At 36.3% G+C, this 70666-nt stretch overlaps 4 protein-coding genes and 2 long non-coding RNA genes across 11 annotated transcripts; 2 read left to right on the top strand and 4 right to left on the bottom strand.

Moving 5' to 3' along the window:
* Positions 1 to 9944: 9944 nt before the first annotated feature.
* On the bottom strand, positions 9945 to 17000 carry LOC126723309 (putative casein kinase II subunit beta-4). Of its 6 annotated transcripts, none has more exons than XM_050426657.1 (6): positions 16348 to 17000; positions 14071 to 14289; positions 12969 to 13081; positions 12724 to 12886; positions 11260 to 11398; positions 9945 to 10453 (listed from the first exon to the last, which is right to left on the bottom strand). In XM_050426657.1, exons 1-5 carry the CDS (start codon positions 16637 to 16639, stop codon positions 11268 to 11270), a joined length of 918 nt encoding a protein of 305 aa, XP_050282614.1. In that variant the 5' UTR covers positions 16640 to 17000; the 3' UTR covers positions 9945 to 10453; positions 11260 to 11267. The 6 variants fall into 6 exon arrangements, with proteins under 6 accessions (XP_050282614.1, XP_050282611.1, XP_050282613.1 ...); XM_050426654.1 differs by having other exon boundaries at positions 12721 to 12886; positions 16348 to 16997; XM_050426656.1 differs by lacking the exon at positions 9945 to 10453 and having other exon boundaries at positions 10988 to 11398.
* A 13973-nt stretch (positions 17001 to 30973) lies between these two features.
* LOC126723305 (cytochrome P450 714C2-like) lies at positions 30974 to 35006 on the top strand. Its single transcript, XM_050426651.1, has 5 exons — positions 30974 to 31422; positions 32041 to 32267; positions 32833 to 33074; positions 33389 to 33758; positions 34371 to 35006. The coding sequence occupies exons 1-5, from the start codon at positions 31104 to 31106 to the stop codon at positions 34794 to 34796; spliced, it is 1584 nt and encodes a 527-aa protein (XP_050282608.1). The 5' UTR covers positions 30974 to 31103; the 3' UTR covers positions 34797 to 35006.
* Positions 31935 to 34476, bottom strand: LOC126723307 (uncharacterized). The gene is made up of 2 exons (XR_007654228.1): positions 34354 to 34476; positions 31935 to 32241 (listed from the first exon to the last, which is right to left on the bottom strand). It is a non-coding gene; the product is annotated as an uncharacterized LOC126723307 (long non-coding RNA).
* Positions 35007 to 41593: 6587 nt separating the features above from the next.
* On the top strand, positions 41594 to 45655 carry LOC126723306 (cytochrome P450 714C2-like). Its single transcript, XM_050426652.1, has 5 exons — positions 41594 to 42102; positions 42746 to 42972; positions 43370 to 43611; positions 43946 to 44300; positions 44902 to 45655. The coding sequence occupies exons 1-5, from the start codon at positions 41784 to 41786 to the stop codon at positions 45325 to 45327; spliced, it is 1569 nt and encodes a 522-aa protein (XP_050282609.1). The 5' UTR covers positions 41594 to 41783; the 3' UTR covers positions 45328 to 45655.
* LOC126723308 (uncharacterized) lies at positions 42662 to 45022 on the bottom strand. The gene is made up of 2 exons (XR_007654229.1): positions 44885 to 45022; positions 42662 to 42946 (listed from the first exon to the last, which is right to left on the bottom strand). It is a non-coding gene; the product is annotated as an uncharacterized LOC126723308 (long non-coding RNA).
* Positions 45656 to 60216: 14561 nt separating the features above from the next.
* Positions 60217 to 61722, bottom strand: LOC126722384 (uncharacterized). Its single transcript, XM_050425546.1, has one exon. The coding sequence runs from the start codon at positions 61720 to 61722 to the stop codon at positions 60217 to 60219; it is 1506 nt and encodes a 501-aa protein (XP_050281503.1).
* Positions 61723 to 70666: the final 8944 nt, after the last annotated feature.

The raw sequence follows: 70666 nt of genomic DNA, 5'->3' as shown, positions 1-70666 counted from the left end.
TGCTTTAGGCTACTGTGATTCCAAAAGGGCACCTTGTTCCAAAGTGTTTCCAGTTTTAGGCATTGGTATAGAGCATGCTTCACATCCTCTTGATGCTTATGGCAGGCGTCACAACTATCGCCCTTAATAATCTGTCGCTTGACCAAGTTCTTCTTAGTAGGTAAAGAATTTTTTACTGCTTTCCAAGCTAAATTTTTTACCTCACTCGGAACGGTTAGGCTCCAAACTACCTGCCACAGTGGGTTTAGCCGAGTGATATCAAATTGTCCTGGCCGTGTGTTCTGGAACTACTCTTGTAGAAATTTTGTAACCCGACTTAACTGTGTACTCACCATTGGGGTTTTAAGGCGATGGGAGTGTATCGGGTTGATCAATAAGGCACAAGGGAATTTTCTTTACGATCTCAGCCTCAAAGTGTAGCATTGTGGAATCAATTACTTCACTATTCCAGCAGTTTTGGTCCAGTTCAATAAGGTTGCATACCTTTGCTTCTAACAGTGCTTCAACCCATGGTGATACAATTCTGGGAGAGTGCTTCACTGGCAGCCACCTATCACCCCAGATTGCTGCTGTTTTGCCATCTCCTATTCGCCATATCGCCCCTCTTTGGATGACTTCTCTACCTCTAAGGATGCTTTGCCATGCATATGAAGCCGAGCTTGGAATTGCAACTTCCATTATAGTACAATTAGGGAAGAACTTTGATTTGAAAACTCTATAGAAAAGCGATATTTTATCATGTAAGAGCCACCATGTCTGTTTAGCCAAGAGTGCGTCATTAACCCTTGATAGGTCTTTAAAACCCATTCCACCTTGTGACTTTGGTTTGCATAGGTCCTCCCATTTGATTCAATGCACTTTTTGGCCTTCTCCTCTTTGACCCCAAAAAAATTTCTTGATGAGAGCTTCTATTTCATGGCACAAAGCAATAGGCAATTTGAAGCAAGATATAGTATAAGTAGGGAGTGCTTGAGCAACGGCTTTTATTAGAATCTCTCGACCCGCTTGAAACAACAATTTTCCTTCCCACCCTTGGAGTTTATTCCACACCCTCTGTTTGATGTTATCAAAGCTCTCTTTTTTCTTTCTACCAATGAATGAGGGCAACCCCAAATATTTCTCATACTGTTGGACCACCAGTACTTCTAGAGCATCTTTTATTGATTCTTGCATTTCATGGGATGTCGATTTGTTGAAAAAGAGAGTGGTTTTTGCTCTATTTATTTGTTGACCCGATGCTTTTTCATATGTGGCTAAAATCTCCAGGAGCTTTTGAAATTCATTTTCTTTTGCTATGCAAAAAACAAGATTGTCATCTGCAAATAAGAGATGAGTTATTTTGGGGCCATTACAACAAATAGAGACTCCTCTTATATCTCCTATAATTTCTGCCTTTTTCAACAAGCCATGAAAACCCTCCGTGCATAGGAGAAACAAGTATGGGAAAAGAGAATTGCCTTGACGAAGGCCTTTGGTTGGCGTAATATTGCCATGTGGTTCCCCATTCACCAAAACTGAGTAAGTAGTCGTGGATATACAACCCATCATCAATTTAATCCAAGCCACATCAAAACCCATATTTTTGCATCAATTTCTCCATGTATACCCATTCCACTTTATCATATGCTTTGCTCATGTCAAGCTTGAGCGCCATATATCATGTATTCCTTGAACCATGATTTCTCATATAGTATAAGGTTTCTAAGGCCACCATTATATTATCTGAAATCAAGCGATCCATCATGAATGCGCTTTGATGTTCAGAAATAAGATGGGGCAAAACCTGTTTCAACCTGTTATCCAACACTTTAGAGAAAACCCTATATAAAACATTGCTGAGACAAATAGGGCGATATTGCGAGATATATTCAAGATTTTTAACTTAGGGAATTAAGGTGATGAAAGAGTGACAAAGTGCTAATGGGAGGGTACTCGTATTTAAATATAGCAAAATAGCTTCAATGACATCATTACCAACCGATGACCAGTAATTTTGATAAAAAAAAAAAAGGTGGCATATTGTCTGGTCTTGGCGATTTTAATGGTGTCACATGCTTTAGTGCTATCTCAACCTCTTGAGCTGTAAACTCACTCATCAACTTAAATTCATATCTTCGGTGACCACTTGTGGAATTTGGTCTAGAATTTCTTCAAAACTGTCTAAGTTGCTAGAGGTGAACAAGTTTTGATAAAATTGTATCACTGTGTCTACCACTCTACTTGGCTGTGTGCACCATTGTCCCTTTTCATCAAATAGTCCTTTAATGTAAATCATGCGTCTTCTTTGAGAGGATTTACTATGAAAAAACTGTGTATTCCTATCATCATCCTTGAGCCATTGAACCTTTGAGCATTAAGCCCACATATTTGCTTCACGATCCAAGAGTGTATTTCTTTTTTTTTTCCAAAATTCAGACTCGATGAAGATCTCCCCCTTTGTTGGTAGCCATTTCGGCTTTGGAAAAAATCTTCCTTTTTTTCTCTAGCTCACGCCTTACACTCCCAAAATTGTTCTTGCTCCACTTCATAAGCTCTTTCCCACAATTGTCAATCTTTTTCTAAACTCTCATACCATCAGGTTCCTCACAGTTCCCCATCCACACTGCTTCTATTGTTTCTCCACACCCCCGCTCAGTCATCCACATTTGCTCAAACCTAAAAGGTTTCTGCTGCTTGCAGTCCATTCCTTTCGGTACAATCCACAAGGGTTTATGATCCAAGGTAATAAAATCAAGGTGATAGACCTTTGTATCTGGAAACATAAAGAACCAATCATTTGTTGCCACCGCTCTGTCTAAACGCTCCCATACCGTATAATGTTCAAAATGTTTATGCCAGGTGAACATATGTCCAACAAAACCCAAATCCATGAATCCACACTTATCAAGCAGATCATGAAAAGCATGCATTTAGCAATGCGGTCGTGTTCTTCCCCCTATTTTTTCGGATTGCTTTGTAATTTCATTGAAGTTCCTAGCACAAATCCATGGTGCCTTCCCTCTTGATTTCAATTTTCTCAACTTCCCCCAAGCTTCATGTCTTCTCTATGTATCTAGCTCACCATAAAATCTAGTAAAATGTCATTCCTCTGCTTTATTTATTGTGCTATCTATGTGATTCTTAGAAAAAGTCTCAATTGTTAAATCAAAATCTTCCTTCCAAAAAATCACCAACCCCCCTGCTTTATTTCTCTTAGGAGCCACAAATTTATTTTTAAAATTCAAACGATCGTGAACTAGAACTAGCCTTGCTTCATTCGTCCATGTTTTGGCTATAAACACAATGGAGGGATCTTTTACCCACACCATCTCTGCAAGCTAATTTTCTGTTCGTTGGTTCCCAAGCCCCTAACAGTTCCAACATATGATACTCATTGCTTCTGGCAGGACTAGAAACCAGCCTCCGCCAATATCTGTTTGCTTTTATTACCCACCTGAGAAACTTTTTTTTTTCTATAACTCAGATTGGCTCTCTGTACCTCCTGCACTTCCCTTCTCACCCACTGCTTCCTCCATAACAATATCTGTCCCTATATTTGATCTACTAATTCTTTTCCATGTTCCTTCATTAGTCACTAGCTTACTGAGAGTAGCCGGTAAAACTGATGGTGGTATGCGTGGTGTAGCAGATGGATAGTATGCACGTGCTTGTTGAGTGAACAGAGTTGGTGAATCATTAATTGACAAAGACTCCAAAAAATTTTCCTTACCTGTGCATGCTCTATTTTTGGGTAATACTTTTGCATCAGAGTCAAACTTTTTTAATTCCTTATCTATCTCCTCAAATGTCTCAACTGATAATTTCCCTACCCCAGGGCCCGATGAATTAAATTCAAATTCCTCAGAATCCCTTGATTTGTGGGGATTTGATTTGAATGTTGTGTATTATCCTCCTGAAAATCTGCCACAATATTTTCCTATTGCAAGGGCTCTGTACTTTCCTTTTCGAGCCTAATTATCTCTGGTGAAGGCTTCCTTGTGCAAACCACCACTACTAGTGGCTTCTTCAACGGTGTTGAGGATGTTGCTGGGGTCTCCTTCATCTTTCTAGTGTAAAAACCCAAGACCTTAATTACATTCCTTCTTGAAGACATAATGTGTGCTACATGTATCCAAGGACCAAACTGCCTAGATTTAATCAATAGACTTCCTTCACTTTCAATCCACAGATCACAATCATGATCATCATGTGTAAGGCAACCACTCCAATAACACATATTTAGGAGTCATTCATATTTGAATGACACCTATAATTCCTTACCATTCTCTGGGATATAACTCTACCCCGACACAAGGATTGAGAAATATCTAAAGTAACTCGGACCTTGATAAAGCCATCCCCTTCCACCTTTGCGTCGACTGGTGCTTCGTTTACTGCCCGAATGGCTTCACAAATCTCTTCCACCACCTTTTGAGTCCTAAATCTGATTGGTATATCTTGTACTTGAACCTAGAACGTAGCCCTATTAAATTCCATATCTACCAAGTCTTTTTCCTTATCATAGTTTTGCAGTACCATAAGGTGCTTATCAAAACTCCAAGGTTTAGTTGCTATAATTTTTTCCATCTCATTCCTATCGTTAAAGGTGAATAGTACAACATGATCACCTTCCTTCTTGACCTTAAAACCATTTTTGGATCTCCAGTTTGGTGTGAAGGTTTTTGCAATAGCATCTGATGAGATAGCAAAAATTGTTCATCTCTAGTTCGTCCATAAGGGTCGTCCGTGAGCCAAAGGCCAAACATTCAGGCAGGTCGTCTATGGACAAAGGGTCATCCAGAGGCAAAGCGCATGGACGACCACATGACACTTGGGAAATTCTCACGGAATTCTGGAGTGGGAACCAAACCCGTATTCATCGCCACAAATTCCTCACAAATGCTTAACTTCCCTTAGCGACTGTAACTTCTATAGCCGTTGAGGAAATTATGTCAAAATTTATTGATTTCCACATATCCTGGGGAAGTTACTAAATCAATAACCGCTCTAAGGTTCTCTATATAAAGACCAGCCGATATCAAATCAAGGCAAGTTTTTTTCTAACATGACTCCCCAGAAGTTGGAACTTGGTTTTTGAGAGAAAAACTGACTTATTTATCGAAGAGGACTTGGCCAGTTCACCCCAGTCGACTTTTTGATAAGTGTGTTCATCCTTGCAGGCCTTCACTACAACCATAAGCCTGTTGAAGTCGAAGCATTCAACCTTCTGATCCTGTGCAACATCAGCATCTATATTGAGAGCACGCTTAGTCAAGAATTTTTCCGTGAGAATAAACTCCACTGCTGCCTATTCTTCTGTCAGTCAAAGGTCAGACCCTTCACTTTTTGAAAGAGTAAGACAACTCCATGATTTCATAAGGTCTTCCATCTTAGAGACTAAGAAAAAAACTATTTCCCAATCCCCGAAAAAAGAAACCACAAAGCCTGAAGGTAAACCTGTTACCTTTAGGGACAAAAGACACCTTCAGAGAAGGGATGGCTATTTTACGACCTAGGAGAAGATGGAGGCCCACCTTTCACTAGCAAAGATAAACTTTTAAAATGTGACTAATTATGTTTACTTTAAAAAAAAAAATTTTTTGATTGATTATTTCTATTTTTATGAGAAAAATTGTGTTTAATTTTAAATGTATCTATCCGTATGCATGTTACATGCTATTTTTTTTATATGTTACTTAAAAATAATGAAATTTGTAATCAAATAATTAAAACTTTAAATTATTAATTTAATTAAAAGTTAAGAACGGTTGTAATATACAAAGAATTACATTAGGTGCAACTTATTCTAAAAAAAAATAAAATCTTGGGGAAATGATATGCAAACAAACAATATTAGTATATAAAAAGTAAATTGAGAGTCAAAGTATTCCTTTTAAGGTGAGAGTTCACAATTTATAAGATTTATGAAATTCATAAAAAAAAAAAAAAAAAATTATTATTATTATTATTTTTTATTAAAATACTGAATATTTAATGATATATGATCATAATTTCTTTTTAGGTTTCAAAAGGTTTGGTCCATTCAAGAATAACCAAAAGCAATGCAATCACATTTACCTGGCAATCTTACTAAGCAAAAGTCTTGCAGGCTTGGCTTCTTCTTTTTTTAATATCTTTTAAAACTTCATAAATACAACATTATTTTTGTTTAATTTATTTTTAAAACAAAATAAACCATACCAAATCAAACAAGCTCAAAAATTAGCCACAATCGATACATAATAATGAAAATGTAACCCAAACCTTTTCAAATTTAGCATGGATTAACAATTCTTTTATATATTTTTTTCCCTTTCTTCTCTTAAATTTATCATTTTTTTGTCTTTTGGTTCTTGGGAAAAAGTTAAACTTCTTAGCTGGCCAATAGAACGGTCCAATCATCTTTTAATTAGGTCAAAATTAGGCTTAACAAGCATGTGTTTAACATATTGATAGGGTTCCAAAAAAAAAAAAAGAAGTATAATGAAATAAAAGGCTGTATGATGTACAAGTTGAAACAAAGGTAAGCATACTTTTTAGCCATTGAAAAGATGTTAGAGCTACAATAGGACGTTGTAGAAAAGTTAAATTTCTGTATAAAATAAAGTTTTTAATTTCACTGTGCTCTCTATTTCTATCATTTAATCATAATAAATTACTAATTGTTTCAAAAAGATATTTTTTTTTTTATTCTAAAGAATAGAATTGTCCTAAAAGTTTAACTGTTGAGACATAACGAATTTAATAATTATTCCAACAATATATTTATTTATTGTGTAGGGAACTCAAGGTTTTTCTCAATTAAAAAAAAAAAAAAAAAAACATACTAAAGCAAAAAAGTTCTTTATTAATGAAAATTGTCGTATTCATGGCCAAACTCGGAAAGTTCGACTTTCCAAAAAGGTCGATTTCCCCAAAGTTGAACCATATAAATATCTATATATATATATATATATATATATAATTGATACCAGTTGTAAACAAATTCTGAAAGCAATAGACTTTTTTTGTTTGTTTTTTGTGTTGGTAAGTAAAGCAGTGCACTCCCCTCTCAAATAAAAAAACAATGAAAGAATAAAGCAGTACACTTCTCAGCCATTTCATAATTTTTGATCCATTTGGCCATATTGGGATATTGATTTCTTGTTTTCCTTTTCATATTTTGCCGACTTTATACAACACAAAGTTTTTACTTCTATGCAAAAAAGAAAAGCACCATAATCTTTTAGAATTAACTTAATCTTTAGCGGGCCTCCAATTAACCCACTTAGCTGATCAATAGCGTAGAAAATAGGATTGTAATTAAATTTACAGGATTAGTTACATAGTAACAGATTATGGGTGTTTTTGTATAAGTTGTTGAAAAATTGTGTTTTGAGTTTAAAATGAGCGTTTGTTAAAAAAAAAAAAAAAAAAAAAAAACTATAAAAATTGTGATTACAAAATAGAGTTTTGGGTTTAAAAAAACTCTATTAATCTTTCAAAACATCTCACCAAACGGATTCTATGGAAGTATTGATCATAACTTTGCTAAGCCAAAGTCTTTGGAGTGATTTCCCTCTCAAAATGTATTACCCTAAACACTGGTAATTTATTGACCAAAGAAAAACAATGGTTACAACTAATTAGCTAAATAATTAAGCTCATCACAAGTCAAAAAAATATAGCTTCTCACAAGTATATAGTCTCCCTACATGCTTTTGTTGTTGATAGGAACCCTTTTTTTTAATAAATGAATGACAAAAAAACATGAACTCCTCAATTTAGAATATTTGCGAGTACACAACCAACCATGAGTGCCCTTGAATATTTAAGTATTTGTTATAGATATCAAATATTTAAATTTTATTGTTATTAATATTTAAGTATTTGTATAGACTTACATTTTCCTCTGAAAAGTTTAGGAATTTATCATATATGCATGAATTTAATAAACTCTAGATTTATTCTAGTTTGAATCACAACCTAAAAGAGAGGGGATACTAAAAAAAAAAAGAAAAAAAAAGAAGCTAAAGTTCTACGTTATATAATTTTTTGATGTGACTTCCTTATATAATTTGGTGAATTGAACATGTAAAGCAGACAAAGAAACAGGTAGAAAAGAAATTAATTATTAAAAAAGAGAGAGAGAGAAATGAGAAAGTTGCTGTCACAAAATGATGTCAATGCATTTGAGAGTTTGATTTCCTTGTCAAGAAGGTGGGAGAAGATAGAGGCAGTGAAGCAGATTTTCTTTGGAAAGTTTCAAAGAAGTGAAAGCTAAGGTCATTTCATACTATTATTTTTCTTTTTCATTATTTTAAAATTAAGTTGTCATTAGTCAAGTAGGTTGCATCATTTTTTTACCAAAACCAATATTGTGATGAATACTATAAACAATGCAAGTCCCTATCATTCCAAGCATATGCCATGAATGTGTTTATATATTGAATGTTGCGTGCAGAACAAAATTTGATGATTAAGCTTCTTTGACTATGAACCATAATATTACATTAGCTACAACATTAGCAAGCTCCAAACAAGTTTTTAAGAAATTTCTTTTACCCCTTTAATATAATAGAAGAGCCACTACTGCATACTATATATGTTTTTGGCTTAAATAGGCGCCCATCAAATCATGATTTTTCTGCCTCAATTTTCAGTGCCAGTTAGTTGATTGAGTAGAAAATACAACTTTTTTGTAAAAATAAAAAAATATATATATCCTTTTCGTTTTCCATTATTCCCAAAATATAAACGTAAGGTCAAAAATGATTTTTACTTTTACTGTTTGGACAGTCTGATTCATAGAAACTGTTGTCCTCTTCTACTATGGTGTCCCAAAATTGTATATTTGAGGCCTTTAGGACTTCATAACAGTGGTGATTACATTTCATACTAGCGTTTTAATATAATTGTGTCGTGAATCAATTAAGTACATTTTGTGCGGTAATCCCTCCTCTCTGAAAGAAAAGGAGTTTCGCCAAAAGTGACTAGTCACCTCATTAGTTGGGTACTGAGTCCGGGGAATAATAATTAATGGGACAAATTATTATGTGACAGAAAAAAAATATAACATTATTATACTTTCAGAATATTGTAGAATTACTCATTTATCTATTATGAAATTAGTGTATTAAATTTTGCTATGTCATCAACATTTTTTGTTTAATTACATCAATATTTAACAAACACTGGCACTATCTATTTTGTTGTTGAATTAAATTATGATAATACGGTAACATACAATTTACTTATTTTATAATGAATATATAAATTTAAGATTTTGATGATAGAGTTACCTTTGAAACTCTAGAGAGTCTCAATCCAAGGCTGAAAAACCTGTATTCAAAAGGTTCTGAATTGGATAACCTGAACATTACAAGTGTAGAGGATTTATTTTGAATGAATAATGATTATTAATAAAGAGATTTATGAGGCAAGGCTAGTTAGGAGAGCAAATGGTCTGACTTTGACCCATGAATATCTCCTTTGAATTTGAAAACAACAAAATGTGTCAATCAAATAAGTTGCAAGACTCTTGATAAATCAACATATTATTGGTTACACTAAATGTGACTTTTTTCTAGAAGACATGTGATTAATCATGTTGACTCTTGAGCTCCAGGGCATTACAAATCTGCTAGATGAGGTCAACAGCTCCAAATGAGCTAAGCAGCTAGCAACCTGCTTGAGCTCAGCTTCACCTGGGGCTTAATTCGGTTTGGATATTTGACTCATAAATAATTAGCAAATTTAACTCCATAGTCGAGCATACCGAGCATATGTATTCTGTCAAAATTATTTACACAAATTAACTTACATCCGTTTGATATTACTGACCAGACAAACGTGTCCAAACAAATAAAAAAATATATGACCAGATGAATGTGTTTCATTCTCTTTGTTAAAAGATCTGAAATGTCTAGAAGTTTGGAAAGAAATAGACTAGATAATAAGGTGAAGAATCAAAAAAAGGAGAAAAATAGTAAGCAATTTGTCAGCTCCAGGAACATTAAAACTTATGAAATGAGATTATGTAGCTAAGTTCACAGTTTATCACTTTTGCAAACAAGTTTAAAAATGTGATAGCTCTTGTTCCTGTGCGTGCAAGAAGATAAATACATCATTGACAAATTGCAAGTGGGGAAATAGAAAGAGAAACTCAGCATGTTGGCACAATCTAGATAAAACTTCTCCAGCTAAGATGAATTAAAAAGGAAAGACACGGTTTCCTTGCCTAATACCATGTAGAGGAGTGAAGAAGTCTAATAGCCCACCATTTATGAGAATTGAGAAGAGGTGAGGATGCTGGACAACCAAATTGATCCAAAACTCTAAAAAGCCGTAGTATTGAAGGACATGAATGCTAAAAGGCCATTCCAGTCTATCATAAGTCTTCTTCATTTTATGCTTTAAGCCCACTCAACAATTCATCATCCATAGTATACATTATTTCTTTGGGCAAGAATGATGATATCTTGAATATTCCTACCTGAAATAAAAGCAACCTACCACTTAGAGATTAATTTGGAAACAGAGGTTCCAGCCTATTAGCTAGGAGTTTAGAAACTGTTTTGTAGATCAGATTACATAGGCTAAGGGGCCTAAACTAGTTAGCAGAAGAAGCAAGACAAGAGATCATATACATTGACATTAGATTAGAGCAGTAATAAATGTTGTTTGAAAATGATTAAAATTTTAATAAATTGTAACGGGTACAAAGGCAAGTACACAAATTCATTAAACAACATTTCCTCTCCCCCAATTTGAGGGAATAAAATAATTATTTGAGAAAGGTACTCAAAATACTCTGAAATCCTTTTTCCTCACTTAAAAAAAAAAATCCCACATACCTAATTTTCACTGAAATCAATGGCATCGGACAGCATTACATGATTTACATCTACAGACACCGAAAGCAACAAAAAACAAAAGGACTTTAATCCCTTCCTAGAATCCTCGAGTGCTAGTTTTGAGATGAAATTAATGCATACTCAACCACGAAATAGTGATAGATAACCCAAGCAAAGGAAACTACAAAACACTTGACATATCCTCAAACCTAGAAAAAGAGAGAAGCTTACAAACGCTCTGTTAAATTCATGAATAAAATAAAAATATACGTTCTGCTATGCTAAAAGGCAAATTTTCACTTTAAACATTTTCATTGTGAATCAATTGTTGTACTCTTGCATTTCATCTTGCTTGTTAGAGCCATTCATATAACATAGCATGAGATAATATGAGAACCATCACAAATGAACAGTGGGACAATTCAACACAAATAGTAACTTGCACCTCTGATGTCATGGCCTGTGCATCTTGAAGCCAAAAACTCTTGGAACATAGCTTTGAGACGCCTTTTGCGGCTTTAGGTGTCCATACGTCATTAAAAATAAGTGGGGAAACGTTGTTCCAAAATATGCTCCATCAATATCTTCATAAAGTCAAGGAAATTTTGTCAAAAAGATAACTTGCAAAAATTGGAACATCTCATACATTCAACCACAATTACTCAATACACATCAACAGTCTTCAGCACAATGATAAAAACAAAGAAGAACTATTAAATGGAAATCACAATCACCCATTATCAGTCAACAATTCAAATGGAAACTCCAAGTGCACTACACAAAATGTCCAATACTATATCTCTAACCACCAATCATATATAGCTTAAGATTATTGGCACAAAAACTTAATTAATTTTGATTTTAGTCAATGATTAGTTTTTGCAATTATACTGATTGAGGTGATTCAGATTTCATGTATACAGCTCTGGGCTTAGGGATCGCAAATGGTAAGCCTACTCTGAATCAACTTAAGCTAAAACATAAGTAGACTAAGAGCTTCTTCACTAGCCTAAAAAAACATATAGCTTAACTTGGAACTCTAGGTTTTAGGCTAATCAGCAAGGTAAGCAGCAAAGAATCAAATGTCAGTTAGAATAATTGTGGCTTTAGCACCAGTAGAGCCAGCAGCAGTACGGCAACATCCAGAGCAGCAAATGAGCTGATATGATTGTCCTGTCAGGCTTGGCTTGTTTTGATGCTTGCCTAGGCTCACTCATTTGTTAACACAAGTAAAGCTCAAATGAATTGTCCAAACTCATTTAATAAAAAAGCCAAGCCACAGATCCCCCAATTCCATCTTTTAAGCTAACAAGCCTTGTTAAATTACATAAGAGCCCCTCCTTTCTATGAATGTTCTCCCTGTTGGTCAAGAAATTCAAGGTTGTCTCCTGGACCCCAAAAGATATATGCGCATCAAGTAAATTTAAACTAAAGATACACTGGTGAATAATTATAAAATGTTACTAATGATCCTTAGGACAAAAATATAAAATCTATTTTTAGGCACTAGATCAGCTTAACCACATGTTACATAGCAATAAAATGATAATGATGATGAGAACAAGAAATCACATGACATATAGCTTAATTTGTACTTCTATACATAACATACCGACCAATATATTTGAATTCAGGAGGTCACATGTCTAAACCATAAGAATTATTTATTAGCTTGTAACATACAATTTCATCCAGATGGAAACACCATAGCTCACTTTGCAGGAAGGTCAAAGTAAAAATTCCTCTTTCACACTTAAGTTATATAATAACAACATATTAATCAATTGGGACATACCACATTTAGCGGAAGAAAAATCTATCAATGAGAATTCAATGTTCAGACAGATGCAGGCAAAATGCAAACAAAGTTTCAAAACAAGTAAAAACTAGTGCAATAAAAGGATACTGCCTTGGTACTTAGATCGCGGGTAATAGATATCTTCACATTTGGGGCAGTAGATTTTTACGGTGCTTGAGCGGGGAATGTCTGATTGGCCAACAGGGAGGCAGGGTTGTCCACAGCAGTAAACTCTAGGGCATCTTCCAAAATCATAATTTTTGTACTTCTCTAACTGTAGTAGATTTAACTATGTTTTACTCAACCAGAAACATAAGAAACAAATAAAGTAAGTATAAATTGGCTCAGAAATTTACCATTGCAGCCATTCCCTTGCTGGTGAGTATGTACCGAACATGTATCAGACCATACAGCATCTCTGCTGCTGATTCAACCAATTCATTCTGCTCTTCAGTAAATATGTCACCTGCTGAAAACCATACCCATACCATTAAATAAGGCTAAATGGCAAGATCCTTCACATAAACACACACACACACACACACTTTTGGCAGCAGAAATTAGGTCAGAATTTTACTATAACAATAAAAGATATCTTTAAAATCAGTCATAGGTGTCACTTGAATTTGTTGAAATGGATATTAGGTAATAAAATGTAGATACAGAGGACAACTCATTGATATGCAAGTTTCACTCAGAACCACCCACGTTAATGCTTGGATGTACTTTACTAAGTACTTTTTTAAATAAAGACATGGTTTGAGACGGAAGACATTATGATCTCAGTTTCTTACATGCTGTAGGCAATAGATCTTACCAAATTCTGACTTCCAAAACTCTAAATGACAAAATAGTTGAGACTGATAACTCCTTATCACAACAAAACAAAAATAAAGCTTGTCGATATGCTAAAATATTTTTATTCATTACATCTAGAATCAGACCAAAAAATTATAGTAGTTTGCTAAACAACACCTTTTAAGCCTAGCAATCATAAATCAGAGAAATCCTTTTTGTATGACAAAACATGCCGAGATAAAGTTAATCAGATTTGAGGTTTTTTTTTTTTCCCGAACCCATGAAACAATGCTTAGTATAATTAATGCAGTTTCCAAACAACACCATGACATATTAGTAAAAAAAAAAATTATATAAAATTTATATCATTTACTTCATACTTGTAGAGGTCACAAGAATAAGATGAGTGATCAAGAGTACATATTTGAGATTCTCATTTATAAGCACCAAGGACAAACCCCTGCTTCCTTATCACCCTCAAAGGGTCGATGGGCAACTTATCTATGTTGACAAAAGCTACAAGTATGAGGAGATAAAAACCCATTCACTTGAAATTGGTTACGAATTCAAGAATGCAGAATTATCAAATTATTGTTGGCAAAAAGAGATAATTTCAAAATGCATAAACCTAAATACAATTTAGAACAGGACAGTTCTTACCATGAGAAGAGTCAACATCCAAAATCAGATCAAGTGCATAATCATAATAAGGAACTTGACTGCTCAAGCCACATAGATTGAAATCATCTTGAATGTATTCATCATCAACTTCACAGAAAAATTCATTTCCTCGTAAATTGCAAAACCATGAAATCCACGATGTATCATCTCCATCAGAACCGCTAACATCCGATTCTTCACTGTCTGTTTCAGATTCCTCTGAAATTAATGCAAACAAGGTCATCATCAGCAAAAAAGGTGAAAATACCAATTAAAAATTTTCAATCAGACTACTAAAATTGCTAAAATTCTTTATGTTTCTTCACATGATGTAATGTTTTTTTTTTTACTCTCAAAATGTAATTAAAAAGAATCCAACTACCCAAAATTACTCATGCAGTTGGTCACCGGTGAGTCTTGATTCCACGAACTAACTTTTCACCTTGCTTTTAAATGCCACATAACCTTTTGTTATGATATCTATTCTTAAAAATGATACATCCATCTTCTGCTTGAATAGTCCGATCCAGTTCAACACTCCAGCAAGGTGTGGACACTAGCTTGACTTGCACCCCTCGTTGACGTCTACACCCATCTGGCCTCTATCTTCACCAATAGCAATTGAAAGGGAAAAAATTGAAAGATTAAGGCTGATAGGCTCACCGATGTCTACAACCACCTATCCTCTCCATTGTTTGTTTTTATTTTCGTTTCAGTGTTTTGAAGACCGTTTTGTTTACTTATTGAAACAATGAAGAGGAAGAAGAGAAAATGACTATTTGAGCCTCGTTGGATTCTTACTGTGTTCTTGATTTTTTGAATCTTGATTTTGTTTGGTTGTTAAGAAAAATGTAGAAAGTGCGGGTGATCAAATTTATGTTTTGATCTAATGTCAGGTTATTGAGAAAAATTTAAATTAATTACAGTTATTGTAAAAGAAAATTTTCTTGTCCTTTTGTGTTGATCAGAAAAATTTCAAGAGTATTTATTTGGGGAAAATTGGAACCCAACCCAAAAACCCAAACTGATGACCAGCCCAATGCCTACTGCCCATGTGAAAGTGGGGTCCGCACGGTTTTGTCCAACCATAAGATGGAAGCAGGTGAGTGAGTTCTCCACCAGAAGGGATCAGGTTGAGTTGCATTTTGGCACCAAACCCGATCCGGATCAACCTATGTGCACCCCTCCATAAACAGTTACAATTGCATGAGATTCAATAGTTTCCTACTACACCTGATTGCATACTTTGTTAACAGCCTGAAACTTCCTTCACTTATAAGTTCTAACATGCATCACAGAATCCATATCCAAATTACATCACATTGAAATTGTGATACATCACTAAACAATATACATACACTCATTATATACATAGAGAGACATCATAATGGTCTAATTCAATGCTTACACACTTCAAAAAAATAATCTCGAAAACTTAACATATTTACGGGAGCACCCAGAAATTAACAAAGCATGAATGAGAAAATTTACATTATACGGAAAAACAAATAAAATCCTCCACCCAATTCCAGCTCAAGCATGTCACATTATTCTATCACTAAAATTCCACTATTGATAATCGGGGATAAAAACTAAAACTTTGCTAAATTAAGATCTCATTTACACTAAATTTGCTTCTAAACAAACCATAATTCACACTAACATAATCACAAACACTAAACTTTAAACAAGCACCTACTTCAAAGCACTTTTTTTTATTAACCCAAACCCAATAGAAAGTTTAAAAAACATAAATTAACAAAGCATGAATGAGAAAGTTTACATTATGTGGAAAAACAACTGAAATCCTCAACCCAATCCTGCTCAGGCACTTAAGACACATGCTATTACATGTCACCGTATTCTATCACTAAAATTCCACTAACGATAATCGGGGATAAAAACTAAAACTTTCCTAAATTAAGATCTCATTTACACTAAATTTGCTTCTAAACAATCCATAATTCACACTAACATAATCATAAACACTAAACATTACACAAATACATACTTCAAAGTTCAAACCACTTTATTCAGCAAACTCAGATCCTACAACTCACAAATTTTCTTCATCAATCACTTTCAGTCCTAAATCCCAATACCCCACTAGCCCACTACAAGCAATTTACTTCAGAATTCAGACAACACATAATTAGAAACAAAAACAACAAATTAACCCCAATTTACCAAGCAAAAGCTGAAACCAACAAAAATCAACAAACCCAGATCAAAAAAACACACACAGAGTTCAAAATTGTATACACATAAAATACATACCATCGGAGCACTTGTTCTTCGAAAGCGAAGCGGAACGAGAATCGCGATGATCGAGCTGCTGATGCTGCTGAGATTTACCGGTGGAAGTGGAAGGCACAGAGATTCTCTCCTTGTCCTTACTACTACTATTGATTCCGCCGCCGACTCTCGAAGTGGACGGCGACGATTTCTCGAGGTGCTTATCGAGAGCGTCGTTGATGATTCGCTTTCGATCCAACGGTCCTCCTCCTCCGCCAGCTACCATTTCCGATCTCGACGATCCTCCACCTCCACCTACTCGATCTCTGTACATAATTTACAATTTATACCAAAAAAAAAAAAAAAATTCCCTCTCCCGAAAAATCAAAGCTTTTTGAAAATTGTTGAAGCAGAAGCGGAAACCCTAGATTTTCTTCTTCAAGCTCCGAGTTTGTACATTTGGGGGTTAAAAATTGAACCCTCGAATTTGTAGTGTTGGGGTTTTTGGGATCGGACAGCGACGTTTTGGGGAGAGAGAGAGAGATAAGGGGTTGAAAGAGTATGTACTTACGGATAAAGCTAGGGTTTGGAATTTGAGAGAGAGAGAGAGAGAGAGAGAGAGAGAATTGGGAGAGAGGGACACCGAGATGAGCTCCTTCTTTGGTTCCCCTGACCTCTTTTGTCTCCCTTTGTTTTGTTGTCCTTGTGCTGATTTTTTTTTTTTTTTTTTTTCTTTCTTTCTTACAAGTTTTAACTTTTTACCAACAAAAAAAATCTTCGTTTTTTTTTAATTTAAAAAAATTCATTATTTTTTATATAATAATTTAATAATTGAGAAGGTTGTAATTTTTTTTTTAATACAATATAAAAATTATGCTCTAAAGTCTCATTTAATCTAGAAGTGTATAATTGGGAATGATGTAATTTGAACAGTAAATATCTAATTCGAAATTTGGAAACACTTAAGAAATTAACCAATTGAATTACAATAAACCTAAAAATAATATATGTATATATTAGTTTATAAGGTGATTTTATTAAGAGTAGGGAGATCAGGCCCAAAAGAACTGAAGATAACAATGGGAAAACTAACTCATTTTCATTCTTATAAAAGACTCACAGAAAGATGAAAGAGATGAGTTGTAATTTCCAAATTGAAGAAAAAGAAGCTCAAACAGGCTATGCACTATAAACAAGTATAATATAATAATGTCTACTTGGGTTGGACCACAATTTCATTTTGCACAAAGAACACATCATTTATATTTTTGATCCTATGTGATGCAATTTTACTCCACAACATGCCCCACATGAATATAATTCTATAAAGTCAAATGAATGGGTCTTGAGTTAAGTTCACTTAAAAGCCTAATATGCATGGTTGTCAAAATCGCGATCTGGATCGTAGGATCGCACGATTTTACGATCCCACCTCACCAAAACGATTAGAATCGCACTAGGATCGTAAAAATGGTAGGATCGTACGTAGGATCGTGTAGGATCGTATAGGATCGTAGAATCGTATGGGATTCTACCGATCCTACCGATCCTACCAAAAACATTGTTTTTTTGTTTTTTTTTTTTTTGGGATAAATTTTTTGTTTTGATGAAGTTTTAAGGATTTTTATTTTTTCATGTTGTGATGGTATGACTTTTTATTTTTTATTTTATAAAATTATGTCAACCTAAGAAAATGTTTTCTAGTTTCTAGTTCACTTGTAATCAAAATGAAAGAATGTTTCATCATTTCTAAATGAAGAATTTGACTTGGCTTTGCTACATTTTAAGTTATAATATTGTTAAATTTGTTTGATCAATATACTAATTTGTGTTCTAATATTACTAAATTTATTTTTAATTTTTTTTATATATAATTTTATCAGTTATGCTTGTATTTGTATATTGATTGATTGATTTTTTTGAGTATATTTTTTAATTGTTGGTGAGTGGTATAACTTGAATAGTTGAGTGTGAAATTGTATCTTGATATCTTTTACAACTCTAGTATACAAATATATAATGTCTATATAGATGATGATATGGATGATGATGATTAGGAATTTAGGATGGTGGTTATAAGAACCTTAGAACGAGAATAATTAAATGTTCACTTCACCTTAATATTCATCTTACTTTTGGATTTTATATTGTAGTTAGCTAGTTTCCATTTGCTAACTTATTTTGGATTTCAAATTTGGAACTTAGAACTTAAAAATATTTTCCATATGTTTTGATAAATATTTTGGTATTTGGTTGCTAATTAAATATTTATTGAACTTTTTAGATACATTAAGTCAAAACTTAAATATATTTGTTTCGTTAGTATAGACTTAGCGATGTATGACATGCAAATTACATCATATGATACAAATCTAAGTTTTTTTATGGATGAATTTATAAGTTACGTGATTATTCAACATACAAAGTCATAATCAATGTGTTTTTTGCTTTAAATCTGAAAATATGTAGGATCTTACGATTCACGATCCGATCCTACGATCTACGATCCCACCTACTTTCAACGATCCTACGTAGGATCCCGATTTTGACAACCTTGCTAATATGTCCAATTTTTCATTAATCCACCCATATTAGTCTTTTTACCCTAACTTTTCATGCTTTTCGGATCACAATCCTTTTCACTTCATGAAATGGGCTCATGGTTTATATCTTTCTACATCACAAAATGGTTCCATGACTCATCTTGTTACATCATATAATGGGCTTATAGTGTGCTTTATTTTTTCATCATGAATTAGCTCATGACTTCTATAATCTCTATATCATGAATTTGACTGGCCTACATTTCTTCACTTCTTGTCATAGACTTAAGATCTACATCTTGCAACTTCTCGAATTGGACTCATGGTGGTTCTTATTATTGCCACCATCAAGCGATAAGCACATGGTCCAAATCTTTCTTCCTGTAGATACCCAATTTTATAACTTGCATTTAACCAACCGGTAGATCTTTAGATTTGTGAAACAAAACAAATCTTGATGTTCTAACGATCATAATGGTATGTCATGGGTTTTAATCGGACCACCTGATCAAAAGTTATCATACAAACAATTTTCAATGATCATGGCTTGCCTACACGATGGGCTTGATCGCATTCTATTCCAAACAGTTAATTTTGATTGGTTCTCACAAGAATTAATTTAAAATTAATCAAGTGTGATTTTTTATTGGATTTCATTTTTTTTAAAGAAAATAATAAAAAAATGTTTCTTTATGGCATCTTATCTGCTCTTTTGAAAAAAATTCCGGAGATATGATCCATGAAAAATTAAAAAAAAAAAAAAAATGCTCAAAAAACGTCATTATCTTTAGTGGTAACTTGAATCGCATTTTTGGTCAGAAAAACGTTGAAATTTGGATTTCTCTATTTCTGTAAAAGTTGTAGAGAATTAAATTTCCTTTCAAAAAACATCAATCCCGAATCAATTGGAATTTTGAGCAGCAATTTATGGCCAAAATACGAAACAGGTGCAGAAGACAACACAAATTCAGCATTATCTTCAATTTTCTCTCAAAATTTCAAATGAGTTCAACGTCAAATCTGTTGAAGCCTATCTAATAGACTTATCCTTTCCCTTTGCTTCAGAAGAAATATTTTTGAAAAATAAATTGGGTAAAGAAACAGATACAGCCTATGAAAAAAATTCAAAAATGCTCAGAAGACGTTACTATTTTCAGCAGCAATTTGAAACACATTTTTGGCATGGATAACGTTGAAATTTGGCTTTCTCTATTTCTGAAAAAGTTGTAAATAATTGAATTTCCTTTCAAAAAAAAACCCATCTTGAATCAATTGGAATTTTGAGCAGAAAATTAGAGCCAAAATACGAAGCAGGTGCAGCATCATTTCAAAATTTGAATGGGGATCAACACCAAATCCGTCCCCAGCTCATTTAAATAGGTTATCTCCTCCCTTAGCTTCAAAAGAAAGCTAATAACTTAGCTTTAAAGCTAAGCCATCCCTTCCCCTATAAATAGAGAAGACCTCTTCCATTTTCTGGATCCTGAATTCCCTCTAGAGAGCTAGTGAGAAAGCAGAAAAGAAAAGCTATTGAGCAACCATTGTTCTTACTTTGGTTGTAGTTTAGTACTTCCTTGCTTTCTCCCTAGCCCTTTAAGTAATCGCTTCCCCTTTTAATTTATGTTGGTAAGTAGTTAATTTTTTTTTAAATTCTTTATACATGCTAGAATAAATGCTTACAAATCATTATTCACTTCTTTTGTGTTATGCTTGGATGAACATGCCTATATGTCTTATTGATTTTCTCTTACATGCTTAGATGAACATTTCTAGGTGATACACAATTTTCTCTTACATGCTTAGATGAACACTTCTAGGCTAATATACAATTTTCTTTTGAATGCTTAAATGAGCACCTCTAGGCTAAAACACAACTTTTCTCTTTAATATTTAGATGAACATATCAAGGTAGTTGTTTTACTTTTTTAAATGCTTGAACAAACATGTCAAAGTATTTTGATTTTGTCTAGATAAACATGTCTAGGGTTTTTTCCTTTACTTCTCTTCATAATTGATTGGATGATCAAATATGCTTAAAGGTTTTATTTTTATTTGTTTCTCTTTGCAATTATGTTGATGACAAATAACATTACAATTTTGTTTTTCCTTCACATGCTTAGATGAACATGTTTAGGCTAGGAATTCTTTATTTATATTGATCTCTTGGATGAACATGCCATTACCTTCATTTTTGTTACATTAAAATTGTTATCTAACATGTTTTATTTTATTTTTTTTGTTTGTTTCTCTTTATGTCAAATTCCCTTAACACATATTTATTTACAATTCTTGCAAATCACATGTTTATATGACATATTCTTTGTATTTGTTTGACATGACATGACATTGGTCACCTTAACCTAGAAGATTGATTTTACCGGGTGAGATGGGTGCTTAATCCCTTCCCATCTCGTAAATTAGCCTCCGAACCAAGATCAAGGGTTCTAGACTATGCTCTTGTATATACAATTTTACTTTTTTAGAATGTAACTAGGAAATGAAGCAATGTAATTTACCTTTCTTAGATTGTATCTAGGACAAAAAGCATTGTAAATTTTTGTTACAAAATTTGATGTAAATTGTCATATACATTAATACAACAGAAGTATTTTTCATTAAAGGTTTTCTTGTTTTTCCTTTTAAATTAAATAAGTGGCGACTCCATGTAAAACTCTCGATCTAGTGGGGAGCACATTTTACACTTACTCATAGGTTGAGCCATTAAGGTACCAATTCTCACAACTCATATAAATTTTCTCACTTTTTAATAATGAGATTCTCTAACAAAAGCTCATATTTACACAAAATAGTGTGGATTGAAAATTGTCCAATTACGAGTGAATTAAGCTACTTGGGTTACCAAATTACAAAGACAATCAAGATTCAAGACTACAATTATTTTCTTGAATTCCCAAACTTGTATGGCAAAACATCACATTTGGTCCCAAAAGACAAACCAACTCACTAAAAAAAAAAAAAAAATGCCAAGTGGACATTAGTAAGTCACTAGGGGCTCAAAGAAGAAGAGAAATCTAGCTTATTTCTCCTCTAAAAGACAGCAAAATTATTTGGACAAGGACTACACAAAGATAAGAAGATCAAGTACACTCTCCACTTAAAAATCTCAGCTCATGGATACACATCCCTTTCGACTACCACACTATTAGTGTTATTATCACCTATTTTTGGAACCAGGAGGATTACAAGCTTCAGGTACTAAGCCAAATTTATTGAAGAAGTCATGGCTAAAACTCAAGAAACTTTTAATGAAGTTGCAATTTCTCAAATGCCTACAACTTTGTCAAGTCTTAAGGCCGTGGTTCAAGCGCAGAGTTTTCATGGGAAAGCTTGGGAACCTATGATTTGGAAGGCCAAAATTTGTATTCAAACAACTCAAATAGTCCTCTAAATTTATATTGTAGATGAGCTTGACATTGATTTGGGCTCTTGAAAAGAGGCCTAGACACCCAATCGCTCATTTTGGTCTTTTGTAACAATGGGCCTTCCTCTCCCTTGCAAAATTAGAATTCAATGCTTTTTTTTTTTTTTTTTTTTTTGAGAATCCAGACCCAAGGGTCAAAATTTATTAATAAAGGGAAAGGACTACAAAGAGTCACGGTACACAAGAGGAGCTATGTCATCAGGTGTGGACTCAATCCACACCTGTAGCTCATTACCAGATTTGGCTTTTCTGGCAAGGTAGTGGGCAACAGAATTGCCTAATCTTTTTACATGGGAGAAAACACAAGAACGAAGGTCATTAGCTAATACAAGGGAATCCTGAATGATATGGCCAAATTCGGAGTTGCTGGTCTTTCCATCCTTAAGGGCCATGATAACAATCTCAGCATCCCCTTCAACAGAAGCTTCAAAAATAGACATCTCCTTCGCGAATAAGATTGCTCTTCTACACGCTAAGGCTTCCACCGTGGCAACTGAACAAGGCAGAGGAATTCGTTCAGCCAAGGCACCAATGACCGAGCCTTCAGAATCACGGATAACCATGCCCAAGCCAGCAGCACCCATTTCCTTAAAAATTGCCCCATCAAAATTCACCTTATACGTCAAAGGATTAGGAGGAAACCACCTACTACTGCTGCCAGAGACCGAGGGCTGAACCAGACGAGGGATCTGGGCTGAGGAGAAATCATGGAGAAAGGTTGAAGCCTTAGCACGTATTGTACGAAGGTCGGTAGAGCAGCCCCCCACACGATCAGAGTTTCTACAATCCCAAATCATCCAGAAGATCACAGCTACAAGATTGATATCAAAACAGTCTTTGATCTCAACAACCATCTCCATGAGATCAGCAAAAGTCCTGAAACGATGTTTTAGAAGACTCTGACCAGCAGCAGTAGCATCCCAAATGACCCGCAAAGCAGGGCAACTCCACAAGGAATGTATAGTGTCCTCACAAGCTGAGAGGCACCTAGGACAAGTGACTGAAGCGACCACATTGCGTTTCCACAAATTAAGAAGAGTTGGGATAGCTTCGTGAGTTGCTCTCCACAACAAGTGCTTAACCTTAGGGGGGACCAACAAGGACCAAATACCAGACCACATTCTTTTGTTTCGACCCAAGTTGGAACAATTTGGACCAAGGCTCCTGCCAGATTTAGCTAGCATCTGGTATGCACTCCGAGTGGAATAGATGCCATGACTTGAATGGAACCAAGTTTGTAAATCTGGGACCTGGTTTAAACTCAACGGCAAACCAACAATGATTCTAGCTTCATGGGGAAGGAATTCATGCTTAATCAAATCCGCTTTCCAGGAACGGGAGCCATCATCAATCAGACTGCTCACAGTGGACTCCGGGCCAAGAGAGGAGATCGGGGAAATGATTCTTCTGCAGCTTTGGGTTGGCAACCAACTATCCCCTCGGATTTTGATTGACTTACCATCACCAACTCTCCAAAATAAACCCGATTCGATGACATGTTTGGATTGAAGAATACTTTTCCATGCGAATGAACCTTTGTGGTGGCTTGTTGCCTCCAATATTGAGCAATCCGGAAAAAACTTAGCCTTGAAGACCCTGTAGAAAAGAGATTCTTCCTGATTCATCAACCGCCACACCTGCTTGGCTAGAAGGGCGTCATTAAACTTGTTTAACTCCCTAAAACCCATACCCCCCTCACACTTCGGAAGACACAAGTTTTCCCAACTAATCCAGTGAATGCGCTTCTGCTCACCTCTGTACCCCCACCAAAATTTTCGTATGAGAATTTCAATCTCCTTGATCAACCCTTTTGGGAGCTTAAAACACGACATGGTGTAGGTGGGAATTGCCTGGACAATCGCTTTAACTAAAATTTCCCTTCCGGCTTGGGAAAGGAGTTTCTCCTTCCAGCCTTTAAGCTTTTTCCAGATTTTTTCTTTGATGATACTAAAGGATTTCTTTTTGGCACGGCCCACCAGGGAGGGTAGACCCAAGTAATGGTCATAACTTTGAGAGGCTGCCACTCCAAGGAAATTCTTAATACCCTCCCGAGTTTGGGTAGGAGTGTTAGAGCTGAAAAACAAATTTGTTTTACCCCTGTTAATATTCTGCCCCGATGCTTGCTCATAGAGCTGAAGGATTGATTGAATCTTTTCACAATCTGAAATAGAGGCTCGACAGAAAATGAGACTGTCGTCAGCAAAAAGAAGATGCGAAATCCGTGGGCCTGATTGACAAAGAGAGACCCCTCTAATGCTACCTTCAGCTTCAGCATTCTTCAAGAGACCATGCAGCCCTTCAGTCACCAAAAGAAATAGATACGGGGACAATGGGTCACCTTGACGAAGGCCCCTTTCTGGCACAATGAAACCGTGCGGTTGCCCATTTAGCAAGATTGAATAAGAGACAGATCTGATGCACATAGAAATAAGCGCTATCCATCTTTGACTGAAACCCATTTTGTCCATGATTTTCTCAAGAAACACCCACTCAACGCGGTCGTAAGCTTTACTCATGTCAAGCTTCACCGCCATCAACCCCATCTTCCCTGTTCTCTTAGTCTTCAAGTAATGAAGAGTCTCATGAGCGATTAGAATGTTGTCAGTGATAAGTCTTCCCGACATGAAGGCACTCTGGGTTTCTGAAATTAACTCCGGCAGAAACTTTTTAAGACGATTAGCGAGCACTTTAGCAATAAGCTTATACAACACATTACTTAAACTAATAGGCCTAAAGTCCGTGACCCTTCTCGGACTTTGAATTTTAGGGATAAGCGTTATAAAAGTATGGTTGAGGTTTGGAGGGATAATACCTGAGTTAAGCACTGCCAAAACTGCAGAAGAGACTTCATCACCAATTTTTGCCCAAAACTGTTTGTAAAAGATGGGGGGAAGGCCATCAGGACCAGGGGCCGTGTTAGCTTCCATTTGCTTGAGAGCAATCTGGACTTCAGAAGTATGAAAGGGTTGGAGCAGCTTGTCATTCATCTCCTGGGAAACCCGAGGATTTACACCATGAAGCACTTCATCAAACAAGGTCGGGTTGGCAGAAGTAAAAAGATTTGAGTAAAAATTGACAACCAAGTCGCCAATCTTATTTTCATCTTCAACCCAATTACCATACTGGTCCTCTAACCCCCCAATAAAATTCCTCTTATTCCTATCTGTAGCTCGGCAATGAAAATACTTAGAATTCTGGTCTCCGTCCCTGAGCCAATCAGATTTTGACCTCTGGTTCCACATGCACCTTTCCAAATCCATCAATTTATTTATCTCATCCTGCAGGATTTTCACCTGACCTATTCCACACCCTGATAAGGCTTTGGCTTCAGCCTTAGCCAAAAGCTTCCTATTACGAGTTAAGGCTAGTCTAACATTACCAAAAACATGTTTATTCCATGAAACCAGCTGAGTTTGGCAGTAACTAACCTTTTCCAGGACCTTTCCCATAGGATCACTCGTGGAAGGTTTGTCCCACGCTGAATGCACCACACCTTCGCAACGCTCGTCCTTTAGCCACATACTCTCAAAGCGGAAAGGCTTCTGAGGGCGGTGGAATCTACTATGAATACTGTCTGAGCAAAGCCAAATGGGTTTATGATCTGAAGAGAAGCCAGTCAGGTGGTGAAGGCGAACTGAGGGGAATTGAATCAACCAATCAGCCGAGGCGACAGCTCTATCCAAACGAACCCAAACCAGCGGACCTTCATAACGGCGGTTACTCCAAGTGAAAGGAAGACCAGTGAAGCCAAGGTCTTTAACCCCACAGAAATCAAGGCAATCACGGAATTCCTGCATTTGTTTCTCAGGCCTGATGGCTCCCCCTCTTTTCTCCTCCAATCTCGTAATTTCGTTGAAGTCGCCGATACAGACCCATGGCAAATCCAACTGAGTACTAAGGTAACGAAGCAGGGACCAAGAATCTTCCCGGTTGACAGTCTCCGGGACTCCGTAGAATCCCGTAAACCGCCAGGCGTCATCAATCCTTGGGTTTATCACTGCATCGATGTGGTGCGGAGAGAAGGTCCGAATGTGCAGGTCTAACTCGTTCTTCCATAAAAGAGCAAGTCCTCCACTTAGGTGCCTTCGAGGAACCACAAACAGGTTGTCAAACTTCAGACGGCATCTTATCTTCTCCAAGTACGAGCTCTTCTTTTTTGTTTCCATCAAGAAGATGAGATTGGGTCCTTTCGCCTTCACAATATCGGAAAGCTCTTGAACTCGCCGCGGGATCCCAAGCCCGCGGCAGTTCCAGCTGATACAATTCATAACTGCCGGCGTGGCTGGGATGCAGCCACCGCCGATGAACTAACAGGTGAAGGGACTTCATGTGAAAGAATGGTTCTGCGTTTTGAGGGTTGCGGATCTGAAGCTTCTAAACTTGGGCGCTTTCTAATGAATTTCAGCAAAACATCATCAGATGGTGTAGGAGTGGGTTTACGGGTTACTTTGGGGCGCCTAGCTTGGGCTAGTACCTTACTAACTCTGCTTGGGCCAGATCTGTTCGTGATGTCTACGAGGGGGGCCCTAGACTTACTAGTTAAGGCGACGTGGGGGCGCAGGGGTTCCTTTGTCACTATCGGCCCATTCTCAGCCTTGACAGAAGGCCTAATATCCACTTTAGAAGGGGTTGGGCCGAGCTTGGACAAGTTCCCAAGCCCATCCACCGGATCAGCCTCTTTCAAATCACACTTATCCCGAGAAAAACACTCCAAGGAAGCATCCATACCATCTGGGTTCCAGCCCAGCTCAGTGTCAATCTCATGCAAAGTCTTTTCAAACTTTTCAGTAGCCAATTCCGAGGTATCCCCATCCAGCTTATGCGCTGACTCAACTGGTGGCTTGGCAGCTTCTCGGGCAGACCTACCCACGGATACATTGGGAGAAGGGCAAGGAGATGGGATTTCCGTGACAGGCCTCGAGGACAGGACGCCGGCCTGAGCAAAACCACCAGGGGAGGCCGACACTTTCCGGGCCGGACGAACCAGCTCAGCGCGTAGCCATGGACCGAATTGCTGCTTACCCATGGTCAGCTTACTTTTGTTCTGTAGCCAGACCTCACACTCCCTATCTTCATGAAGCAGGCAGCCACACCAATAGCAAAAGTTGGGAAGTCGCTCGTAACGGAAGGAAGCCCACCCCACCACAACACCATTGTCCTTGAGTTTCCTCCCCCTACTCAAGGGTTTGGTAACGTCGAGAGTGACACGGACACGAAGAAAACGACCAATAACCCCATCCGCGTTAGGCTCAGCCACACACACAACTTTCCCAATGGAATTACCTAAGCTCATACCCAGCTCTGGCGTCATACTCTTAATAGGGAGATCGTGAATCTGGGCCCAGAAGGTGCACTCATTAAAGGCAAGGGACGCAACCGTGGATGCCTTATCAACCCTTTGAAAAATTACCAAATGTTTGTCGTAAGTCCAGGGTTCATACTCCAGAACCCTTTCCAAATCAGTATCTATTTCAAACTCAAAGATCATTTTATTCTCTCCCACATCATAAATGTGAAAGGGTTTTCGAGTGCGCCAAAGTGGCTTAAACGTTCTTAGCACTGCCTCCTTATTGATAATACGGTGAGACAGGAATTTACCAGCTAGCAGAGACTTCGACACTCCAGGAAGGCTCGGGACTTCAAGGCCAGCCTCCTCCTCTGCAGAAAGAGACAGCCTCTGCCACATACTCTCCACTTCCTCCATTGCAAGGCAAAGCAGAAAGGAAAGGAGACGAACAGGTGACTAAGAAGACGAGCTGAGGGAGAGGAGAATGGGACAGTATAGAACCACCCACGGAAGCCCTACCACTGAACAAAGTCAATGGAGGGGACAGGACAACCTTTACTGAGAAAGGGACGCAAATTCTACGAGTGACTAGAGAGCGCGCAGCGCAACCCTAGGACAGGAGAAACCTGAATTCAATGCTTTATTCGAGACAAAACACACAGGCCTACCAGTGTCCAAGCCTATTGCCTAAGTTGGAGAAAACCACTCGCACACTTGGTTTTTCCCTTTCTTTTCCTTCTTTTTTTTTTTTTTGCTCAAACTTGGTCCTTTGACCTATATAAAGGTATCAAAAGGAACACAAGAACTACAAAATACCAAAATAATACTTATACATGTTTGAAGTGCTTTCCGGTGTAGTAAAAGAAGTTTTAGGTCAAAATATTAGCTTATTTGTTTGTTTATCCATTGTTTTTCAAATCTCTCTCTCTCTCTCTCTCTTTACAAGTTTTTTTTTTTCAAATCTCTCTCTCTTTACAAGTTTAATTTTAAATAAAATTTAACATAGATTTTTTTTTTTAATTTCCTTAAAACTTTGCAAATTACTTATAACAATTGTGTTTGTGATTTATTTCTTTACCTTTCGTTTTGGGTCATGAAAAGAAGAAGAAGAAGAAGAGTAGTATAATTGATTGTAAGAGTATTCACATCAGTACTTATATAATAAAAAAAAAAAGTATCACATTTTAGCCAATTAAGATCAAAATTCACTCACATCAGTCTATGCAAAATGATGTAACAATGCATGATTGTTACAATAACAATATAAATTTACATTGACATATCAATTCTTTCTTTACGTATCACGAGAATAAATAAAGAATGTTGATGATGGTTTTTGTGTGTGAAGAAATATATACAATTAAAAAAATTGATATCTTGTAAAAAAAAAAAAAAAATTGATGTGTATAAGCTGAGGTAAATGCTCCAAGGATGAGAGCATTAGTATGAATTCCCTCCTCATTTACTATCTTTCTTCTCAACCCCCAAAAAAAAAAAAAAAAAAAATCCCTTCTCCTTTATCTAACGAGAAATTGCATTGGCTATCACTTTGAACTCCATCATAATTACCATATTTATTATTTACTAATCATAACATACTTGTGAAAATAGTTGTGCCCCTAAAATTTATTGTTATCCAAAACTCACTTCGAAAAAAAACATTAAGGGTTCATTTGGTTAGAGAGGTGGAAAAGTAGAATAATAGAAAATGGGGGGAGGATGGAAAAGTGGGAGGATAGAGAAGATTTTAATTTTTCTCATTTTTATTTGGTTGGGAGTGAAAAAGTGGAAGAATTGAAAAAGTGAGTTTGTATAAATTTACTCATATACTTTTGTTAAAAAATGATGGTCAATTAAAACAAAAAAGTGACAAAAAAAAAATCACCCAATTTTTTAAAAAAATAAAAATAATGTCCCAAAAAAAAAATCATGTCTAATTAAACAAAAAAAAAAAAAACTATCACACCCACAACCCAGGAAATCAAAAAAAAAAAAAAGAAAAAAAAAAGAAAAAGAAAAAGGAAGAGGCAACATGCCCAAGAAAACACAAAAAAAAAAAAAAAAAAAAGAGAGAGAGAGAAGAAGAAAGGAATTGGATGAATTTTTCATCTAGTAAGCAGTCCCATTTTCTCCCTTTAATTTTCCCTTCATTTTGAGAAGAAAACTTTTTGGTAGGCCTGGGGATAAAACATCTGAGCCCCATCATTTATTTTTCTTTCTCTCCACCTAACCAAAAACACTCTAAAAAAAATTTTCTTTCCATTTTTTTCTTCAAAATTTTCTGTCCACCCTATTTTACTTTCAAAGAAACACACTCTAAGGGATAAAATAGTTTGTTGTTATCCAAAACTCACTTCAAAAAAAACATTAAGGGATAAAATAGTTTGTGCACTTATCAACCAAATCGCCATTATCATAACCAAAGAGGGACCATATAAGAGCATTCTCATAAAAGGTTTCAAATGCTAAATATGTTATTTTTTAACATCTGATTCAAAAAAACACACTACATTAAGGGTGGCTATACTTAAAAGTTTTAACATCTTAGAGTAGAATGTCATCTTTGACAGCCTATTGTAGCTAGAATCTTAAAATATATAAATATATATATATATATATATATTATCACTTCAATTAATAAAGAAAGAGAGATAGAGGGAGAAAGAGAGAGAGAGAGAGACAAAGGGAGAGAGAGAGAGGAAGAATAAAAAAATAATAAAAGAAGAATATTTAAATGAAGTAGTAAAAATAATAAAAATTTTGATTTTAAATGTATTAAAAAGTGATGTATTAAATGTTATAAAGTGGCTTTTTAGTTGTTAAATACTAAGGGCTTGTTTGGTAGAGGAGTTTGAATAATGTTGTTTGTATTTTTTTGATATACGTGTGAGTGAAAAAGTATATAAAAATATATGTAATATTATTTAAAAACTGAAAACATGTGTTTGAATGTACTTACCAAACATGACCTAAATTTTTTTAAAATATTGATATGAATGCTCTAACCTGTAAAGGCTGTAATTAATTTATATGAGTAATGCTAAAAACATGTCACAATTTTTGTCGTTAGTATTGAGTCCGTTTGGATTGAACTTATTGTTGTTGAAACTGAAAACTCTATAGCAAAATAATTTTTAAATATGTGAATAGTATAGTAGACCATAAACAGTATATAAACAGTATTTTTTTGCACAGTATATGAACAGTATTTTTTTCACAGTAATTTTACTGTTTACATGAAAAAAAGAAAAAAAAAAAAAAAGCATGAAAACACAAACGCCATTTTCAGCCCACCCAAACGCTCACATTATCTGTATATACCTCGGTTAGCTCAATTAGACTGAACAAATCAATTAAAAAATCCAACACAATATAAAATTACTATTCTCTCTCTTGGAAAATGCTAAAGGTCAAACGAAAAAGAAAAAATGTGGCCAGCTAAAAAAGAAAACAGTGCACAGAGAATCTAAAAGGGTCCTAGTTTTGATCGAAGTCTAGTGAGAAAAGAAGCAGAAGAAGCAGAAACATGGAAGCAAACCCAGTTCTAATGGCGAAGATCACTGTATCAGTTGTTATAGGTGGGCTTATAGTGTTGTTAATGCAACTCTATAACCTTTTGGTTTTGAAACCAAAACTTCTCAGAGCCAAACTTCAAAGGCAAGGTATCAGGGGACCTTCTCCTTCTTTCTTCTTCGGGAACATCCCTGAAATGAAGAGAATTCAACTCCAAGTTCATGCAACACCAAAAACTACTGCTACAAAGGAGTATGATCACCCTGATGCTATTGCTCATGACTGGCCTTCCACTATCTTCCCACATTTGGAGCAGTGGAGAAATGAATATGGTACTTCACTTGCCATTTCCTCTCTCTCTCTCTCTCTCTCTCTCGCCAAAGTAGGTAGAAATATAGTTTAGGGAGTTGAAAATAAAATAGGTAGACAATAAAAGTAGTCTTTTTTTTTTTGGGTAGAAAGACAATAGCAGTAGTCACAGAGGGTACAGCTCAGATTTTAGACAATTTTTGTTGTCAGAATATTCCAATTGTAATTAGTGTTATAAACCTTTGTAGTACATACTTACGAAAATAGGGGTTCTTTTTGTTTTTGTTGCTTTATTATCTTTCTCTAATAAAAGCATTATTCAGAACAAAAAAGTTAGTACTTTTCCATTAGGTGAACTTGGACATGAATTGGGAATGGGAATTATAGCAGATTTCATTTGAATGATGAATGCACATTTTTACTTACTTGAAACAAGTTGAAAGAAACAATGGCATGTTTTGTCTTAGCAAATACTTAATTTCCTCTGTTTTGTAATCTCTAGCAATTAGTCCAAGACATGCCTAGAATGTAAACAAAAGGACCTCTTAAAGATCATATGATCAAATATGCATATCAACACTAAATCAGAATCTTAAAATTTTATTTTTCAACCTTGCTCACCTAATCTATATTGGTGACAGGACCAATATTCTTATATTCATCTGGAAACATACAGCTATTATGCATAACAGATCCAGAGATGGTGAAGGAAATCAGCCTTTGCACTTCTTTGAGCCTTGGAAAACCTTCTTATCTATCCAAAGATCGTGGGCCACTTTTGGGCCAAGGCATTCTGTCATCAGATGGCTCAATTTGGGCCCATCAAAGGAAGATTATTGCTCCTGAATTGTACATTGATAAGGTTAAGGTAAATCTCAAAGGTTTACATAAATTTCAAATATAGTACTTGGACAATAGATCTTAATATTATGCATAAGACTTAAGTGGCGAAAATGTTCAACATGACAATTGAAGAAAGACTTTAACAAGGGCATATAATAATGATCTCTATTAATTACAAAATTTTCCTATGAAGACTAGAATAATGCCTAAACAAATTAAAACCCTCACTTATTATATGCAATGTAATCCTTTACAAAGACATAATCTGAAACCATTCTCTTATTACCTTTCCTTTTGTTTTTAACTAACTAACCTGAAACCATTTTTGTCTTCTTCTTTTTTGGGATAGTCCAGTTTTGACAATATTGATATGCCATTTTACATGAACAAAACTCAGCAACAATCCCAAAGCACAATCTGTTCCGATTGTTTGAGTGAAGATTGTGTTATACTGTTGTTACTTCAATGCCTCATCATATTAAGCTTTAGATTAATTAGTCACTACAATACCATTATTTAATAAATTTCTATAGACTAAGGCTTGGTTTTTGATGTTGTAAACTTTTATACTTATGCGTTTCTTTCTGAAGGGCATGGTAAACCTAATGGTGGACTCAACAACCTCAATGCTAAGAAGTTGGGAGAGTAGAATTGAAAATGAGGGAGGGATTGCAGACATTAAAATCAATGAGGATTTGAGAAGCCTATCGGCGGATATAATATCAAGAGCCTGTTTTGGAAGCAACTATTCCCAAGGGGAAGAAATATTCTTAAAACTCAATACTCTTCAAGGAATCATGTCCAAGGGAAATGTTGGAGTTCCTGGTTTTAGGTATGGTAACATTTTGAATCCATTGATCTTAATAACAAAGAATAGAAAACTATTACATTGACAAATTTTGGTTTGTTGTTTGTGAACATCTTTAATTGACTAGTGTTCTTATAGCCTAATGATACTTCTCTTTCTTATAAAAGAGTAGGATTTAGATTCAACACTGGCCTTCTATGTGTTGAGGATTTATGAGATAAGAGAACTAGGGATATCTCTAATTCTCTATTCTTTTATAAATGGGGGAAAAAAAAAGAACATTACTAGGGATGATTATTCCTAAATATTTCAAAATTGATGATATGTATATTTTATAGATTCTTGCCAAGCAAAAACAATAGAGCTATGTGGAAACTTGAAGAAGAGATCAACTCAATGATATTAAAGGTGGTAAAGCAGCGCACTGAAGGATCATATGAGAAGGATCTTTTACAAATGGTTCTTGAGGGTGCCCAAAGTTATAATGACTATTATGGCCCATCAACAGATAGTTCTCGCGACAAGTTCATTGTGGATAATTGCAAAAACATATACTTTGCTGGCCATGAGACCACTGCCATTACAGCCACATGGAGCTTGATGTTACTGGCTGCGCATCCTGAATGGCAAGCTCGTGCTCGTGCTGAGGTGCTCGAAATATGCGGGGATAGTCCACCAGATGCCAACATGCTCCGAAACATGAAAACAGTATGTATTTTTCTTTAAAATTTATAATTTTAGTTACTGTATAATAGTACTATTAGTTTTAGCTGTTTCTCTATTGGATTTTATCAAATTTTTATCCAAGAAAACACTCCCACTATATATGGATGCATGTTAATTCAGAATATCCCAGCAAACAAGAGAGAAAAAGAATGCATGTAGCAAGCAATGTTATTTATGGTGCTTTTGTGCATATAGTCTGTGTTTGGAAGAATATTTCTGCACATATGTTGGTGTCATATGCACTTATATTTGCAAAATTTCCTTAGAATTGAAGGTGGTGCCTGGAAAAACGTTCAAGAATGAATTTTCATACCCCATTGAGCTATCATCGGAAAAGTGACTTCTAGTGGCTAGTGACACGATTGAATATTCTTCCTCTAATTATGCCTTCTGAGGTTCAAAACATTTTTTTTTTTTCCATTTAATTTTACACATAAAGAACTTAACACATCAGTTACCAAATATTACAAGGAGAGATTAACATCACTGCTACACTAATTCTGAAATCATGTACTCAACATTGAGATATTAATACATGAGAGTTGACACACCCATACATTGACATAGTTTCACTAACCTTGTATTTGATGGCAGTTGACAATGGTGATCCAAGAGACATTGCGTCTTTACCCACCTGCGGCTTTTGTGATCAGAGCGGCCCTGGAAGACATTACATTCAAAGACATTATGATCTCAAAAGGTATGAACATTCAGATTCCAGTCCCAATATTACAACAGCAGTGTGATTTGTGGGGACCTGATGCACACAAATTCAATCCGGAAAGATTTGCTCATGGGATTGTTAGGGCTTGCAAGACTCCACAGGCTTATATGCCATTTGGAGTAGGGCCTCGTGTCTGTGCTGGCCAGCACTTTGCCATGACAGAACTGAAGGTTATTTTAACTCTCATTCTATCCAAGTTTTGCTTCTCACTATCGCCGGGATACCAACACTCCCCTGCATTTAGGTTGGTTATTGTACCTGAACATGGAGTTACTCTCCGTGTGAGGGCAGCATGACATTTCCTAGCTTTGACAAAGGCTTTGGTGGATAGAAGAAAATAAAAATATGAGAGAGGTTGTGGACTCTTTGTACCATCTTTATGTATTACAAAAAGAAAGTAAGGGCAGGGCACCTTTGGAGAACTTGTAATAGTTCCTTCGGTTTTTACATTGTTCCTTTCTGATTATAAAGATTTGAAGCAATGATGAAGAGCAGTTGTGATGCTAGTATTGCAGAAATAGAAGTCATGGTCTAATCCCGTAATACTAAGCAATTGCTAACGTACATATGAAGATGAAAATTCAAAATCTTGAATCTTATGAACTGTTCTACAACCAGGATAGGCTGGATTTCTAGGAATAGAAATTTTGATTCTGTTACATAAGCACCCCACACTCTTTAAAAAAATACTAAAAAAAGCATTGAAAGCCATAGATGTACATTGCCATTGAAGTAGATGACCCCTAAAGATTAAAATCAAGGCTGGAGTACTTCGAACACCAAAAGAATTAGTTTTGACATTTCCATAGATAGTTATAATAAAGGGAGGGGGTTTTAAAACATTGATTCTCCTAGTAAGAGAATGGACCATGTCATTGAGTTATATGATTTTTGATACTCCAAACAAATAGAATTTAAAATTCACTGTCTAAAATTGTTCAACAACCTGATTATAAATTCTCCATTTCATTCAGAAAAAAAGAATTCAATCTTTCAATACCAGGTTAAGGTATAACCGTGTTTGAAGATCTGAATGTAGCAGGTGTCGAAGTAGTGGTTCGCAATTCTCATGGAGAAATAAAGGCAGCCTTATCCGAGATTGTTCCCATGCCATCTTTCAGTGGTAGTTCTTGCAGCAAGAAGAGCAGTCCACTTTGTTCAGGAGCTGGATTTGCACAGTTCAACCTTCAAGGGTAGTTTAGAAATTTTAATAACTGCTATATACGAAACGGTTATTTACCTCAACCATATTGTGGTCATCTTGTTAAAGATATTTTGTCCTCAGCTAATTCTCTCCAAAACTATTCTTCCTATCGTACATTTTAGCAAGGCAACACGTTGGCTCATTTTTTAGCAAAGAAAGCGAGATTTTCTTTTCCTGCTTTAGTTTAGATGGAGTTTGTTCTTCCTAATATTTATAAGGTTTTTGTATATAACTATTTAGCTATTTAGCTATCCACTAATATGCCCACCATGGTTGCTTCTTAAAAAAAAGAAAAAAAAAGGTCAAGGTATAACCTTATAAGCCCGTCTAAGTCTAGAAATTCGGTCTATTTATTGGATTTAATTCAAGTAATCACAATTTTTTTTTTATGAAACAAGAATCAAAGCATCCACAATTGACTACTATTTTGAGTATATATTTTCCTCAAAATCCAGCACCAGAATTACCCCAAAATTAATATTAAGAAACAACATCTCAGCAAGTCCCACCAATATATCATCAATATGTTCCTTATTATAATGCCTTAAATCAAGATACCAAAATTTTTGAATAAGTCATGGCTAAAACTAGGGGTGTCAATTTGGGTTAGCATGTCTGGTTCGTGTCGACTAAATGCCTCAACCTGAACCCGACTCATTTAATAATCATGTAATGGTTCTGCAACCCTAACCCGACCTAATAATGAAGTAGGTTGACATGACCTGACCCACTTGACATGCTTAATAAACGGTTTATGTTGGGTTAATATGAATGTGACATAATCCATTTTAACCTGCTTAATATTAAATTTAACATCCATATAGAAATAAGTTCTTTACATCCCAAAAGTAATGTATATACTTTAAGTCTTTAACCCACATTCAAAATAATATAGTTCAACAAAAATATAACATCAATCTAGAAATAAGTTATTTACACTCAAAAAGAAGTGTATACACTTCAACTTAAATTCAATATAACATAGTTCAACAAAAATATAACATCCATAGAACTCGCCAAATGTTAAGTATTAATATTGAAAGAGTTAGTGCAAATAGTAGATTGATCATGACTAGGGTTTATAAAGTTTTAATTTACAATTATATTACTTGTAAGTTTTTGTAATTACTTACTTTTTTTTTTTAGTTTAAAATATAGGTTGGATATAAAAAGTATTTAACAATTTTAAAATAAAATGAATTTTTATTTGTTATACGAGTTAAAAGGGTTGTGTTAAATGAGTCATTTTTGGGTTAACTCAAATAAATTGACGTGTTAAACATGTCTATTGTGGGTCATATGAGTTGACCCGTTTATGACACATTTTTTATTGTGCCGCTTTTGAGTCGACTCATTTATGATCAAAACTCACTAAGGTCCAACCTTAACTCGCAAAAACCTGTGTTGTGTTCGCTAGTTGAATCAAACCATGGTTTTAAAAACTGGAACGGACAAAGAACCAAAAAAGAGACTGATTATCGATTTTATGGTCCGACCAAAGTCAAACCGATAGTCAAACCAATAATGTCATAATTAATATAATTTAAATATTTAAATAATTTTTATATGAATTTTGAATTTTAATAACTTATTTTAAGAAAATGTAAAATATAGAATTTTTTTTCTTTTTTTGCATACTACTTTTTTTTTAGTCAATAATTATTGATAAAAAAAAATCTATTATGAAGGTTTCATATATTTATTTTTTATAAATAATAGTCTAACTTTAACTATTTATCTTTTAAAAAAAAAAATTTAGAAAAAAAACCCCCCAAAGTCAAGTGAGTAGACAACTCACTGACACAGGGACATATTATTATGACCAATTCACCGTCCCACCGTCTCACTCCGAGCATACCCTTCTTCAATGAAAAAAAAAAAAAAAATGAAGGAGAATGGCAGAGAGAGGTAATTTCGGAGAAATGTAGCTCTAGTTCAGGAAGGTGGAAGTGGATTTATGTGGCCGTGCACGTTAGCACAGCTCCATTTCTTTCCTTCTTTTTGTAACTTTCTCTTTCCCCCATTCATACACAGACAGACAGAGAGAGAGAGAGTATCACAGAGACACATGGAAGCAGTAAACCCAACTCCTGAGCTTGAAATCGACCTCACCAACCTCTCTCTGTTGTCAATCTAGCACCCCACACGGTTTACTATCAAAAAGTTTTATTTTTTCAGTTCTCAGTGTTTTGTATTTTGTCCTCCAGTAACTCCATCCATTCCCCTCTCTCTCTCTCTCTCTCTGTGGAAGTTAGGGGCCTGTTTGGGTAAGCATTTTTCGTCACTCAATTTCCGTCACTCACCACTCATCACTCAATTTTTCACATCCGTTTGCCTTCATCACTCAGTTTCCATCGCTCACAATTTTTCACACTATTTGGAGGGCCCACGCCTGACACAGTGCAGTTTTTTTTTTTTTTTTTTTTTTTTTTTTCACTAAGTTTGGTGAGTCTAGATACTAAAGAAAAAAAAAAAAAAAAAAACAGAACAGACGAACCAGTAAAAAAAAAAAAAAAAAGAAAAGAAAAAAAAAGAAAAAGAAAAGAAGAGGTACGAACAGCCAACGCCAACCCAGCAGAAGAAGAAAAAAAAAAAAAAAAGAAAGAAAGAAGGAGGAAAGAACAGCCAACGCCAACCCAGCAGAAAAAAAAAAAAAGGAAGAACAGCCAACGCCAACCCAGCAGAGAAAAAAAAAAAAAAAAAAAAAAAAAAAAAAGTCAAAAGGTGGTCAAAAGTTGCGGCTGTGGGTCCCTCATGTGTGTTTATTTACGGAAATGCCATTGAGTTATGAGTTATGAAAATTGAAAACAGCATTTTGTTGTTTTCAGTTTTCATAACTCATAACTCAAAAATCAGAGAATTGAGTGATGGAAACAGAGTTATCGTTTGGCCAAACAACCTTTTTGCTATGGGTCCCACCATTTTTGAGTTATGAGTTATGAAAACTGAGAATTGAGTTGTGGAAATTGCTTACCCAAACAGGCTCTAGATCTCCATCAGATCCTCTCATTCACTGCCTCACCGAAGAGCTGTGGTTTCAACACCAAGCATGAGCATTTAGTAATTTTTTCACTCTCTCAAGCCTAGCAGATCTGAGGAAAAAGAAGATTTTTTTAGCAAAAAATCTGTCCTTACCCACTTAGACCGGCAGATCTGAGAAAAAAATGAGATTTTTCTGCAAAATAAAGCTTCATTTCAGATCTCCTTCATCAATTTTGCAAAACCGGTTCAATCATTTCGGTTTTCGATTTTTTTGGTTGAACCAACGACTACCGGTTAAATCCGATTTTTTTTATATTTTCGGTTTTTATGCATAACTGAACCGGATTACTATCCAAATCTTGATTGAACCGGTAAAATTGACCGGTCCGATTCGGTTTTTAAAACTATGGGTCAAACATTGACACCGCTAAAACTCACGAAACTTTTAACGAAGCTGCAAATTCTCACATGCCTACAGCTTTGTCAAAGTCTTAAGGCCATGGTTTAAGCCCAGAGTTGTCATGGAAAAGCTTGGGAACTTGTGATTTGGAAGGCCGAAACTTGTATTTAAACAACTCCAATAGTCCTTGAAATTGATATTGCAAAAAGAGCTTGAACTTGATTTGGGCTCTTGAAAAGAGGCTTAGACACCCAATCACTCATTTTGGTCTTTAGTAACAATGGGCCTTCCTCCTCTCCCCTGTAAAAAGTAAAATTAGAATTTAATACTTCATTCGAGATTAAAACACAGGAGCCTATGAGTGTTAAAGCCCATTGCCTAGGTTGGAAAAAACCACTCCCACACTTGGTTTTTCCCTTTCTTTTCCATTTTGTTTTTTTGCTCAAACTTGATCCTTTAACCTATATATAGGTATTAGAAGGAACACAAAATCATGCTTATACATGTTTAAAGTGCTTTCCGGGGTAGTAAAAATAGTTTTAGCTCAAAATATTAGCTTATTTGTCTGTTTATCCATTGTTTTCAACTCTCTCTCTCTCATACAAGTTTATTTATAAACAAAATAAACTATAAAAATAAATTCATCTAATCATTCATACTCTTAGTAACACTAAGATTAATTTTTTTTGATTTCCTCCATATCTTTGCAAATTAATAACAATTGTGTTTGATTTCTTTCTTTACCTTTTAATTGTGGGTCATGGAAAAAGAAGAAGAGTAGTACAATTGATTATAAGGATGAGATCACTAGTATGAACTCCTTTCTCCTTGACAATCTTCCATTTAAAAAAAAAAAAAAAAAAAAAAAAAACCTTCTCATTTATCTAATGAGAAATTGTATTGACTATCTCTCTGAACACCATCATATTTACCATTTTTATTATGCACTAATAATAACATATATTACTTGTGAAAATAGCTGTGTTCCTAAACCTATTGTTATCCAAAACTCACTTGAAAAAAAAGGGATAAAAGCACTAGCATCAATTGTGCTAAATGCTAATTTTTTAGCATTTAGCACACTAAACATAAAAAAACCTCCCACATCAAATATTATAAATCACTAAATGGTAAAAAATTTAGCATTGATAAATAGTACTGTACGGCATCGAGGTACCCGGATCCAGTTGGGCCTTGGGTTCAGGCCCAGTAGCATGGCTCACGTCTCCAATCTCTTTCTACTCTACCCTCACAAACTACAAGCCCAAGTATCATCACCTGACCATTGCTCGGCATAACGTTCCTGAATAATAAAGAAAGACTAAGATCTGAACACACCATAGCATGCTCGGCAGTTCCCAGGAAACATCCCTATCGAGCATTCCTACTTAAGTTGGAACCAAGTTCCAAGGCCACATTCGCCACATTTCACCCCCACCTAACCACCCACTTACAACTGATGATATTGGACCCCCAATTGCACTAACTATAGTTATAATCATAGTCTCCCCACTAATCTATAGTTATAAATATAAGAAGATGGAAAAGAAAACGGTTTTGTTGAAAGGTTCACAAAAAATAGAGAGTAGAGAGAAACAATGATTTAAAAAGAGAGAGGAGAAACTACGTTGAGTCTTTGTGCCGAGAATGACCCAAAGTAGGAAATCCTAAGCCCACCTTATAAGTAAGTTGTAAGCCCAAGTGAGGTCAAGCCCAATAGCCTCATTTCTGACGCGCATAATTGGTAGAAAGAAATAGTGATTCAGAAATAGAGAGAAGAAACTACGTTGAGTCTCTGTGTCGAGAACGACTCAAAGTAAGAAATCCTAAGCCCACCTTATAAGTAAGTTGTGAGCCCAAGTGAGGTCAATCCTAATAGCCTCATTTCCGACGCGCACAAGTACAATTCTAATAATATAAATAAAAATTGTAAAACTTTTGAATGTTTTTAAATTTTACCCCTCTCTCTCTCTCTCTCTCTCTCTGGTTTGTGGTGATTTTTTGTTGGGGTTGTTGTGTGGATATTTTTTTGTGGGTTGATTTTGATGGGTTGCAATGAGTCGTTGGTGGTGGTTTGATCTTTGTGGTTTTGGTGGTCTAGTGGAATGGGTTTTGGCTGGATTTGGATGTGAGTTAAGGTGATTCAATGGGTTCTAATTGGTTTTGGGTGGATTGTGGTGGCTGGCTTGCTACTACTTGTGGAAAGGGCAGTGATTTTTTTTTTTAAGTTAGGAATTTTTTTAAAAAGTTATTTTAATAAGTGATATGCTAAAGTAAGAGATATAATGCAAGGTTTATTATAAAGTAAAATGTTAAAATGAATAAAGTAAACTTTTGTTAGGTAAAAATAGAATTTTTTTTTTTTGGTTGCAACTGGTGCTCTAAAGAGTAAAAGACAAAATAGTTTGTGCACTTATTAATCAACATTATCATAACAAAAACAAAACCATATAGGCTGCAATGTCTCAAGGTAATACGTCTCAGTTAGTCCAATTACACTTGTCAAATCAGATAAAAATCTAACACAATATAGATTTTTTGGAAAATGCTAAAGATCAAAAAACCAAAAAAAGACAAAAAAATGTGGCCAGCAAAACAGACTGTTGACTATTAATACCTGAAAGAAAACACAAAGAATCTAAAGAGTCCTAGTTTTGATCGAAGTCTAGGGAGGAAAGAAGCAAAAGAAGCAGAAATATGGAAGCAAACCCAATTCTAATGGCGAAGATCACTGTATCAGTGGTTATAGGAGGGTTTATAGTGTTGTTAATGGCACTCTATAACCTTTTGGTTTTGAAACCAAAACTTCTCGGAGCTAAACTTCAAAGGCAAGGTATAAGGGGACCTTCTCCTTCTTTCTTCTTTGGGAACATCCCTGAAATGAAGAGAATTCAACTCCAAGTTCATTCAACACCAAAAACTACTGCTACAAAGGAGTATGATCACCCTGATGCTATTGCTCATGACTGGCCTTCCACTCTCTTCCCATATTTGGAGCAGTGGAGAAATAAATATGGTAACTCACTTTTCATTTCCTTTCTTCTTCTTCTTCTTTCTCTCTAACTACCAAAGTAGGTTGAAATATAGTTTAGGGAGTTGAAAATTAAAATAGCAGTAGTCATAGAGGGTGTAGCTCAGATTTTAGACAACTTTTGATGTCATAATATTCCAATTGTAATTAGAGTTATAAACTTTTGTAGTCCATACTTATGACAATGACCTTGTATTTGTACCGGATGGTTCTTTTTGTCTTTGCTTCTTTATTATATTTCTCCAATAAAAGCATTGTTCAGAAAATAAATTAATAATAAAAGTTGGTACTTTTCTGTTTCAAATGTTTTTTTTTCCACTTTTCCAATAGGTGAACTTGGACATGGATAGGGATTTGGGAATGGGAATTATAGTAGATTTCATTTGAATGATGAATGCACATTTTTACTTGTAACAAGTTGAAGAAACAATGGCATGTTTTGTCATAGCAAATACTTTCCTCTGTTTTGTAATCTTTAGCCATTAGTCCAAGACATGTCTAGGATATTAACAATGGACCTCTTGAAGATCATATGATCAAAATATGCATATCAACACTAAATCAAAATCAAAATCTTAAATTTATCTTTTTCAACCTTGCTCACCTAGCTAGTATGCATTGGTGGCAGGACCGATATTCTTATATTCATCTGGAAACATACAGCTATTATGCATAACAGATCCAGAGATGGTGAAGGAAATCAGCCTTTGCACTTCTTTGAACCTTGGAAAACCTTCTTATCTATCCAAAGATCGTGGGCCGCTTCTGGGCCAAGGCATTCTGTCGTCAAACGGCGCAATTTGGGCCCATCAAAGGAAGATTATTGCTCCTGAATTGTACATTGATAGGGTTAAGGTAAATTTCACTTATTATAGGCAATGTAATCCTCTACAAAGACATAATCTGAAACCCTTCTTTTATTACGTTTTATTTTTTTTTTTTTGTTTTTAACTAACCAACCTGAAACCAGTTTTGTCATTTTTTTGGGATAGTCCAGTTTTGACAATGTTAATATGCCATTTTACATGAACAAAACTCAGAAACAATCCTAAAGCACAATATTGTCTCAGTTTCCTGATTGTTTGAGTCAAGATTGCGTTATACTGTTGGTAATTCAATGCCTCATCATACTAAGCTTTAGATTAATTAGTCACTACTATACCATTATTTAATAAATCTCTATAGACTAAGGCTAGGTTGTTGTTGTAAACTTTTATACTGCTAGAAATAATATGTGCATTTCTTTCTGAAGGGCATGGTAAACTTAATGGTGGACTCAACAACCTCAATGCTAAGAAGTTGGGAGAGTAGAATTGAAAATGAGGGAGGGATTGCAGACATTAAAATCAATGAGGATTTGAGAAGCCTATCGGCAGATATAATATCAAGAGCCTGTTTTGGAAGCAACTATTCCCAAGGGGAAGAAATATTCTTAAAACTCAATACTCTTCAAGGAATCATGTCCAAGGGAAATGTTGGAGTTCCTGGTTTTAGGTATGGTAACATTTTGAATCCATTGATCTTAATAACAAAGAATAGAAAACTATAACATTGACAAATTTTGGTTTGTTGTTTGTGAACATCTTTAATTGACTAGTGTTCTTATAGCCTAACGATACGTCCCTTTCTTATAAAAGAGTAGGATTTAGATTAAACACTGGCCTAAGGATTTAGATTCAACCCTGGCCTTCTATGGGTCGAGGATTTATGAGATAAGAAAACTAGGGGTATCTCAATTCTTTTATAAATGGGGGTGGAGGGAAAGAGAACATTGCTAGGGATGATTATTCCTAAATTTTTCAAAATGGATGTAATGTATATTTTATAGATTCTTGCCGAGCAAAAACAATAGAGCTATGTGGAAACTTGAAGAAGAGATCAACTCAATGATATTAAAGGTGGTAAAACAGCGCACTGAAGCATCATATGAGAAGGATCTTTTACAAATGATTCTTGAGGGTGCCAAAAGTAATAATGACTATTATGGCCCATGTGACAAGTTCATTGTGGATAATTGCAAAAACATATACTTTGCTGGCTATGAGACCACTGCCATCACAGCCTCATGGAGCTTGATGTTACTGGCTGCACATCCTGAATGGCAAGCTCGTGCTTGCGCTGAGGTGCTCGAAATAGTTGGGGATAGTCTACCAGATGTCGACATGCTCCGAAACATGAAAACGGTATGTATTTTTCTTTAAAATTTATAATTCTAGTTACTGTATGATAGTACTATTAGTTTTAGCTATTTCTGTATTTGATTTTATCAAGTTATCTTCCAAGAAAACACTCCCACTACATATGGATGCATGTTAATTTAGAATATCCCAGCAAACAAGAGAGAAAAAGAATGCATGTAGGAGTGTATTATATGGTGCTTCTGTGCATATAATATATATTTAGAAGAATGCTTCTGCACATATATTGGTGTCATATGCACTTATAAATGTAAGATTGCCTTAGAATTGAAGGTGGTGCCTGGAAAAACGTTCAAGAATAAATTTTCATACCCCATTGAGGTATCATCATAAAAGTGACTTCTAATGGCTAGTAACATGATTGAATATTCTTCCCATAATTATGCCTTTGAGGTTCAAATTTTTTTTTTTCATTTAATTTCACACATAAAGAACTTGATGCATCAGTTACCAAATATTACAAGGAGAGATTGACACCAATGCCTCACAAATTCTGAAACCGTGTACTCAACATTGAGAAATTAATACATGAGAGTTGACACACCCATTCATTGACTAGGTTCACTAACCTTGTATTTGACGGCAGTTGACAATGGTGATCCAAGAGACATTGCGTCTTTACCCACCTGCAGCTTTTGTGAACAGAGAGGCCCTGGAAGACATAACATTCAAAGACATGATGATCCCAAAAGGCATAAACATTCAGATTCCAATCCCAATATTACAACAGCACTATGATTTGTGGGGACCTGATGCACACAAATTCAATCCGGAAAGATTTGCTCATGGAATTGTTGGGGCTTGTAAGACTCCCCAAGCTTATATGCCATTTGGAGTAGGGTCTCGTGTCTGTGCTGGCCAACACTTAGCCATGACAGAACTGAAGGTGATTTTATCTCTCATTCTATCCAAGTTTTGCTTCTCACTATCACCGGCATACCAACACTCCCCTGCATTTAGGTTGGTTATTGCACCTGAACATGGAGTTACTCTTCGTGTGAGGACAGCTTGACGTTTCCTAGCTTTGACAAAGGCTTTGGTGGATAAAAGAAAAAAAAATATGAGAGAGGTTGTGGACTATTTTTACCATATTTATGTACTAAAGAAAGAAAGCAAGGGCACCTTCAATGCACACATCACATGCATCATTACTATTTAGAGAACTTGTAATTAGTTCCTTCGGTTTTTACTTTGTTTCTTACTGATTATAAATATTTGAAGCAATGATTAAGAGCAGTGGGGATGCTAGAATTTGCAGAAATAGGAGTCATGGTCTAATCCTGTAATGCTAAGCAATTTCTAATGTACATATGAAGATGAAAATTCAAAATCTTGAATCTTATGAACTGTTCAACAACCAGGATATGCTGGATTTAAAAGAATAAAAATTTTGATTCATCGGCATCCCACACTTCTGCCCCCACCCACGTCCTCCCAAAAAAAATAAAATTGAAAGCCATAGATGAACATTGCCATTGAAGTAAATGACTCCGGTTCCTTCATTAGACTTAGGTACTTCCAGAGTATAGTGAAATGATGCTTCCTCCTCTCACATTTATGGTAAACCCACCATGAATTTAATGATTGAATCCTATCATGAATTAGAGAGAAATGAGCACTATTCATCGTATTCTAAGAGTATCTAAGAATTACTCTGTTTACAATGACTCCTAAAGATTAAAATCAAGGCTGGAGTACTTCAAAAACCAAAAGAACTAATTTTGAAAATTCAATAACTATAGTTTTAAACCTTGATTCTCCTAAATAGAGAATGGATTAAGTCATTGAGTTACATGACTTTTGATACTGCAATAAAATAGAATTTAAAATTCAGTCTAAAATTGTTCAACAACACGATTATACTGGATTTCCACATTGCTATATAGAAACCGGGCGAAATCCTCCACTTACATTCAGAAAAAAGAATTCAATCTGACAACACTAGGTTAAGGTTAACCGTATAAGCCTGTCTAAGTCTAGAAATTCGGTCCATTTATAATTTTAGTCAATACCAGAACAACGCTCAAACAAAATTTGTTACCAAAATTAACAAATATATAGAAAGGGGTTAGTCTCCATTTGGTTGTTGAGAAAAACAAAGGAAAAAATAAAATAAAATTTTGAACAACTTCATAGGCTACTTTATAATTTTTTTTATTATAAATTTTGAAAAAAAAGGGGAACTTGAATAGCTCAAAAACAATTGCATGGACATTGGACACTAACAAAGTAAAGGGTCTTGGTTCCCCAGTCCACTCTCACATGTTAAAAGATACTCTAAAACATTGCTAGGTGATTTTTTTTTTTTAAAGAAAAAAAAGAAGAAGAACGGTTTTTTTTTGTAAATTGTAATCCTTGAAGTTTATAAGGAAGATTTTGAGTTAATGATGTAGGATGAAATCTACAATTCAATTATTATAATTTATTAATTTTGGTATTTAATTTGTAATTTTTGTTATTTTAGGTTTAGGGTTATTATTTCCTTGTTTTTAGGTGCTTTTAATGCTTTTTAAGTCAAATTTGGTTCCTGTTATTGTTAGGTATCAATTAGGAGTTATTTTAAAATATATTTTTTTGTCTGTCAAGTTTTACAGAGCCCTTAAATAGGCCCTTAAGTTTGTATATGTTTTTGGAACAATTATTCATTCAAAAAAATTCAGATTTTTGTCTTTTTATTCTCCGATAGATTCCAGACATTTTCTCCTTGTGGATTCAAGGAACTCTCGTGGATTCGAGGTTATTTTTTAGAAATAAACATGTTTTATTTCTTGTTTTCTAGAAGTAGATGTGTTCTACTTCTTGACGCTTCCATATCCTACATCAGTTGGTATCAGAGCCTAAACATACCTTGGTCTGATGGCTAACAGGCGAGACGGCGACCACCACAACAACGACGACGGCAACGATGTCAACAACACATTCCTCACTTGGGTTGAGTTCCTTGATTTTCGTGATGAAAATTAACAATTTCATGAAAAGAGTCAGCAAATTATAGGCAAAATCAAGCAAATGATTGCTTCTCTAGATCTTCTTGCTAGAAAATCATCTCACAACAACAATGATCAATATATTCAATGATGCACTTCCTACTACAAGAAAATTCCATTCTTTGACGGAGATATGTGTAAGTTGGATTTTATTGACTAGCTTCTTGATTTGGAAGTGTATTTTAATTTTTGGAAGATTTGTGATGAAGAAAAAGTGCAGCTTGCATCTAATAAATTGGATGATGAAGCAGAGGAATTGTGGGAAGACATTCAAATCGATAGAAAGTGACGAGGTAAGCATCTAATCCGCTCTTGGCAAAGAATGAAAAGGATATTAATTGATTTATGGTTTTCTAATGACTATTATGATATACTAGATTATACAAGTGTTGATTATAAATCTGTATATTCATATGAAAAGCAGTATATTCAAAATATGAAAGGTCAACCACAGAACCAAAATTATCATAGCCAAGTCCATGTCACATAAAGAAAAGGGTTTGAGGGTTGAGAAGAAGCAGCCTATTTCTAAAGAAAATTTTGAAGTGGTTAAAAAAGATCAAGACTTGCAACAAGTTATTGAATTGAAAATTGAAGATACCACTTGTCAAAAGTTTTAATGAGAATATTGTGGAAGATCCAATTGAGGTTAAATATAATGATGAGTCCATCGTCCACAACCCCCAGGTTCCTGTTGATTTGTTGAAGATGACCACACAGTATGTTGATTTTTTTGGGGTAGAAAATTTTAATTTTATTTTCAACCCTTTGTTGATTGATGTTGCAAATAAATTGAAGGTAGATGAGAAGAAATTTTATGCTATACTTTATGAAGAATTCAAGTTTCAAAATTGGATCAAGTTATTAAAGCATTCAACGTATTTGTTTATTTGGAGCGGAAGATTTCAAATTTTGACCATCAACTCAAGGATGAGTTTGTTTCAAGTGGAGGGGTCTTATGTAGGATACGGTTTAATATCTAATTTTTGTAATTATTTAATTTTAGTATTTTTATGTAATTTTTGTTATTTTAGGTTTAGGTAATTTATTTCCTTCTTTTTAGGTGTTTTTAATGTTTTTTTAGTCAAATTAGGGTTTTATATGCTTCCATAGCTGCCTTAGGGTTTTCTAGTTGCCCTAGGTTTCTAGGTTTTGTTTTTACTATTCAAATGCATTGTAGCCTCTAAAGGTAAGTTAGTTATCAAATTATTATCAATAAACACAGACTTTTTGTCAAATATTTCTTTGGTGGATTTCAGTTTTCTTCTCTTTGTGGATTCAGGGAAACCTCTCATGGATTCGAGGTTTACTACCGAAGCTAATAGTTTAGTTTTTGTACCATCAAGAGAGCATTGTGTGTGCTTTCTTCAGGTTTCCACGACATCAGTTAAAGAATGAAAAACCGTGGATGTTTGAGAGAAACTAACTAGAAATATATATAGTTTAGAGAAAGTTAAATTAGAATCCAATTTTACGCCATGTGTTTAAATTTATGTGGAGACCACACCATAATAATTTATTTAAGTTTGTGGCATGTGTCCACTTAAGTTTTTTAAATTTTTTTGCCAAGTGAGTTAATGAATGTAAAATACTAAGAATTTAATATTAATGAAGTATAAAATTTATAAAAAAAAAAAAAAACAATCACATATACTCAATAAAAATCACCATATAATAAGGATCACCCCACTTTTTTTTTGGTAGAAAAGGATATGAATTGAAAACTAAGAACAAACATCAGAGTTAGGCCGAAGCCTTTCAAAGAAAACTCTAGTAGAGTCATACAACAAAGGCAAAACTACCTCCGAAAGGGGGTATTCAAAAACAACAAAATCTTGCTGAAGTCTTGCACCAGCCTTAGCCAATCTATCTGCACAATGGTTCGCTTCTCGAAGGCAGCGTTTGATTCTTACCTCCGGGAAAGTAGTCACCAAATCTCTGCAGTCTGAAATAAGCGAAGAATGGTGTAAGTTAGTCCTCCTTTAGAGAGAGTTGTATTGTAGAGTTCCAATTAAAGATCCTTCCATTCTTGAATAACTAGATTTTCCAAATACCAAATGCAAAGAAATACCTCCATGGAAGTTGGTTCCTCATCATACTCTTAACTATTTTCCAGATTACTCTTTAACCAAGAGCACCTGTCAACATTGAAGAAATTGTCATTGCAAATGTCAATATTTGCTCTTTGCCAAAAGTCTTTTGCTGCTGCATAGTCCCTTAGCATGTGTAAAATTGTCTAAAAATTCACTTCATAACCCTCACATTGGTCTACCTTTGCTATCCCTTGATGAACCAACAAGGATTTAACTGGTAGGCACTTCATATACACTTACACACAAAATGTTGAATCTTTGGCAGTGTGTCAAGCTTCCAAATCCACTGACCTTTAAAGCTGCACTGTAGTTGAGATACACCATTGGCCAATTTGTAAGCATTCCCTCCATTGAATTCACCCGAAGCAGAGTCTGACCAGCATAGACCATCCACTTTGGCGTCTGAGAAAGGAATGGGAATGGCCTTGATCTTCATTCTAAGGACTGCAGGAAAATCAAAAGAGCAGAGGTTAAGATTCCAAGAACCCTTATAAATCATATCTCTTATCAGTAATAGATATTCATCTCTGTTTAGAGGACCTTCCATTAAGCTCCTAAGGCTCCCCTCATTTAGCCATTTATCATGCCAGAAATTAACCGTATTGTTTGCACCGATGAGCCATTTAGCGCCTTGGATAAATACTTCCTCCCCTTTCTTAATACCTGACCAGGTTCGAGAACATGCTCTTCGAGTATTTGCATATTTACTCTGAAGCACTCTGGCCAAAGCTTGATCCTTCTCCAAACGAAGTCTCCAATTCAATTTAGCAAGTAAGACAATGTTCTTCAGTTTAGCTGCTAAAAGACCTAGTTTGCCTTCCTTTTTTGGTTTGGTAATACTCTCCCACCTAACCAAATGGATTTTCCGTTTCTCATTAGTGGAACCCCAAATAAAATCCCTTCCAATCTTATCAACAGCTACAAGTACTCGACTAGGTAGCAATGTACCTTGCATGACATATGCATGAATAGCTGCTAGAACAGACTGAGCCAGAACAATTTGACCAGCAAAGGATAGAAGATTTGCTTTCTAGCCAGTTAGACGCCCTCAAACCCTTTCCACTACAAAGTTGAAATCCTGAGTTGTCGGACTTGGACTCTTCAAAGAAAACCAAGATAGGTGCCTAGATTTGATGTAGAATGGAGGTTTAGGCAGGAGCAAATCATGTCTCGTCTATAATACTCCACATTGGGAGAGATAGATTCTAGATTTGTCATTATTCACCTTTTGTCTAGAAAGTTCACAAAAGACCTCCAATGTATCTTTAATAATTTGGCAATTCTTCTCACCCACCTTACCAAATAGCACAAGATCATCCGCAAAAAAGAGATGGGAAAAAGCCGAACCACCTCTAGAGGCTTTAATAGGATCCAAAAGATTTGAATCACACTTATCTTTTATCAAGAATCCAAGGACTTCCATGCACATAATGAAGATATATGGCAAGAGAGGATCACCTAGTCTTATCCCCCGGGAAGGTTTGAAATCCTCAAGAGCACCCCCATTGAGGAAAACAACAACTAAAGAGGAGGAGACACAGCTTATCATTACATTGATCAAGTAAGGAGGAACATTAAACAGAGTAAGGGTGTCTCGGATGAAGCTCCACTCCAATCTATCATAAGCTTTTTCAAGATCAATTTTAATCGCCATATAACTAGTTCCTCCTTTTTTTAGGCTCATGGTGTGCAGAATTTCCTGTACTATAATAACATCATCCAACCCGTTTCTCCCCGAGACAAAAGCTAATTGCATAGGAGAGATGAGATCTGAGAGGAGTGTTCTGATCCAAGCAACAACAACTTTTGTGATCAACTAGTAAACTGTGTTACATAAGCTAATAGGCTGAAAACTGCTAAGATTAGCTGCACCAGGATGTTTGGATATCAAAGTAACCAAAGTTTTATTTAATAATTTCAGAACCTCACCATAACAGAATCCTCCTTTACTATCTCTTAGACTGGACCACCTACTAAAAGTCAAAATCTTTGGAAAAATCCTGCATGCAGCCCATCCGGCCAGGGGCTTTGAAAGGCTTCTTAGACAATAGAGCTGCTCTAACTTCCAGATCAGCCACAGGACTTCATATTCTGTCAGCATCCTCCTGGGAAATACGTACTTGCCAGTTTGGAATATCCCAAGGCCTATGGTATCCACACTCCATGCTAGAAGTATATAAGGATATGAATCCCTGTCTGATGTGATTTGATACCTCAGCTTCGTCACAAATCCACTCTCTATTATTATTTTTAAGACTCACTATCTTATTCCTCCTCCTCCTAGCTAAAACCGAAGTGTGATAAAAGGAGGTATTGCGATCACCATTCACCAAGAAGCCTATTCTAGACTTCATTACCCAGTACTCTTCTTCCAAAGCAAGCACTTCCGCATATTCCTTTCTCAACTTCCAGTCCAAATTTAATAAGAACTGATTTGGATTGGTTGCAATGCATCGCTAGATGCCATTTAGTCAAGCTTCTAGTCTTCGTTTCCTCGCAAAGATATTACCTAAGATCTCTTTATTCCAATTTTTTTGTTGCATCAACAAAAGACTTAATTGCACTCTCCAGAGGAATAGAATCTCTCCAAGCCTTCTGAAAAAGTTTATGGAACTCCGGAAGAGACAGCCAACCAAGTTGGAACCGGAATGGACAACTCAAGTGAAGACTAGATCTACTGTCCAGATCAATAAGTAAGGGATAGTGGTCAGAATGCACCCTAGTAAGATGTTTATCACTTGCTTTTGGATACATGAGCCACCATCTCATGTTACAAAAGCTTCTGTCTAATATATAAAATGAGAAACCATTACATATTTTAAAAATTCATACCTTAAAAAATGTGTAAGTTGTAATTCTTACACCAAGTTTAATTTAAGCTCACATAAATATGTAACTATGATTATTTTTAAATGTACTTGTGTGTGTGCACAGGGTTACACACTAGTTTAGATATAATAGTGGGCAAAATTAAAGCATAATTGAAATCCAATTTAGTATCTAATTGAATTTTCTCTCAACTTTAACTATATATATATATATAAAGAAATAAAATAAAATAATAAATGTGATGTGTTCAACTATACTAATTTAAATGATGATATTATTTTTTTCTTAGACAAGAGATAGAAATTAATTTTTTTTATATACAATAAAATAAATTTACATATTGTTTCAATTTCCAACAAATTTTTTTTTTTCAAATACACACTAGAAAAAACTAAAACCTTTTCCAGCTTGGTTTGGTTATGATAGGCCTACTAGCTTCTTCTTCTTCTTCTTCGTCTTCTTCTTCTTTTCTTTTCTTTTTTTTTTTGAGAAATAAACGCATACTTTTGGTCCATTTGGTAAATTTCGGTTCACTTTTGTCCATTTGATCTAGGTCCACTTCAGTCCTTTCTGTCCATTCGGTCCAGTTCTGTTCATTGGTCAAGTTTAGTTCATTTATGTCCATTTGATCTAGTTCAGTCCATCTTTGCCCAATTCGGTCTAGATCGGCCCATTTCGGTCCATTTAGTCTACTTCAATAAAAGCTTAAATGTTTTGCATTTGAATTATGGACTCCTCATCTGCCCAACAACATATTTGGCTAATGTTTCAACATTAAACCCAACTCACTAGTAATTAATCAGTCCTTGTCCTATTCTATTTCTTCTTCTTTTTTGTCTCTTCCTCTCTTGGAACTTAAAAATGATTGATTGAATTCAACCATAAACTGCTTTCACGTTTCTTCTTCTTTTTAGCAGCGTTTAACGCTTTCCCAACTTTTCAACTTTCTAATTTAACTAAACATTACTACTCTCTTCGCTTTTCTTATCTTAAGCGCAACTGGCGCTTCCACCTTGAAATTTTTACAGCTTTCTACCTTTAATTTTCTGAGCTAAGGTTGCAATGGTTGAGAAGAATACATGAACAAAACTAATCTAAACATCATCAACGCAATGCGAGGTGGCATGTGTTGGAGGTCCATCAAAGGTGTTGAGGTTTCATCAGAGAGAGGTTAATCCATGTAAATTCATTTTTTTCAACCCATATAAATTATTAGTTCAATCCATATTTTTCCCAGAAAAGAAGTTGTTTACTCTCTCTCTCTCTTATTTTTTTCCCTTTTGATGGATTTATAATTCTCTCTTGCATGCATCTTTACTTTAATTTAATGAATTTTTTATTTGAATTCTTCTCCAACACAACATGGTAATTACTCTCTGTGTGTGTGCGCGTGTTTTTTTTTTTTTTTTTTTCTTAAATTCAATCTTGCAACTGTATTTTAAGTTGATGAATTTTTGTGTTGAACTAGACTTTAAGTTGATCTAATTTGGTTGTGTTTTTAAGTTATTATCTTTTTTTTTTTTTTTCCTTTGATTGTTAAATGTAATTCTATTTAATTATAAATATAATATATAATGATATAATATTATTCTATTATTTAGCATAACTTAGATAATTTGATATTTACAACTGTGGGGCCAGAGAATTTATGACCCCGGCCCACTTTACATTAGGGCCCGAGGCTCGAGCCGAGAAGAGGCATTGCTGAAGACATACAATGAAAGTCCAAATGGCCTAGGGATATAGCCAAGGACGATTTTGTCCTCGGCATCCCAGAGCGCTCCTAAAAGAAAGGGCGAGTACAGTTTAGGGGCGGCCCAAGTAAAAGGCTGCCAATATTGCAATTAAGTATTCTGCGCCTGACAGGTCCATGCTCTTCACCATGCTCTTCAGCTTTTACAACCACCTTCAACCACTTTGGGTATGGGCTGAAAAGACAAGTACCAGTCCTAAAAAGCGAAACCTACATGTGGACGCATAAGAGAGGGGAAAGGCTAGTATAAAAGAAGGGGGAAGCAGCCAAAAGAAGGGGGACAGATCATCTCCCAGACCATTGAGCCCTAAAAAAGGAGAATAATAAGAACATGAAACTCCTCGGACGAGGTCTAAGGATCGGAGCCACTCAAGTCGTGTTGGAAAAAAGTCTTGTTAGATACTCCAGGTTCACCCTCATGCAAATTACTATGAAAACCATGATTAACCACTGTCCGGTGACCAAGACCTAACCTTTCAGCCCACTCTCTACAAATTTTATTGTTTGGGCTTTTAACGTACGAACCCAATATCAGTTTGGGATCGTTACAAATTGAGTCCTTACAACAACTATACCTTTTATTTTGAATATATTTGTTTCTCATAATATTTTATTCTATAAACTAGTTGTAGACCTATGCAATGCATGAGGATATATAATTATTTTGAGATGTCGTGTAATGTATAATTTATTCTCTAACTTTTATTCATAGAAATTAAATAATTTCTAAAAGTAATTTTCATCTCTCTATTTTTACAAATATATAATTTTAACATTTTTGGTGTTTTTGATTGATTGATAGGTGTGTGTGTGTATTTATTTAAGTGGTCCATATTCTTCTAAGTATTGTTATTGCAAATTATATTTTCCTAGTTCTTTTGGTATAACTAAATTTTTTAAGTTTCAAATTTATTATTCAAATGTTTCAATAAAAAAAAAAAAAATTTATTCAAATTCTCATTCTTTTAAGGAGATTATCATAATAATCAAAGCTTATAATATAATTACAATTAATATTACTCAAATAACTATAATACTCAACCCAAACTTGTCCTTTTCCATTCTTAAGTAAGTATATCAAAATGGACCAAAAGGACCAAAGTGAACCGAAATGGACTGAATAGGTAAAATTGAACCGATAGATCGAAGTGGACCGAATTGGACTAAAGTAGATTTTTTTTTTTTTTTTGGACAAAACGGACTAAAGTAGACTAAGTGGACTGAATAGGACTGAATGGACCAAAGTTGATTTTTCCCTTTCTTTTCCTTTTTTGTTTTTGGCTCAAACTTGGTCCTTTAACCTATGTAAAGGTATCAAACTCAAAAGGAACAAGAAGTCAAGGACTATAAAATACCAAAATCATGCTTATAAATGTTTGAAGTGCTTTCGATGGTTGTAAAAACAGTTTTAGCTCACAATATAGGCTTATTTTCATTGGTTGTTTATCAATTATTTTTTAAATCTCTTTTTTTCAGTTCTATACAAGTTTATTTTTAAATAAAATTGATGAGAATAATATTCTCACCCCTTAAGTGAACTACCTACTACTGTACAATAGACTTATCTGACAAGTCCGCCAAGTCAGCCTTCCATTGACATTGACAAAAGCTAGTCGTTCACCTCCATGGAAGACTAGGCAATGACAAAGCAGCCATTCCGAATCGACAACATCACCTCATGAGAGTCGTCCAACCCCGTAGATGGCCAAGCGCCACATACGGAAGTCCAAGTTACCAGCACCACCCAGAGTAAGTCATCCAACTCCATGGATGACCAAGGTACATTACATTTGAAAAAAAAAAGGAAACTCTCTCAAAACACCTTGTCCAACAAATGTAAGCTATTCCAGAGGAGAGTCTCTTCTAAATGAGGCTCTTCCAAAGGAGACCTATAGGGATAACCCCTTTACTTAATTACTAAGACTCTTCTAGTGAGTAGCCTCCTTGTTTGACACTGATAAAAGTGTCCAATAGGTGCCCTAGGCCACTTGACACATATCACTTGTCCGACGGAAAAAATTGCAAAACAAACTATTTCTGGGAAAAAATTAGGCGCATGGCACGTGTTCAAAGTTTTTTTTTTTTTTTTTTTTGATGCGAACTATGACAATTTTATTAAGAGGAAGAAAACATTACATCAGAAGCTACTAACTGCTCCACAAAAGGAGGACAAGTTCCTAACCAAATGAAAGAATCCGATAAGGACTTAGCGTGTTGGGCTAACCCATGCGCTACTTTATTACCACATCGTGGCACAACAGAAAACAAGCAATCCCTGAAACGATTAGCTTGAAGCAAGGATCTTGAGATCAAATTGTAGATACTGGTTGGAGGAGTAACAGAGCCTGTGAGGGAGTTATGAACTACCAACGAGTCACCTTCAAAGATTGCGAAACTGATACCGCGTTCCCAAGCGAACCTCAGTCCTTCCTTCATCGCCTTGGCTTCAACTTCCAGAGGACCCAAGGGGGCGTGAATCTTCATGCTCAGCGCAGCATACACCAACCCAAAGTGGTCCCTAATAACGACTCCGATGCCCACAGCACGCTGTCTCTCAAAAACCACTCCGTCAACATTAACTTTGAGCCACGAATGCTGAGGAAGAACCCAGCCAACCTCAACCTCTGGATTCTTCACCTTGATACGATGATTTGCCACTTGAAACTCTTTTAAATACTCCAACGTCCAACCAGCAATACCAGAAGCCATCTTGCGAGCCCCACCAACTCGAACTTCATTTCTATTGGACCAAATACCCCAGGCAACAGTAAATAGACGAGCCAACTCCTGGACCGACCACTACTTCACATTCCGAGCAAACCAAACCAAATAGATAAATTCACCAACCTCTCCCACGTCTGTACCGAGGTCGATATTCGCCGCTGTCCACACCTCCTTAGCCTTATCACAATGCCAAAGCACATGTGCCGTAGACTCCACAGCTGCCCCACACTCATCACAAATGTCATCCTGGGTTACTTTCCGGTAGAACAAATTAGCCTTTGTTGGCAAAATGTTCCTACAAGCACGCCATGCAAAATTCTTAATTTTATTGGGCAGAGGTAACTTCCAAATACACCTCCAAAAGGACACCATGTGCTATGATGACAAGCTCTCACCCTGCTCTGTATCATTCCTAGCTTGGCAAGCAACACGATAAGCACTGCTCACAGTGAATCGGCCAGCAGGAGAATAAGCCCAAATCAGTCTATCTGCAGGCAATGATGGACTAAGAGGAATAGAGAGGATAGCTTCAGCATCAAAAGGAAGAAACACCTCATGGATTATATCAGACTTCCAGGTTGTTGTCTCCGTATAAATAAGTGCAGAAACTAAGGCATCATCAGGAAAAAAATGGGGAACAGTTGCAGGTTTATGTGAGGGCGGGGAAGGCAGCCACTTATCTCTCCACAAGCTGACCGAACCTCCATTACCAATTTGCCAGCGACATCCTAATTGAACAACCTTCTGGGCTTCCATAATACTCCGCCAAGAGTAGGATGGGTGCCTCCCCAACGAAGCAGTCAAAAATCTCCATGCGGAAGATACTTGGCTTTATACACTTGATGAAATAATGAGTTTGGACAATTCTGAAGCCACCACCCTTGTTTGGCCAATAAAGCAATGTTAAAAGCTTTCAAGTCACGAAAACCCATACCTCCTTCCTCTTTTGGAGCACACATCTTATCCCAACTTAGCCATGCCAATTTATTTTGGTTTTCCTGCTGCCCCCACCAAAATCGCCTCACCATGCCAGCAAGTTCATCACACAAAGCATCAGGGAGCTTAAAACAACTCATAGTATAGGCTGGGATAGCTTGGGCCACTGATTTAATCAGAATTTCTTTACCTGCACTAGATAGAAGCTTCTCCTTCCAGCCAGATAATTTATTCCCCAACTTATCTTTGAGGTCATTAAAGGTATTCCTCTTAGATCGCCCCACCAAAGAGGGTAATCCCAAGTATTTTTCATGTTGCCGAATCACTGGAGCCCCAAACCTCCTTTGTATTTCCTCCTGAATTGGCCTTGGAGTATTTCTGCTAAAAAATAAAGCAGTTTTATTCCTATTCAGTTGTTGCCCTAACACTGATTCATAAACTGAAAGGACCTACTGCAAAACTGCACACTCCTCCAAAGTAGCTTGGCAAAAGATCAAGCTGTCATCTGCAAAAAACAAGTGAGAAATACGAGGAGCACCACGACAAACAGCTACTTCTTTGATACTTCCACTTTCTACCTGTTGTCTAAGTAAACCAAATAAGCTTTCTGCACAAAGTAAAAATAGATAAGGAGAAAGAAGGTCCCCTTGATGTAAACCCCTTGAAGGAATAATATGCCCTTTGGGTTGCCCATTAATCCGAATAGAATAAGTAACAGTGCATACACATCTCATAACAACCTCCACCATTCTCCTATGGATGCCAAGCTTTTCCATAATACCCTTCAAACAAACCCATTCTACCCTATCGTACGCCTTACTCATGTAAAGTTTCAAAGCCATCTCCCCAATCTTTCCAGTCCTTTTCTGGCTGATATGGTGCATAGTTTCATATGCCACAAGAATATTTTCGGTTATGAATCAACCCTTAGTGAAAGCACTTTGGTTTTCACTGACTATGCTAGACAAAACAGTCTTAAGCCTACTGGCCACAGTCTTAGAAGCAAGTTTATAAATGACATTACAAAGACTTATAGGCCGATACTCAGTGATTTTACTGGGGTTTTTAACTTTAGGGATAAGAACAATATAGGTATCATTAAAATTCGGTGGGGTTATCCCATGATTCAAAAAATCCAAAACTGCTTGTGTGACATAATCACCAGAAAGAGTCCAGAATTTTTGATAAAAGAGAGGGGGCATATACCATCAGGGCCAGGAGCTGTTGTAGGATGCATCTGACTTAGCGCTTGTTGCACCTCCATTGCTTGAAAATCTTGGCCAAGCAAATTGTTCATAGGCTCAGAAACCACGGCCTGCACCGTGTCAACTACTCTCCTAATATCAGACGGGTTGGAAGTGGTGAATAACATCGAGAAATAATCTGTGACAATCTGCTCAATTGCCTCTGGAGTTTCCTGCCAGGTACCCGAGCTATCCTCCATGCCCTCAATCATATTTTTCTGATTTCTATTGGAAGCTTTGACATGAAAAAACCGTGTATTTCGGTCACCAGCCACCAAATACATATTTCTAGAGCGCTGCTACCACATGACCTCCTCAGTGTCTAGCCATGAGCCCAACTCCTTCCTTACACTTCGAATTTCCTCACCATGAAGCTCGGGTTGTTGCTCTAACCGTTGCAAATGGGCTTGTAAGGCTGAAATACGGCGCCCCACATGGCCAAACTCAAGCTTATTCCACCATTTCAAAGCCTCCCTACAAGAATGTAAGCAATTGTGAATTGGAAAACTCGAAGAGAGTGAAAGTCCATGCTCCCAAGCATCACTAACCACCTCTGGACAACAAGGATCACGAAGCCACATGGCTTCAAATCTAAACAACTTCCCTGTGTTCATTCGGTTCCTGGTGTCATGACCTACTGGAGGCAAAGCATGCAATGATCAGATTCTATGGTTGATATATGGACCACTCTGGCATTAGCAAACTTCCTCATCCATTCCTCATTTGCTAGTGCATGATCCAACCGAGCCCACACACTATCTCCATTCTCAAAGTGTCTTAACCAAGTATATCTTGCCCCCGTGTATCCCAAATCCCTAAATTGACATAAATCCACTATTTCCCGAAATCTGTCCATCTGTCTCGCCGGTCTAAGCTGCCCTCCCAATTTTTCAGAGTTACTGAGGATCTCATTATAATCACCAATACAAAGCCAAGGTAATACATTACTGTGACCAAATGCTTCCAGAATTTGCCAAGTTTCTTCCCTTTTACTAGTATCTAGCTGACCATAAAAACCTGTGAAGCGCCAACTCCCTTGCACATTACCACAGACGACCTCAGCATCAATAAACCACTTCGAATAGCCCCTGATATTAACAAAAGTTTCAGGTTTCCAAAGAAGGGCTAAACCCCCACTCCGACCCTTACTAAGAACAATCAAGCCTTGAGTAAAGCCAATGGAATTCTGAATTTCCTTCATCTTATGTTGTTGTTTTCTTGGAATCTTAGTCTCTATGAGGAAAACTAAGATGGGAACTTCTTTCTCCACGGTACTTCGCAGAGCCTAAACTGTGCGGTGGTTCCCAAGCCCTCGACAATTCTAACTAAGAGTACTCATTGCTTCCGGCAGTGCTGCCTTGCAGCCACTGCCGATCCAAATTCATTTTGCAAAAGATCACTCACTACAAGAACTTCATCATCTTCCTTCCTTTTCTTTAGCTCAGGGCTCTCTGAGCACTCATTCAAATTAATTTTTTCCTTATGCTTGCGCTTAGTGCCCACCTCCACTTCTTTTGAACCCACTGTGCTCACAGACTTGGCCTGGATCTGAAGCCTTTTCCAAGTTCTAGTCTTCGGCCCAAGACCACTATTAGGCTGGCCTAATTCCATTGAAACTGTCTCTGTCACATCCCGATCCTGTTTCTCCCAACATGTGTGAATTGACTGACAACCATCTAACTGATTCAACTGAGAACCTGCCTTAGTGACGTCAATATCATGTTGGACAGGGGGCTCCAACACACCTGAATTAGTTTCCACCACATTTGACTCCTCTACCATTTGTCTTACCTCATCACATTCGGCCCCACCCTCATGCAGTACCTTATCATTAAGCCCCTCCAATTCCATATCAATTTCCTTAAGATGAGTTTGAAAAGCCTCCTCATTACTCAAAACATTTGATAATGCACCTTTGGTTGGAAACACCATCCCTGATACACTCACATCGTCCACATTTGTCTCAGCCACCCTTTGCTCTCCTTGCTGCACCTCAACCATATTAGGCCCTTCAATATTTGTGTTCATGCCTGGCTTCTCCATCACTGATTGCTCATGACTTGAAGTTGCATTAGGAGCCCCCATACCGCATACCCTTACCACCTTTTTCCTAAGCAAACTTGTAGAATCAACCCTCAACCATGATCCATACTCCTGTGTGTCTGCTTTCAACTCGCCCTTACTCTGAAGCCACAAATCACATTCCTTAGAGTCATGGTTCAAAACCCCACACCAGTGACAAAAAATCGGTAACCGTTCATACCGAAACGACACCCAACCCTCCCTATCCGGACTGAAGCGAACTCTCCTCCCTTTACACAATGGCCTGTGAACATCTACCTCCACCCTTATTCGCATAAAATCGCCGCATTCTATTTCAGATCTATCATTGGAGTGAATCACTCTTCCCACAGATTTACAGAGATTCTCTGCCGTCTCTGTGACCATACGTCGAACCGATAAGCCATGTACATGAACCCAAAACTTCGCCGTATCAAAACGGAGCCTCTGGAGAGAGCTATCATCCTCATACCTACGCAGCACAACTAAATACTTATCAAAGCTCCAAGGTTCTCCCAGCAAAACTCGATTGGCATCAAGTTCGTTCTCAAAGACAAACAGCAAAATATGATTGCCGATGTCTTGAATCTCAAAGTCCTGTTTAGTCCTCCATAAAGGCTTCAGAGTACGCGCAACAGCTTCAATATTTAGGGCACGCTTCGTGAAAAACTTAGCCGCCAACGTATACTCTTTCCTACACGCTTGGTTTTCAAAGTTGAATACCTCGCCTTCATGTTCAGACAAAGATAATCGCGTCCATGCCTCCTCTAGATTCTCCATAACAGCGTAGCTACACACGGTACAGAAGCAATGAAGACTATAGGCCCTAACGTAAGAATACGCAAGGGAACAAAATTCCTACAAAGTAGGAAACAGTGTTCTACAAACCCAGTTCTAGCGCCGCCAGACCTAGGTCAGAGAAACCTAAAATTTTTGTGTCTCTTTTAACCTAAAAAGCACGTGTTCAAAGTTATTTAGTAAATTGGACTCTTTTTGAAAGTCGAGTTTGGCAAACTCGACTTTGGGCTGGAAAACAGACACTATAGTGGCATTTTTTTTAGTGGCGTTTGTCAAAAACGCCACTATAGATTCCCTATAGTGGCGTTTTCTATAAACGCTGCTATAGCCACTAAAAAAACGCCACTATAGTGTTCATTTTCTAGCCCAAAGTCGAGTTTGCCAAACTCGACTTTCAAAAAGAGTCCAACTTACTAAATAACTTTGAACGCGTGCCACGCGCCTAATTTTTTCTCAGAAATAGTCTGTTTCACAATTTTTTCCCTTGTCCGACCCTTCGGACAACAACAACTTCGATGAGAGCATACTCATATGAACCCATTCGACATACACTAGCAATACTAGTCATCAAACGTAAGATCCCACTTGTCTAACCTTCAAGACAATTTCCCTTGGGCATCACACCCAAGGTCTTCCTACCAACCCTCAATGTCCAATTATGGGCATTGCTAGGAAATGATTCTACATCAAGGCTAGAAGAGACCAACTTAAACCCCTTGTTTGATGTAACGTGACTTGTTCAGGGAGACCGTTCATCTAAGGAGAGCATCTAGGAGGACGACTCGTCCAGGGATGTCTTGGTCATCCAAATGTCAGGAACAACTTTACATCTATGCAAACCAAACCACACATGGACTTTAATATGGAATAAAATGACAAGCCCATCTAGAGGGTTGTCCATCTCATGTTGCTTATCGTTTGAAAAATAGCATGGAGTGAATAATAAATTGATATGTTTTATATTCACTTGAAAATGTTATTATAAGTGGTGAAAATCCTTGAGTCCCATATTGGAAATAATAGAAAATATGAGCTTTGGGCTAGGTAGTGGGTTGGGCTTTAGACATGTGTGGATTAGGTCCATTTATCCAATTAATAATAATATTTTATTATTTTATTATTGAGTTAGAGTCTGTGCACAATAATCATCTTTGAAACAATGTTTCAGTTTGAAGTTACGTATAGTTTCATTGTCCCTCATTCATAAAATAGAACTTTTCAAAGAAAACTCTCCCAATGAGAAATTTTTGGTTCATTCATTTTTGTGTCAAAGAGAGAGAAAGAGGCATTGAGTAGTTCGTAGAGCACGACCTTGAATGCTTCATCTTCGTGCTGTTTGATTATTTTATCCTGGGAGGTAGACGTCCACGAGTCTCAAAGCATCACAGTGAAAGTGTGAGGGGCGAAATCTGCTTTAAGGAGATTGTATAAAACACAAGACTTGATCTCAATTGTTTATCCTTTCACGCATTGTTCATCCTTTCAAGCATCTGGTGTGTGAGTCCTCAATTATTTACAAATTTCTTATTATTTATATTTAGTATTTGTTTATTATTTTTATCTATTATATTTATTTGTGTTATTGTTTAATTTCAAATATGTGTATTATTCCTTTTACTCTATCCCATGAATAAATTTCTGTGTTCGTTGAAATACGTTAATCGGCAATTGTTTATATCGTGGCAAAACTTGAAAATTGGGTTTGTGTTTATCATTTAGTGTGAATATCTACTTGTTATATTATAAATTAATTTATGATCTTCAAAAGTTGATTACGACTGTGCTTGTGATATTGATTTTTTCAATGCTATTCATCTTCTTTAATTATATTATTTATATATATATATATATATATAATATTAAGATATTTGTCTTACTTGAATCTTTGTTTGGCTGGGGTTTGTTTACATTTGTTCAGTTATTGTACGATTATGCCTGCAATTTGGTATTTTAAATATTGGTTGGATAAAAATATTATATATATGCTTATGACCATACAGTGATTTACGTGGTTCTATAAGCTCTTTTTCTGTGTTGGCTTTGTATTGTCTATTTTATAAAAGTGATTGTCAGACACTGATTTGGTTTTATTGCAGATTGCTTTTCGTTTGATTTTTGATTGTGTTTCTTTGGTACTGTGTAGAATACTTCTACTTTTAAATATCTTTTGTATATTCTGACATTGCACAGTAACTAGTTGGTTTCTTATATAATTTATGTTTTTCTCTCCCTTAGGGCATTTGCATCAGTTCTTCTAAATTTTCTGTCTATTTTACACGAAAAAACTTATTTTTTCTATTTTAGACTACCACCTATATAAAACATCCACATCAGTTCTTCTATTTTACAAGATATTTTAATAAAATATTCACCTTTCTCATTTTTTTATTATTTTTCTCAACTGTCTACCTCTATACGCGCACTCTCACTCTCTCTCTTTACTCATTTTCCTAAAGTAAAAGACCTCTCTCTCTCTGTCTCTCTCTTTTCTCCCTTCTCTCATTCTTTCCCAAAAACGACCGACCCGGATTACTTCCTCACCGGGTCCTTTCTTCACCGGCCGATCATTTCTTCACCGGCTACCCAGATCCTTTCTTCACTGGCTACCCAGATCCTTTCTTTCTAAAAACTACCAACCTAGATCACTTCTTCACCGGGTCCTTTCTTCACCGGCCGATCCAGATCCTTTCTTCATCGGCCGATCCTTTCTTCATCGACCGATCCATGAACCAAGCTCCGGCGACGCAGATCCTTTCTTCATCGGTCGATCCACAAACCAAGCTCCGACGACGTAGATCCTTTCTTCACCGGCTGATCCACGAACCAAGCTCGGCGACCCAGATCCTTTCTTCACCGGCCGATCCACGAACCAAGCTCCGGTGACCTATATCGTTTCTTCACCGGCGACCCATATCTCTCTGTTGGTTTGTCTGTATGGGTTTGTTTGTGTGTGGGTGTGTTTCTGTGTTGATTTATTTGTGTGGATGTATTTGTGTGCATTTGAGGAAAACAAGACGAGGAGCTGAGGTTGTTGTGCACAGAGAAGAGAGAGAAAAATTGGTGCGAACGGAAATTAGTAAAATAATATATACACATGCTACAGTGCCCGTGTAAATCTACACGGGTACTGTAGCTCGTTGAAAATTATACATGGGTTTACACGAGTTTACAAAGACTGATGTAGTGTGTTTTTTGCTTCAAAATGTGTAAAAATGGTCAAAATGTGTATTTTACACATTTATACACAATTATCCAAGAGCTGATGTGAATGCTCTTAAAGTAATACTTGAATGCAGTTTCGTGCCGTGTTAATATTTTCTAGACTGTTGTGTAATATAAAACAATGCTTCGGTTGGATTTTGAGAATTCAATCTAATGGAGTTTTATGTTGACAGAAATGTCGAATGAAACTGTGCTTGTTGCTACCCCTATTACTGTTCCGGTTAATCATGGAGAAAAGCTAGAGAGATTCAATGGCACTGAGTTTAAGAGATGGCAACAAAAAATGCTATTCTATTTCACAACCTTGAATTAGGCAAAATTCTTGTATGAGAATGCTCCAAAACTCAAGGAAAATGAGACAAATAGGCAAGTGGTTGCTGCTGTGGAAGCATGGAAACATGCTGACTTCATCTGCAAAAACTATATACTGAATGGATTGGACAACACATTGTATAGTGTGTATAGTTCAATTAAGACAACAAAAGAGTTGTGGGATTCCTTGGAAAAGAAATACAAGACAGAAGATGCTGGAACTAAAAAGTTCATTATGGGCAAACTTCTGGATTACAAAATGGTGGATTCCAAAACTGTGCTTAGTCAAGTGCAAGAGTTACAGGTAATCTTACATGAAATACATGCTGAGGGTATGTCTGTAAGTGAGTCTTTTCAAGTGGCTGCTATCATTGAAAAACTGCCTCAATCTTGGAAAGATTTCTAAAATTACCTGAAGCATAAGCGCAAGGAGATGCGGCTAGAAGACTTGATTGTAAGATTGAGAATTGAGGAAGACAATCGTTCTTAAGAAAGAGCTGTAGGGAATCACTACATGGAATTTAAATCAAACATTGTGGAGCATAATAAGAATAAGAGGAAGTACTCTAGTGAAAGCTCAAAGCAAGGAACTAGTGGGGGTAACTTTACAAAGTTCAACGAAAATGCTTTGTGTGTGGCAAGATGGGGCATCGTGTTAAGGATTGCCATAAGTAGGGCTGTCCACGGGTCGAGCTGGGTCGGTTTTGGGCCCAACCTGGACTTAACCCGCCGGCGTCGGGTGGAGGGGCAGAGGAACCCGAAACCGACCGCCAGAAAAATCCGTCGAGTCGGTTTCGGGTGAGGGTGAGCATCGGTCGGTTGCCAGAGTTAAAAAAATCATCGAAATCTGGAAAAAAAAAAGTCGTCGGAATCTGAAAAATATTTCTGGAATCTGGAAAATCTTGCCGGAATTTGGAAAATCTCTTCGATATCTTCATTTTTTCTCTCTAGAATCTGAAATTTTTCACTAAAAATTGCTGGAATTGGCCGGATCTAGCTAAATCCCACTAGATCTAGCCGGATCTGGTCGAGATCTCGCTGGATTTGGTCAAGATCTCGCCGGATCTAGCTTGATTTTGCAGGATTTGGCCGGATTTATATACAACTCCGGTCGAGTTCGGGTTGCTCGGGTTTTGGAGAAGCAAACCCGCCACTTAACTCATCGGTGTCGGTTCTTGAGAATGGAAACCCGCTGCCGACCGACTGGACCTTCGGTTCAAGCTAGAATCGGGTCGGCGTCGGGCGATTTGGCCAGGTTGTCGGGCTCCGGTCAGGTCTGGACAACCCTAGCCATAAGCGTCAAGATCAAGGGACCAAGAAAGGCTCTCAAGCCAACATTACTGAAGTAGAAGATCTTTCTAAAGATGTGGATGATATTGACCTTTTTGCAGTGATTTCTAAAGTGAACTTGGTAGGAGGAGATACCAAGGAATGGTGGATGGACACTGGGTCTACTCGCCATGTATGTATTGATCAGAATTTGTTTTCTTCATACCATCTTGTGGACAATGGAGAAGAAATATTCATGGGGAATTCCTCAACCTCTAAGGTTATAGGAAAAGGAAAGGTAATATTGAAGATGACTTCAGGCAAGAAACTTACTTTGAATGATGTGCTGCATGTGCCAGATATTCGTAAGAATCTTGTTTCTTGCTCACTGTTGAGTAAGAATGGTTTCAAATTGGTCATTGAATCTGACAAGTTTGTGCTCACAATGAATGGCATGTACGTGGAAAAGGGTTATATGAGCAATGGGTTATTCAAAATTAATTTAGAGTAAATCTGGATTATTGCAAGTGTGGATTTGGTTTGTAATATTTTAAGTGTGATAACGTAGATGTGTGATATAGAGATGACTTTTTGTATATATAGCTTGTAGTTTATGTTTTGTTGTCAAAGTATATTTAGGTGCGGATTGGATTGGACTTATCTCACGTGTGCGTCTTGCGTTTACGTTTTGACGCTTTTTTCCTTGCCGCTGCGCACGATTTTTGGGAGACAACGGCTACTGTTCATGAACAGTAGCCGTCGTTTATTGACTTTTCAACCCTATTTTATCAGTTCTGTAGGTCTCATGAACAGTGCACGGACCCACAAACTTCGCTTTTCAGCAATTTTTTCATTACAAATAGGTCCTGTGGCACTATTCACACATTTAAAAATTATTTTACTACAGTATTTTCAGTTTTCAATTTTAACAAAATAAGTTCTATTTAAACAAACCCTTAATATACTTCACGAGGCTTATATGTGGTTGATGTAATATATCTAGAATAATTTATTATTATTTCGGCTTCTCTTTAGCTGTGTATATGATTCTTTACACTTTTCCCTTGACTGCCTTTTGATAAAGTTGTTTTTTTTTTTTTTGAAACTGAGCTTGCATTTCATTAATCTGAAATTGGAGTACAATAGAAAACATAGCAACAGGGACGAAAATAAACAGAACAATACAAACTCAACTTTTGGCCCTATCTAACAACAACACTTGCCAGAGCATAGGCGGCTCCACTCCTGTCCACTGCTGCGAAGAACCTGCTGCCTTAGCAAACTGAGCAAGCTCATGCGCCGCTCTGTTGTCTTCCCTTTTCAGATATCTTACCTTCCAGCTCCTAAAGGACCGAACCAGCTCCAGAGATCCTTGAATAACCATCCCAAACTCATCATTGCAGTTGCTCTCATTAAAGGCCTCAACCACCCCAACCGAATCAGATTCCACAATGACTTGTTGAAGCTCTAACTCCACGGCCAACCTAACTCCTTCAAACACTGCAAAGGCTTCTGCAACATTAGCACTATAATTTCCATTCAGAACTTTGCAGGCCGTAGCTACAAGCATCCCCCTACTGTCTCTAACAACCACACCCATAGTGGATCGACCCCCAAAACCCGCAGTGGCACCATCTACATTTATCTTATAAAAACCCGGAGGAGGTGCCGCCCAACCAACATTTGGGTCCTGCTGCTTAAGATGACTATACAGTATGGCATTCTTATAGTCCTCTTGAGTGCGCACTGCAAGATTCCATATCTGAGAGTGGGGACTGCATTTAGCCTCATGAACTGCTTGATTCCTATTAAACCAAATGGCCCACGTAGTGACAAAGAAAGTTTCAAGATCCAGAGGAGATCCAGCATCCAAAATTTTTAAGGCTAAATCCACAAGGCACATATTCCCAGCCAACAAATTAATTGGACAATCTTGCCAATTCCACCAAACTTCCTATATCTTAGCACAATAAATTAATGCATGGCTGGTACTTTCCATTGCTTTCTCACATAGTGGACATTCGGCCCCCACCTTTACACCTCGCTTTGCTAGATTAAGCCTCGTAGGCAGCCCATCCAAGCAAGCCTTCCAAGCAAAAATTCTGATCTTGGCCGGAAGCTGGAGTTGCCACATTTTCTTCCATAGGCGAGTCCTACTATCTCCACTTGAGCTCTCACCCTCCTCAGCCTTCTCCACCACTGAAAGAGCAACATAATATGCACTTTTGACAGAAAATACGCCTCGTTTGTTCCCTATCCAGATTATACTATCTTCCGGCAAATTATAGCTGAGGGGGATGTTTAAGATGGTGTTAGCCTCAAAAGGAAGGAAGAACCTCCTGACCATGTCCACTTTCCAGTGCCTCGTTTCTTCATCAATTAGCGAAGACACCATTGGGAAATCACCAATATCTTGTGGGGGGGAGCAAACCTTGTAGGTTGTAGGAGTAGGTAGCCACTTGTCCTCCCATATATGAATCATCTTCCCATTTCCAACCCGCCACCTTATACCCCTATTAATAACCTCCAAGCTGTTATAGATGCTTCTCCAAGCATAAGAAGGGTTGCATCCAAGTTTTGCACCCAATATGTCACTATAAGGAAAGTACTTGGCCTTGTAAATCCTAGCAATTTTGATAAAGTTGTTTGGCATATTACCAAAGGAAAAGAAAATTAAATGGTCCAGATATCTAAGTTGGCAAGCTAGACTTGTCAGATCATGTAATATACTCTAGTAAGCCATGTGAACTTGTAATATAATTCAAAGCTAGTATATTACTTTAACCTTTTATGGACGTGATGAATTGGATTGGCCATCATTTGTATTCACTGTTTTGTGAAATTGTCTCTTTGCAATAACTAATTGTTGACCCAATGTTATATTATGTGTTTAATGAACATATGTGATTATGATCATTGATAACATTGAGTGGAATTGAAATGTTTCTGCAAAAACGGTGATGTGTGAAGCCAATGGTGCAATCCATTTGAACGAAACAAAGAGAAATGAAAGAAAATATGTAAAGACGCTATGAATTATGGAAAAGTCAAATAACTTTTTATAATTCTTTAAATGTGGGGGTGTCTTCTTAAAAAGAAGGTAGCTTATTTAAAGAGGTTTTGATTGAGATACAAAACAATGAAATAAGAAATATGCTACATATTTCTGAATGTGTAAATACCAATTAAGTGTCTTGGTAGTATACATAGTTATGGTAAGTCTTGACATATTCGTCAGAGACATATTACCATGAGGCAGTTGCTCTCTAATGGAAGTACTTCCACATTATAAAACAGATCCGTAATCAATTGATTGAGTGGAGAGCTAGTAAACTGCTCATCGATAGGAATGGGATTAAAGCCTATTAACTAAAAGTCTCTGGGATGGCAACCCAACCTAGTTGACTGAAGATCCCAAGATCTAGGTTCAAAGGGACAACCGAATCGTGGAGACTATTATTTTATCACTATGGAGATAACATCTCTCTCCCATTCCTATGATGAAATAGTGATGCCTGTAAGTGATGTTCAGGGTAAGCTTTGCTTTTAATGATTCTTATATCTTGGAATTTCAAGTGGGGTATAGCAGGATACTCTTAATAAGAATCACCTATATGAGTGTGAGGTGGGCCGCTTCCATGAGAGTTTTTAAGGCTGAATTCTATGGAGCACTTCATGAATTTACCGGGATATGTTCATGGTCGAAATGAACACAACTATAAGAATCAAAAAAATGTCTGAAAAGGAACTGTGTGGATTCTATTGTCTTGGTATACACAAACGGCTGAACAGTTCAAAATATCATGTTCACTGGTTAGCTAGTATATCCGATAGTCTTTCACAAAGGAAAGTTCAAAGCCACAAGCTACTTCTCTCGATACAGTAACTTTTCTTCTGCTCCCTCTGTGTCTGCATTGTCATTTGCATTGTGCTTTATCAATTTCTATTCATATGGGGGATTGTTGGAAAAATAGCATGAAGTAAATAAGAATTGATGTGTTCTATATTCACTTGAAGATGTTATTATAAGTGGTGAAAATCCTTGAGTCCCACATTGGAAATAATAGAAAATATGAGATTTGGGCTGGATAGTGGGTTGGGCTTTAGGCATGTGTGGACTAGG

Source organism: Quercus robur, chromosome 4 (genome assembly GCF_932294415.1).
Source record: "Quercus robur chromosome 4, dhQueRobu3.1, whole genome shotgun sequence".
NCBI lineage: Eukaryota > Viridiplantae > Streptophyta > Magnoliopsida > Fagales > Fagaceae > Quercus > Quercus robur.
Note: the sequence above shows the minus strand (reverse complement) of the source record. Positions and strands in the feature narration are given on the sequence as shown.

Coding starts and splice junctions, on each gene's coding strand:
- LOC126723306 (XM_050426652.1), top strand. CDS start 41,784: ATGGAAGCAAACCCAATTCTAATGGCGAAGATCACTGTATCAGTGGTT. Junction 43,612..43,945: donor GTTGGAGTTCCTGGTTTTAG/GTATGGTAACAT, acceptor TATATTTTATAG/ATTCTTGCCGAGCAAAAACA. Junction 44,301..44,901: donor TGCTCCGAAACATGAAAACG/GTATGTATTTTT, acceptor ATTTGACGGCAG/TTGACAATGGTGATCCAAGA.
- LOC126723309 (XM_050426654.1), bottom strand. CDS start 16,639: ATGTACAGAGATCGAGTAGGTGGAGGTGGAGGATCGTCGAGATCGGAA. Junction 14,290..16,347: donor GAAGAACAAGTGCTCCGATG/GTATGTATTTTA, acceptor CATTAATTTCAG/AGGAATCTGAAACAGACAGT. Junction 11,399..12,720: donor GCGATCTAAGTACCAAGGCA/GTATCCTTTTAT, acceptor GACTTTATGAAG/ATATTGATGGAGCATATTTT.
- LOC126723305 (XM_050426651.1), top strand. CDS start 31,104: ATGGAAGCAAACCCAGTTCTAATGGCGAAGATCACTGTATCAGTTGTT. Junction 31,423..32,040: donor GCAGTGGAGAAATGAATATG/GTACTTCACTTG, acceptor TATTGGTGACAG/GACCAATATTCTTATATTCA. Junction 32,268..32,832: donor TGTACATTGATAAGGTTAAG/GTAAATCTCAAA, acceptor TTCTTTCTGAAG/GGCATGGTAAACCTAATGGT.
- LOC126722384 (XM_050425546.1), bottom strand. CDS start 61,722: ATGGAGAATCTAGAGGAGGCATGGACGCGATTATCTTTGTCTGAACAT.